This window comes from Mytilus edulis, chromosome 5 (genome assembly GCF_963676685.1).
Source record: "Mytilus edulis chromosome 5, xbMytEdul2.2, whole genome shotgun sequence".
In the NCBI taxonomy this organism is placed as follows: domain Eukaryota; kingdom Metazoa; phylum Mollusca; class Bivalvia; order Mytilida; family Mytilidae; genus Mytilus; species Mytilus edulis.
In genome coordinates this window covers 21,759,739-21,829,459 of record NC_092348.1, presented here as the reverse complement: position 1 = coordinate 21,829,459, position 69,721 = coordinate 21,759,739, and the positions used below count along the sequence as shown (strand labels likewise).

The 69,721-nt window shown below is 32.7% G+C and overlaps 1 protein-coding gene across 3 annotated transcripts; it reads left to right on the top strand.

Moving 5' to 3' along the window:
* Window positions 1–28,188: 28,188 nt before the first annotated feature.
* LOC139525425 (sodium- and chloride-dependent glycine transporter 2-like) lies at window positions 28,189–69,399 on the top strand. Of its 3 annotated transcripts, XM_071320750.1 has the most exons (15): window positions 28,189–28,271; window positions 38,664–38,718; window positions 45,339–45,489; window positions 46,165–46,296; window positions 48,708–49,041; window positions 52,009–52,141; window positions 53,125–53,259; window positions 53,751–53,854; window positions 62,097–62,221; window positions 63,841–63,953; window positions 65,028–65,159; window positions 66,232–66,331; window positions 66,767–66,867; window positions 67,675–67,842; window positions 69,145–69,399. In XM_071320750.1, exons 3-15 carry the CDS (start codon window positions 45,351–45,353, stop codon window positions 69,259–69,261), a joined length of 1,833 nt encoding a protein of 610 aa, XP_071176851.1. In that variant the 5' UTR covers window positions 28,189–28,271; window positions 38,664–38,718; window positions 45,339–45,350; the 3' UTR covers window positions 69,262–69,399. The 3 variants fall into 3 exon arrangements, with proteins under 3 accessions (XP_071176851.1, XP_071176852.1, XP_071176850.1); XM_071320751.1 differs by lacking the exons at window positions 28,189–28,271; window positions 38,664–38,718 and adding an exon at window positions 30,478–30,614; XM_071320749.1 differs by lacking the exon at window positions 28,189–28,271 and having other exon boundaries at window positions 38,603–38,718.
* The last annotated feature ends 322 nt before the right edge of the window (window positions 69,400–69,721 follow it).

Sequence of the window (69,721 nt, the reverse complement as noted above, 5' to 3'; positions counted from 1 at the left end):
TTTATCGAGAAGATAAAAATAAACAACTTGATGAGTCAAACGAGAAGAAGGACATTAAAATTGAACAACTGAGAAAGAAATTAGAAAAAATGCTTATATTGAAGGAAGAATTCTTGTGAAAAATTTCAGTTTTGGAAGAACAAAATAGTTCTTCATCAGAAACGAACGAAAAACAACAAAACGAAATAAAATATCTTGAAGGGGAGTTGGCGCGTCTCGAAAATGAACTACAAATTATAAAACACAAATATGAGTTGCAGAACAAGGCCATTGATGGTCTTACAACAGAAATAAAACAACAAAAAGTTGAGATGAATGCACACTTTAACAATTTAAACAAAAAATTGGAAATGCAATCCGAGGAGTCTGCAAAGGTGATTACCATGCTAGAGAATTTTTCAGGAGCAAAGGATGATGGAAGAAATGTTAATATTCAAACAGCGCAGCATGTCACTTTTTCACTCAATCAAAAAGGACGTCACACTGGGGTGTCTGCAGAGAGAAAAGTTGTTCCAGTGAGGATTTTTAATCCGCAAATACGAAGTAATGGGAAATTTTCTATTTCTCTGAGTAAAAGAACTGCTGTGAACAGAAAAGATCAACAAAAAGCTGAATGATTAAAGACGGATGTAGAATATTTAACATTTAAAAGAAGACTTAAGCAAGGCGTCTAATTGAAGATTTGTACCCGTTTTGCTTTCATACAATCATCTAAAAATTAAACAATAGGACAACGAACTTCTACGTGTCTTTGTTCATACATTGAACATTAAAGTAACATTCTAATATATATATATATATTGAATGAAAATGAATTTTGTCTTGTAAAAGGCTTTTTTTGATATGAAATTAGTTTTGGACGAAACATCATCTTTACAGCAATTAACTTATATACGTTGTCTCATTAAATAAGCTCCTACCAGTACTTATTTTCGCTACTGCATATGTAATCTAAAACACAGGTCACATACATGCTGTACGTCATGGCAGGTAAAGCTATTCATATTTTCCACTGTTGAAGTAACTTGTGATAGGTTACATTTATTCCATTTTAAGTCATTGATAATGCAATAGACAACGTGTCTGTCAAATATGTAGTTAAATTAAGTTGTTTTACAAGAAAAAAGTTAAAAACAGAGATACTTGCAGTTAAGTCCTTGTTGTTGTTTGCGACTGGTTAGATTTACCGTAAGTGTATATTATGTCTGCTGAACTAGATAGTAAACCCAAAGTTGAATGACCAAATTTTATCAGAGATATGGTATTATTCTCAAACAGAAATGCTTCATTTTTAGTAATATCATTAACGGTTCCAATTTTCCTGCACCAGATGCACATTGCGACAATACATTTCTCTTCAGTGTTGCTCGTGGCCAAAATATTTCAAATCCAAAGCTTACATAAAAAAAATGAAGAGCTATAGTAAGACAGCCGTTCATGGTCTACACATACCCTATGAAATCTTAAATGTGAGTATTCAAATGTAATTTCTTAGAACACTATATTTACCAAACTTTCTAGAAAACAAGTAAACACTGCTGCATTGGCGTGAGGTGAAGAATCAACCTTATATTAGAACAAAACACGTTATCTATTGTAAAGCTAATATGCAAAACATAAAATATTGCCATACACTATTGCAAACAGGTGATAATTTAAGATTTGTTTACCTGTCATTTCGATAAAAAAAAAGGAAGAAATGAAACATACATTGCATGTGTCGGATCCGTTCTACTGATTACATCTGCACTGTAATAAAGATAGCCGAATACAGGTGTGAGTTTGAAGTAAAAGTAATCTGAATACAGAAGTTGGATTTTTATCATTGCTGAACGTCATAAGATAAACTGTCATTATTCAGATGTTTGTTAATTTGTTCAAGACATTAGTTTAATTTTCAGTCTAACAACATCTTTCTATTTTGTTTTTAAATTTGAAATAATTGTCTGATTAGAAATAAACTTAAAGTGTCTTAGACTTACAGGTGAAATGTAATACCAAAATATTTGAACCATTAAGAATGAAAAATCGAAAAGCAGTTTATTTTTTATTGCAAACATACCATTTTGCAAATAAATCTGAATGATAACTATCTATTTTAGACAAGTCTATTTTGAGCATTATTTTTTTTCCAATTATTTTAGTAGACGTAAAGTAACTATAATAAAAGCCTAAAATATAGTGCATTGTAAATCATTAAATATAAACGTATTTCATTTTCGAGGGATACATTTTATTTAATAAACATGTCTTGTATTCGCACGTGTGGAAATTGGTCACTGACAATTGTATATTTGTTATTATGTGTGTATGTGTGTGTGTGGTAAAAACTATAGATATTTTGTTGAATAAATAATTTTACAAAGCTGCAATTCATTAATTTTTTGCGAGAGCATAATCATATTTGCTTCTACTAGAAATAAAAAAAAAAAATAAATAAAAACAACAACAAGCGGTATTTTAATTATTCAATTTTGGTATCTGGCGCATCTTGCAAACATAAATGTAGTTGCAATGTTAAATGACTTTTTAATTAACTTTTTTTGTGACTAACGGGAGATAATCAAATAAAACTATGTTCAACTACCAAATTAAAATTATTGTATGCAACTGATTCTTTTTGTAGGATTCACTATGCGTGATTTAAGCCGAAAGTGTGTTGTTCCCTCATAGTTTGACAGGACGCTACCATCCAGAGGTTGTCATTCTATTTGTGTATTTTTTAAAATTTAGTTTTTGCTTCTCTTGTACGATAAAGTGTTTAATATGGAAAGCCTCAGCTGTCATATATTAGAGATTTGCATAACGTTATGGTGAAACTTATATGAATGTACGTGTTGTTGAGCTAGGATTGCATAATGTTATATCATTATTATGTCATGATAAGCTTACCATACAATATGCTCACTAGAAATTACACGACGTACAGTTTAAAGAACTTGTTGTTGAGCTAGGATTGCACAATTTTATATCATTATTATGTCATGATAAGCTTATTATACAATATGCTCACTAGAAATTACACGACGTACAGTTGAAAGTACGTGTTGTTGAGCTAGGATTGCACAATGTTATATCATTATTATGTCACGATAAGCTTATTAAACATTATTTTGACACGAAACGACACGAAAGTGGTAGGAAGGACCACTGGTGTAGGACCTGAGGTATTTCGCAAATAGTGCCGCATTTGCGTAGTAGTTATATGATATACAGTATTCTACTTTCTATTTACACTGTTACAGCATGTACAGTACCGTCCGTACATCATTTTAAAATAGTGAAAAGTTTTCCAATTGTAGAATTTTGGAACTTAAAAAGTTTTGAATTTTTCAAGTTAAATTTTCAACAAATGATTGAAATTTTAAAATTATTAATATCGTTTTTAGATTTTATAGTTTAGATTTTTGATTAATCGTTAAAAAAGTGAAGTTTTTGATTATTTCGCCGTTTTGAAAATTTGATTTTTTTTTATGTTATCGATGAAGATATCAAAATTAAAAAGGGGCCGCAAAAGCGGAGCACCTGTTAGCTACGGAACAAAACGAAACAAAATAAAATGAACAGTTACTGTTACTTAGAAGTTTATGTATAGAATGAGACCAGAGGCAGGCAGTTGTAAACATATTAAATCTGCATCGAAAAAGTGAATTTGCGTTTTAAAAAATCTCTTTAGCTTAGGGTTTCAGATATATAACTCAGAACTATTCTCTCGTCATTTAGGGAAAAACAGTGAAAACCGGACAACTCTCAATAGGCCGAGTAGTATGGTAGGGTTGATCATGTATATACATTTTCAATTGAACTGTAACCAATAAAATTGCTCTATACTTGATTTCAATTTTTGGTTTTGCTTTATGACTTTTTACTATATATGCAATCATGTCGGCAAATGAAATTATCGAAATTCAAGTACATAATTTTGAACGATTACCTTTAATCAACTATTTTGGATCTTTCTAAACTGTTCGCTTTTAAATATTCGGCTTTGGACGTTCATGAAAGGGTAGATCAAGAAAAAGCGCTTCGGTCTCATGCAGTTTTCAACATTTTGTTTTCAATTTTTTATCGATTGCATATTGATAAAATATTGCCTTGTATCATTGATTTCAGTTCAAAGTATTGATACGGAAGAAATTTTTAAAAATTGTGTCGCTATGAACGTTGTGCAAGCCGCGAATGTTGGAGGTTGTTGATATCTGTTTTACACTGCTAGCCGCTTAGAGTAACTTAAAGATCAAATATTAGTAGCTTCGAGCTAGGAAACTGTTATAATATATGTAAATAAACTTATCATCGATAGCCGCCAGGTTGGAAATTTTGTATTTGCACTAGCCTCGCGTTTCGTCTACAGAAAACTAACCAGTCACGCTCGAAACGAACAATGTTAAAAAGACCAAAAAAAGCTCAATACATTCATATCATATAAACGTATACCATAAATATTTTTCAGCTTGCAAATCTATGTAATAGTTGCCGCTGTACATTAAGCTCCAATCTATTTATTTGTAATTTTAAAAAGTTTATATTTAATCCCTTTCCACTTTGCGGATGTGAGTACTGCCTTGTAGCGGCATTGTCATGCTCTTTTTCGAGATTTACAAGGGTGTCTTTTGCGTGCAAGAGATATGGCTCTCTCTTAACACGGGTCAGCCATTTATTGTCCCCTTCCGACGGACTGTCACTGATAAGCCAAGAAAGGAAACCAGATGTTTTTTGCATTAAGTGATAGTTCCGTGTTTGTAATTTGTGCATTTTTAAGTTATCGCACAACAATCAAATGTCAGGCCAAGTACACCTCACGTTAAGAACCCCTGCAGTGACTCGTTGCAAGGAAAGATGTCTGTCCCTATTCAATATATCCTCATTTTTCCAGTGGCATATACGACTCTTATCTAGTCTACCTGTTATATATCATGTTAATTTGTTATCATCTTGAACATACATGTAATATTGGCCACTGGCAACCAACAATCATAATTTAGAATAGGTCGTTTTACAAAAACAAAATGGGTTTCAAATCCCTTGGGCAAAATGGTCATATTCTGTCTGAAAAAAGACTCCGCGTTAACGTTGACGACAGTACTTTGACCTATAATGGTTTACATTTACAAATTGTGATTGTGGTGAAGAGTTTTTACATTGACACTCATACCACATCTTCCTATATCTACTTAGTTGGAATTTGATATTTCAACTTTCCATTTGGTCAAACACCTCTAAAATTGTTATGGTTCTTATATTTTCTTGGCTTTCAAATATTCGAATATTTTTAGCGTTCCGTAGGTAAATGCTTTAACTAAAATTCAGCGTTTTACATTGTCCTTGTTTTTCGAGGGCAGCATTGGTGTGTGGCCAAAATGGCAAAATTCATGAGTGTGCAGATATCGTGGCACTGACTCTCTTTACATGCCCCATTCTGACTGGACATCGATGCGTACTTTGCTTAAGGTTGATTGTGTTACAAAAAATAAATAAAATGCTTCGCTGCGCGCAGCCTGATTCGACCGCAGTGGTCGAACCCTAAACAGTAGGTGCAAGTTTCAACACATTATTGAAACTTGATACAGTCTTAAATTGGATTGTGATCAAACTTTTGATAAATATAGGTTTCTGACACTATAAATGTGGTGAAAGATCTTTTAAATTGAAATGTGTTGAAATATTTGTTTTCATTTCCAATCAAAAATTTTTTGCTATTGCGCAATAATGTGCAATCGAAGATTTCTCCCTGGTCCAATATTGAGCAGTTGCACAATAGTTTGAAAATGAAGATGTCTTGGCTGTGGCGGATCGTTTTTTTTTGGACGATCAATGCATTTAAATGGGGACATATAGTTAGCACCCCCCCCCCCCCCCCCCTTTTTGTCATGGGTTATGAACCGGCTGGATCCGCCCCTGTAAATGCTATTGCGCAATTCGGTGCAATTGAAGCTTTCTTGCCAATGCGCAATACTATGATGTAGCGCAATACTATGCTATAGCGCAATAGTATACTATAGCGAAATACTATGCAATTGAATATTTCCTGCCATTGCACAATACTTTATTTAATAATTTACACAATATCCGGTGTGTATCTCCTGATATATCAGTATTTTTTGCTTTAATATACAAATACGAAATATGAATCAATAGAAAAATAGAAAATTTTAAGAAAAAATAATATGAACAAAATTACACCCCCTCCCCATATTTACGTTAAACGGATGACAAAACGGATGATGAACGGATCTGAATCGGATAAATGCCATTGAATATTTCGCGTCAGAAATGGCAATTATTGTTGTGTCAGATTTCTCGTGTGTCATGCTTATTAATCATAAATGATATTAGAGTAAGAGCACGTCTTCACTATCAAGCATCTCTTATTCAGGCAAGGCAATACCCTTTGGCGGCATTTTGAAAAACAAACCAAGACCAGCTAAACGGAAACTTTTTGAATATTTATGCGATTTACAAGCATTATTATTGCCGCCTTTCATTTTTTTCGCATAGCGTGTTCTTCCGTTTTATACGATATGCTTCCGTTTGGTGTACGTTGTATGCGGTACTAGTCCGTTGGATGTATGTTTGACTTCCGTTCTATCCTGTACGTTTCCGTTTCTCGTACGTTGCATATTCTGTGTGTGTCCGTTGTGCCTTTGTTACGCGTCCGGTTTTTTTTGTCAGTACATGAACGGACTCCCAACAGATAACAGTTTTGGCAACGTAAAACTTTTTCCACCCGTTAGGCGTCTGTTCGTGATATCCGGAAAAGCGACCACAGTTGAAGAAGTCGTAGAGCAAAAAAAAAAGAAGATCAAAACAAATTTGAGGGAATTTTATTTAAATGTCTTAAGTTCAAGTAACAGTAAATGAACACCGACTAGCGGATTCCGCGAAATATTGCGACGTTTTGTACGAATTACGTCCCTTTGACCAGATTTTGCAATGTTAAAATTTCAACCGGCGACTTTTCAATGGGACAACGATAAATCTGACGGAAAGTATGTATCTTCTAGGAGAATGAACTTGTTTGCTAAAATTGAAGAAATGCTACAGGATTTTGAAAATGAATATGAAAACAGTCATGAAGACGACCTTCAAAACGAAAATCAGGTGTTTGAGTTTGGATATCTGCCGACCAGTTAAAACAAGAGTGAAAACTGTTGATTACTGTTGCTCACCACTATTTCTACATAATTGTGATGAGGAAAAACAGTGTGGTCTTGACAGTATATTGAACTCTGACACAAAATAGTACTTTTGATGTCATTGTTTACTTAAACTAACCAACAAATATGCAGAAATGAAACTTCTGGTGAAAGGGAAATATATTTAGACCATTTTGAGTCAAAATTCACTTGTCTATGAGTTTGCGTTAAAAATTCCGGATTAATGCGCTACATAGTACACTAATTTAAGATGTCCAGAAAACAGGGATTTATTTTAATAGTACCTGTGTTTTCAAGATCAGAAATTTCATATAAGACTTTAAACATTGGTTGAAAATTGTCATGTAGAAAGGTGATACATGTACAATTCAGGATATACCTGGTTTCCTTGAAGTTAAACTTAAGGTAAAATATTTAGAAAGCTGTGAAAATTGCAAGATTCGGTTTAACAGATAGGGATTTTTAATTGGTGGTCTGACACCTTTATTTTCGTTTTCTTCCCAAAATAACACAAACTAGATAATCATAAGAAAAGATGACAAATGCGACTATACCTATATAGAACACAGAGGCATGATGATTAATTCATTGTAGAAGGAAGAGAAGCGACACACAAAATGAGGTCTTCTCGTTTATTAGTATAGATACTCTAACTTTTCTTTTACAGTACCTTGTATATCCCCATCCCTGTTTCACTTGAATTATTGTCAGCTTATTCGAATATGAGCATGTTTTCTGGAACGTTTGAAATAAATGCAATTCATCTAATGTTTGAATGTAAATTTACACAATCATGTAATTATAAACATTTAGCATGTTTTAAAAACAGGAAGAAATGTTTATAAGTAAAACACACGGTATTTTTGGACAAGAAATCAATTGTTCTTACACTTTTAAAATTCAAATGAAGTAAAACAAGAAATCAATCTGGTTGACGCAACAATGACAATCTGTTACACAGAATAATAGTGGTGCATTTCTTTCCAGTGGGTCTCAATCAACACTGATTTACAGAAATCTTGGTAAGAATTTAGTCTTAGATGCTTGATTTTTTTATTAGTTGTTATTGGCTTTGAACAAGCTGTCAGTAACTGCGTGTAGTGGCGGATACAGAGGGGGTATGAGGGCGTACGCCCCCCTTTTTGCTTGGACTTAGACTAGACTTCGTAAACTTTGCCATTTCCCGTGTATTTAATTTTTATGAGACAATTCTTTTCATATATAGATTTTTTTTCGCCATTATTTACTGATTATTTCAAAAGTAAAACAGTTACTACAAAATACTGAACTCCGAGGACAGTTCAAAACGGAAAGTCCCTAATCAAATGGAAAATTCAAATGATAAAACACATCAAACGAATGGACAACAACTGTCATATTCCTGACTTGGTACAGGTTTTATAGCGCTAAACCTCTCACTTATATGGCAGTCGCATCACAGTAGAGTGATTCGGTATGGTTGAGTTGACCAGTTCGTCGAAAAAACGTCACTCAGTCATTTTGAAATTCAAATTACAGGAACACATTTGCAATTCTGAGCATGAAAAATCATGACACCTTCAAAGCGACAAAGGAGTGAGCAAGAACGTATTGACTTCTATTTCACTATTCAACCAAAAAAAGTTATACTCTATTATAATCTCATGAAAAATGTTCCACATTAATATTATTTACCTACGAAATTATGTTTAACCCCAAACGCCCGCGCCTATCTTAAAATAACATAGCTGAATAATTATAGATTTAAAGTGCAAGGTTCGAGCCATTGTTTGAGGAGGCAGTCTGAGATCTGAGAGTCTGGCCGTATTTAGATTGAAAACAATAATTTTGTCCACTTTTTGGCTAATAGAAACGAAAATTTCCAACAGAATAATATAGCATTAAATGAACATAATGAATAAAAAACGGGCGTATTTTATTCGAGACGGGGGTTTGCATGAACTGATATATTGAATACTTTTATCAAGATCAGACTGCAACCTGCCTGCTGGTGAGGCCTTTATGTCTCCATTTGTCGACCGTCATTCATAAATTCGTTGTCATTTCAGACTCATTCGTAGCCTTTGGTTAATTTTCAATTGTGTTGGGTAAAACATATCAACCAAACATTTGACAGTGTGTAAAAATTGCTTGTTTGTATTTTTTAACTCGTGTAGCTCGTATTGTAAAATTCATCGAATAGCGCGGCGTGTATCTTGTTTACAACAAGAAATCTGCGAGTTTATGCTAACTTAACATACAACAAGCGAGAATTTTCCATGTCTATTTTTTACTGACAAGTCCCACATCAAATATATCAGTTCATAGCTTTTGACCCATACTATAATTTTATGATAGACAATTTATGGGGAAAATACAACATCAAAAATGTCTAACTCTTACACTTAACAGCAACTATTAAATATACATGCCCCACGTCAAGAACCATTTAAAAAGTGCATTTTACACTTATTTTATGTTTTTCAGCCAAAAAAAGGTCCCAAAATTTGTTCGCCTCGCTCCGCTCGGCAAATTTAAAAAAAACTTCGCCCCACTTTGCGAAATCCTGGATCCGCCCCTGTAGTCTATATGTAGTATGTCAAAACTGTTCATACAAAAACCCTATATTCACTGGGAAAAGACATCGTGTAGCAGGAAATAAGCAGAATGGGGTACAAGTTTGGGACATTAATACTAAACTTAGTCTTGTACGGTAAGACTAGATATCCCCTATTTTAAAAATTATCACACCATTCTGAACAATTAAAAATATTTTCAAAGTAGCGAAAAGGAAATGAATCACATAAATAAATACTGGTCATAATTCTCCGCTGCTGTCAGTCAGTCATATAGAAGAGGGACGAAAGATACCAAAGGGACAGTCAAACTCATAAATCTAAAACAAACTGACAACGCCATGGCTAAAAATGAAAAAGACAAACAGAAAAACAATAGCACACACGACACAACATAGAAAACTAAAGAATAAACAACACGAACCCCGCCAAAAACTAGGGGTGATCTCAGGTGCTCCGGAAGGGTAAGCAGATCCTGCTCCACATGTGGCACCCGTCGTGTCGCTTATGTGATTATAATGATGGAAAATTGTATGTTGGAAAAGGAAAATAAAATAAAGTAAATTTTCATAAATAAACTAATAAATAAAATAAAATGGAATTATATTGCATTGCTTAAGCTCTAAGACAAAGTAGGTGATGTAAGATTAAGTTATAAATAGTTTCGTCTTTTTTATAAATAATATAGTTAATCTCATTTTTAGAGTTCTTTTGATCATGGGTATTAATCTGACTTTGAGAAATAAATTAAATAAACTGTCATCTTTTAAAAGAATAAAATTGTTTGTAATTTGCCGTAGGAAAATAACCCTAAAAGTATTTCTATTGTCTACTTAATAATTCTGTAAAGTAAGTAAAGATTTTGATAATCCTTTAATTGCTTTTACGTAACTAAATAAAATATATGTCAATCATAAATCTATAACATAAAAAGAGAATAGTTAACCAATAAAAAGTAACTTTAGAAAATTCAAAATTGACGCTTAAATTTCATAGGTGAATAAAATAATTCCAATCAGCACGTGATGTTGGGGTTAAAAAGGGAAGACCGCAACCTTCCAACATCACATATCACACTTAAATGTAGATAGCTGTTTGGAATAAATAATTGAAACATCATTGTATTTTATTCACCAGGTATGTAAACTGTTAAAGTATAAACTATTTTCAATTGAATTTTAAAAGCAAGAATTTATCTTCTGATTTAATAACTTAGTTTCGTATTTAAAACTTAACTTAAATTTATAAAAGATTTTCATAAACAGAAATAGAAAAACTGTGTAAAATAGTGTATATAGAACGATTAGATTCAAATCAGAGAATTTATTCAAGACGGAGCAGACAGCCAGGGAATCAAGATGACAGACAACCAAGAACCATTGAACTATTATTGCAATTAATTATTATCTCATATAAAAATACATCTTGTTCTACTAAGTAATCATAACTAATTTTTGTCCCTAAAAATTAGTTATGATTACTTAGTAGAACAAGATGTATTTTTATATGAGATAATAATTAATTGCAATAATAGTTCAATGGTTCTTGGTTGTCTGTCATCTTGATTCCCTGGCTGTCTGCTCCGTCTTGAATAAATTCTCTGATTTGAAACTAATCGTTCTATATACACTATTTTACACAGTTTTTCTATTTCTGTTTATGAAAATCTTTTATAAATTTAAGTTAAGTTTTAAATACGAAACTAAGTTATTAAATCAGAAGATAAATTCTTGCTTTTAAAATTCAATTGAAAATAGTTTATACTTTAACAGTTTACATACCTGGTGAATAAAATACAATGATGTTTCAATTATTTATTCCAAACAGCTATCTACATTTAAGTGTGATATGTGATGTTGGAAGGTTGCGGTCTTCCCTTTTTAACCCCAACATCACGTGCTGATTGGAATTATTTTATTCACCTATGAAATTTAAGCGTCAATTTTGAATTTTCTAAAGTTACTTTTTATTGGTTAACTATTCTCTTTTTATGTTATAGATTTATGATTGACATATATTTTATTTAGTTACGTAAAAGCAATTAAAGGATTATCAAAATCTTTACTTACTTTACAGAATTATTAAGTAGACAATAGAAATACTTTTAGGGTTATTTTCCTACGGCAAATTACAAACAATTTTATTCTTTTAAAAGATGACAGTTTATTTAATTTATTTCTCAAAGTCAGATTAATACCCATGATCAAAAGAACTCTAAAAATGAGATTAACTATATTATTTATAAAAAAGACGAAACTATTTATAACTTAATCTTACATCACCTACTTTGTCTTAGAGCTTAAGCAATGCAATATAATTCCATTTTATTTTATTTATTAGTTTATTTATGAAAATTTACTTTATTTTATTTTCCTTTTCCAACATACAATTTTCCATCATTATATATCCCTGTTGTTCGAAAAAAAATTGCTCCTGCAATTTTATTTATCAGTTTATTTAGCATTATCAATTTTTCATACATTTTATTGTTTAAAGCTTTTAAGTAAATCACGATCTAACTAATTATATTTTAAAACATTGTTCAAAGGACAAGATTTTTCAAAGCTTTATATTTTGAAGATATATTCAATTTTTTTTTTTTTTTCAACGGTGTTGATCTATTTAACAGGCATAATGGCGTTCTTTGTTCAATTTGTTTTTCTCATATTTAAGCAGTTTTTATCCTCTATGTATTTAATCAGATTACTAGGTGATAAGCCCACATTCCTGATAGTTTGCTCGAACTCCAAATCTACCTCGGTGTCATACCCATTTTTCGGCGTATGCCCGTTTTCTTTGGTAGTTTGCTCCGACTCCAAATTCTATCGTGAGTCATACCCTCAAAGTACATGACTTAAATACTTTTTCTCAACTACTACTATACTGCTTTAGTTCTTATTTAGACAAGTTTTAACAGAGTGTATAATTACTCTACAACATTTTGATTACCTATCAAGTTTTTCAATTTATATCAAAATTAATCTTTAACAGACTATTTATGTTAGCTTAAGTCACGTTTTATATGGATGGCGAATCCATACATAGCACTAATTTTAAGGGTGTCATGAATACCCAAAAATTCTTACGACTCAAACAACCTTTATTTCTCTTAAAGGGAAATTTACATATCAATTTCAACTTAAAATTAAAATAATCGCTGCAAAACACAATGCCAAACTTTCATATTTATTCAAATTTTCTATCAGATGTTTAATTTATGTACTTTTATCTTTTGTAAGTTAAAATTTGAGGCATTATTTTATGGTTCTCATCTAAACAGAGGCATTTCTTTTAATCCTTCACAGTTTAATGAATATTAACCGCCTGAACTTTAACTTCCAAATAATATTACATTTTAAATTCTTCAATGTTCTATTTCATATTTTCATGTACGAATCTTTGTACTTTCATTATTTATCAACGACCATTACACTATTTGCCTTCCTTGTTTTCTTTCAAATTGATTGGTTTTCTCAACATATTTATTCATTTTATTAGTAATTATGCCTTTAACCGACAAAATCCATTGTTTATTAAAAGAGATCAGAGAAAGCTATTGTAATGAGTAACAACATATTACGTGTCAAATTAAGTCCAGTCTGCTATATAAAGTCGTGCAAAACTATTTGGTTCACTAGACTGTGAACCAGAATAAAATGTAGTTAGCAGACTGGATTGTCTTTTAAAGGTTAGTAAAAATGTTAAATTTGTTTAATAGTTTATCTTATAAATTTTAGCAGAAACGAGTTTAAAGAATTAAAAGATGTTTTCCAGTAAAGTAATTTTAATCACATTCACAAGTAAAATCGTGGTACAGTTTAAATAAATAAGAGGCAAAGTTTGAAATTAAATTTAGGTAAATGATTTGTATAAAATATTCTTAACATATAAAAAAGAAATTAACTTATTCGTATAGATAACTTTTGAAAATACATTTCTTAATTTGATATTTGATTGAATATTAAAAGTAAACGAAGTAAGGGGAGATAACAGATTACACGACTGTTCATTTATGGCGCGTATACTATTGTCGGGTTTTGTATTATTGTTCGATTGATATCGCGAAATATTTGATGTATAACTATGATGGAAAAGTTATGTAATCTTTATTGTAACTATTGTAAATATATGACTAGACTGTGAACCAGAATAAAATGTAGTTAGCAGACTGGATTGTCTTTTAAAGGTCCCGTTGTCATGCCGAGTCCAAGCTAGTTCCCAAACAATGTAACATCTATGTGAGCAGTTCCCCGTAAAAAGAATCGATAAAACCATGGCAGAAAGACTACAACAAGAATCACAAAGACGGGACCAAGTTCCCGCATAATATGATTACAAATCCGGTAAATAGTCTAACGGTTATTCCATAACGGTCAACCAACTCGTGATGGCGTCCGTAAAATTTACGAAGGGATGATTTCAACTTCACCATTTGGAACTCTTGGTTTAATAGCTTCCTTGTGAGCAGTAACCCTCTATCAAGAAAATCATGATAGGAAATGCAAGCACGGGAATATCGTATCAATTGGGAGATATATACCCCGTATGCAGGTGCTGCTGGAATGTTGCTACTTAGAAATGGAAAGTTCACAATTGGAAAGCTGAAATATAGATGACACTAAAATATAATACATTTAAATTTTTAACCTTCTTTACTGTCGGAACAATAATTTAATATTCATATATTTATTCATACAACATTTTTTAGACTATAACAAATGAAAAATAAACAAAAATGATGTTTCACGATCATTAATCCATCGCTACATTTTGTATTCTGACGTGTTTGTTTTTTTCTAATGGTGTTTTCTTTCACGTCCGCAATTTTGTTGAAAGTTTCGATGTTAAAAATAGAACACAAATCTTTTACATAGATACATGTATAAATAGTTTATGGTTTAAAGAGTTATACATGGAATATTATACTAATAAAAGAACATTCAGTGGATCCTTAAAAGAATTTTCTTACTAGTATTGATTCGTATGGTTGTCTCCTCAAAGGAAATTGTTCCATATATATATATATATATATGTGTGTAAAAATTAATCGAATAAAAAATTTAAATGTACCCTGAAAGAAGCATCTCAATTATAGAATAGAACTGTTCTCAATTCTATTTCACCCATAAAACTTGAAGGTCATACTACTACTATATACCTACTAAAAAATAGGAGGGGTCCTGATTCCGAAATCCCGGACTTTAAAAAATGAAATCCAGAGGTCCCGAATTTAAAGTAATTTAAAATAAATCCCGCCATCCCGAAATTCGAAAAAAGAATTCCCGGATCCCGAAAAGATTAATTCCGAAATCCCGTATTTAAAAATACCCGATCCCGGAGTTCCGATCCCGGTCCTCCCCCGTCCATCATTTGTGTGGATGAACTAAAGAACAAAACAAACATTTACGAGTCATGTCTCAGCCTGTGTGCGATTGTATTTTTTTTTTTTTTTTTTTTTTTATTTTTTTTTTTTTTTTGTTGTGTTTTTTTTTTGGGGGGGGGGGGGGGATTTATTTGGTAGGCATATTAAACATTAATTTGTACATCTGTTTTTAAGTTATTATATCTCAATCTCCGTATGTTTGGTTTTCTTGTAAATGTTTTACACGATGTATCTTCTGGAAAATACACCGTGCTTCAAAGACCGTGCAATGTCTTGAGAGAAAGCGAAAATCGGAGAGAGAAGGACATTAATTTATTGTCACATATAATAAGATCTCAAAGGGAGTTGCAGAATAACGGATACTGGCGAATGTAAAAATTGAACAAAAAAGTTTGCAAAATTATAACGAATAACAACATAATTTAATACAACAGTGTAGACACAGACAAGAACCATGTACAGAATTAAGAAATCATTTAATGATAGAAGAATTTTACAAAATTGTTAATTGAGGATTTTACAGAATAAGCGTTATATTTAAAGATAAAGAATATTTAGGTCCACACTTCATATGAACCCTTAAAAACTCGTTGGATTATCTCGTTGTGGCTGGTCAGTAATAAATAAAAAAAAAGTCACTGGTCAATTCAAAGGTTGTCTCGTAAGTGATGCAATATATTCTTATTTTCCTGTTCCCCTTGTGTAACTTTTATTGAAGTTTACATCGATCAAAGCCTTAGTTTAATTTAGTTACCTGTTATTACTACCCCCCTTTTTTGTCGCATGTTGTGTATCATGTACTGATTCTATATATACTTCGAGCATACACATGTACACTAAGTCTTATGGAAAAATAACTATTTACTAAAATTTTTAAGACGTTTTTAAAGACTTGTATACAATAAATTTTATGCAGATCAAAATAAAATATTTACAAAGATGTCAGTTTGTCTGCGTGTTTTAATTGTTAACTTGCAGATGTATAAATAACCGTACGACACTCTCAATAATTTGTAGAATCGTTGATATAATGTTTGTTTATATATGCGATGTTAACCAGTAGTATATGGACAGAGCTCGATCTGTCGTGATATAGTACCAAAAAACGAGCTATTACATGTTCCGCTGCTAAAGTAACCGTTGTTTTCAAAAATTTGCCAAATCATATATCGGAACGGAGAAAAAATGCAAACAGATGATCTACACGATAGTCTAAGAGATTTACGAATTGGTTACCCAAAAAAGTGACAAAATTCAACAATCTCCCATTAGAGCAAATATTAATAAAGATCACAACCCTGACCACATGCACACCTTCAATATATGTACAAACAGACAACAAAGTGAAAACGTGATTAACTATAATAGTGGAAGGACGGCGGACAGAAGGACAGGGGTATCCCCCCCCCCCCCAACTGTCAGTTGCGGGGGCATAACAAATTATAGTTTTATAGTTTCAATTACATCTTTTATTGCGTCAACTTGTAGATTGTAGATGTTCCAGACCATATGAGTATTTGGACCGTACGCGTACGGTCCGGACCGTATACGTATACTCGTACGGTCCGACCATACGCGTACGGTCGGACCGTATAGTTTAGTTTAGTATCATACCATCATAACATATATGAGAAGAACATAACCCGTGTCATGCCAACAACTGTTTTTAGAATAAATGTGTTTAGTTCCGATGCAAAGACCTTATCAGTGACTCAATATTAACGCCAAAATATGCAATCTTTAATGACTTGACAACAGTATCGTAATTATATCCCCTTCTTAATAAGTCTATTCAAAGGTTTTGTAAGTTTCTGAAGTGAATACTGACACCTTTGTGCTTTATAAAGAATATTTCCATAAAAAATTGGATGTAAAATTCCTGAACGTATTAGAAGTCTGCATGTTGAGCTATATTTACGAATGATGTCTTTATACCGATGATAAAATTTAGTAAATGTTTTGACTAGTTTGTGATATCGAAAACCCTGGTGTAATAATTTTTCAGTAATACATAAATTTCTCTCGTTAAAATCTAAAACATTGTTACATACACGAGCGAATCGTACAAGTTGAGATATATAAACACCGTAAGACGGTGACAAGGGAACGTCACCATCTAAAAACGGATAATTAACGATAGGAAATGAAAAATCATCCCTTTTATCATAAATTTTAGTATTCAGCTTTCCATTAGTGATATAGATATCAAGATCGAGAATAGGGCAGTGGTCATTGTTAGTATTAGCTTTATTTAAAGTAAGTTCAACAGGATAAATTTCATTAATATACATACTGAAGTCGTCATTATTGAGAGCCAAAATATCATCCAAATATCTGAAAGTATTATTAAATTTGTACCATTGTGCAATCCTAGCTCAACAAAACGTACTTTCAACCTTACGTCGTTTAATTTCTAGTGAGCATATTGTGTGGTAAGCCTATCGTGACATTATAGTGATATAACATTGTGCAATCCTAGCTCAACAACACGTACTTTCAACTGTACGTCGTATAATTTCTGGTGAGCATATTGTGTGGTAAGTTTATCGTGACATTATAGTGATATAACATTGTGCAATCGTAGCTCAACACCAAGTTCTTTCAACTTTACGTCGTGTTGTTTCTAGTGAACATATTGTATAATAAGCTTATCATGACATAATAATGATATAACATTGTGCAATCCTAGCTCAACAACAAGTTCTTTCAACTGTACGTCTTGTAATTTCTAGTGAGCATTTTGTATGGTAAGCCTATCGTGACATTATAGTGATATAACATTGTGCACTCCTAGCTCCACAACAAGTTCTTTCAACTTTACGTCGTGTACTTTCTAGTGAGCATATTGTATGGTTAGCTTATCGTGACATTATACGAATAATACATTGTGCAATCCTAGCTCAACAACACGTACTTTCAACTTTACGTCGTGTTGTTTCTAGTGAACATATTGTATGGTTAGCTTATCGTGACATTATACTAATAATACATTGAGCAATCCTAGCTCAACAACACGTACTTTCAACTTTACGTCGTGTTGTTTCTAGTGAACATATTGTATGGTTAGCTTGTCGTGACATTATTATAGTATTAATGTATGGACTTTTTCCTATTGGCCCTGTAACATGCCCGAGGTGTTAATAATGGCCAAGGATGGTTGTAATGGCCCTGAGGCAACTGTCCGAGGCCATTATTAATATCAAGGGCATGTTACAGGGCCAATATGAAAAAGTCCATATATTGATACTTTTATTAACCAACTATAAAGGCATCTTCATTCAAGAACAGTCTTCGAGTCTCGGATCCAAAATATTATACAGCTATCCACAAACTACAACAGGACCAATACAGAAAAGCCCGTTTCATAACATTTTTATTAAATTGTTTTAATTCTTCGATTAAACAAAGAGTAGGAAACTTACCGTGAAGAAGATACAGGAAATTGTTTTCATAGCTGAACTTCTACTTGTCTTTTCGCATTCAATTTCGCATGGAATTTTGGTCAACATTGTGACTGTCAGATGTAATTTCTGATTTCTCATCCAAGTACTTAATTTTATGCTATTAAAATTCATTTCATCTAGCAAATAAAAAGTAGCTGGGAAGAATAAATCAGACAGTTTAACTATTCTATAGTCTGCAATCTGAGGATTGAACAACGGAAATGAAACAGTGATAATAATCGAAAGTCGTACTCGAAAAAGGCTGTGAAATATTTCCGTTTCAAGTCGTTACAAAACAATGTGAATGAACATCATTTAAACTTGTTTTTATGATATTAAGTTTTTAAAAAAATAAAAAAAATGTCACACTTATTTAAAGAAATAAACGACATTTTGATTTAATCGATGTCCCGTTTCATCTGTTCATAATGCATGACTGTGATTTCGTAATGCACGGGTGTGATTTCGTAATGCATGACTGATATTTCGTAATGCATGACTGAGATTTCGTAATGACTGGCTGTAGCAATTTTTCCGTTCATAATGACCAGATGTTGAAATTTTCCCTTTATAAAGCATGGGCATTTCTATACATATTGTAGTAAGTTGGTTAATAAAGTATTATAACATTATGCTAGTTTAGCTTTACATCGTGTAGTTTAAAGTCTTTAACAAATATGTTAAACCTATCGTGACATTATAATGATATATCGTCGTGATATTTAAGCTTTACATTCATCAATAATAATAAGTCAACATCATGAAGTTCAACTTTTCGTTTTATTTGTTATCCTGGCAATCAAAGAGTACGTCTAAGCATTATCCAGTATCAAGTTAACATCGTGCAACGTCAACTTAAAAATAGGTAGTTTCAACTCACCGTTACGTGTTATAAGCATATCATCATAATGCCGTGGCTTACCACGATGCTTTCCCAACATCAACACTTGAAGTTGCAAGTCAACACCACGCAGATTCAACTAAGCATTTTATTATTTAAAGTTTTTAATTTGATGATTTAATTCATCATCACGCTGTAATTACTTTACAATGGAATCTTCAGCATAACGTTATGTAAATCTCTAATATATGACAGCTGAGGCTTTCCATAGTTTAATACGAATTTGAAGGTGTAGTTGGGCTCTTTGATTTCAGTTGCTGTTGGTTTTTGTTTATTTAAGGGAAGTAATTTCATCTTTAGAAATAACGCTTATTCTGTAGAATCATAAAACTTATTTTACTAATAAACTTGTCCGTGATTAGATTATTTCTTTATTCTGTACACCATTTTAATCTATAATCAGTATCGTAGTGTCTAATTCTCTTATTTGCCATTATAGGTTAAAACATGTTATTTAGCAGTATAAGAATGAGTTTTTTTGGTTGATCAAATCAGCCAATCAATGATTTACCTTTGTTCACTTTCAATGCTGACATTCTTTTCCTTTTAACAACTGAACACGCATAACTCTTGCGTAAACCCTTTTCAGTTGATGGGTTTAATTGAAGGTCATATGAAAACGGATTCGATAAGGTGCAAGTGAGTAATTCATCATAAATGTTTCTGAGCATATATTGACAAAATTGAACCATATATGCTGCTAAATCGATTTATTATTTCACCATTTCCCTTGCATTTTTTGATTGAACAAAACTAAACACATTTCAATTTTCTTATATATCTTGTAGCTAGTGCCCTTTTTAGCATGACATGCTTTCGACTTCAAAGACTCATTTGTGACGCTCAAATCAAAATTGTTGAAATCTCAAATAAAGAGAAAAGTTGCTGAGCATTGACTACCATTTATTCTGAAAGATTTTGACTGCTAATGGAAAATATTTTGGGATAGACAATCCTTGGAATTTGGAAAAAGGCAAAGTTCTGGTATTTTCTCCTCGAAGTGAAATAACTATTTAGATTTATCACCAGGTTTGATCTTATATGAGCAACACGACTGAATATGCTTAACCCACCGGGGCACTTGAGTCACCGCAGTTTTTAGGGGATCGAATCTTGCGTGAGTGATAAGTGTTTTTCCGCATTTTCATTTTCGTGTTAATATGGGCACAGTTTCGTCTATCCTTTGTCATGAGAAATATATTTCAATTTTAAAATTTCATACTCGGTAAGTTTAAGGAATATTAAACTTACACGACCAATGCTATACTAATTTGGTGATGTCATAGGCTAAGATAAGTGTCTAATTACTAATCCACTACTGCGTGATATCTATCCGCTTGATATAACCAAACAACGTGTTTTATAGGAGTAACACAACGGCTGCTACATGTGGAACAGGCTCTGCTAACCATTACGGAGCACCTGATATCACCCCGATATTTGTTGGGGTTAGTGTTGTTCAGTCTTTTGTTTTATGTATTGTTCTTTGTATACCGATGTATGCATTTCGGTCTTTTTTCTTTGTCAGAATATTTACACAACTTTAAAAGTCCCTTTGGTATCTTTGGTATCTTTTTTAATTTATAATTATGACTATACCAATGATTATTCATGTTAACATAGAAGTTCATATTACTGTGTTTATGATACCATCAGAGAGGAAATCCTCCACCACCAGGGACACAGACCCAGTGGTTGTTAAGCAAAACAAACAGGTTTAAATTGTGTACGCCAGACGCCGTTTGATCAACAAAAGATATATCGGTTTTGTGTCCACTCTGCATAATTCAATGATGAAATATCTATTTTTTTTCCGCTCTAACATGTAAACTATTTGGATCAGCTCTTAAAAAGGTCTTCTCAGGTTTACACGTGTGTAGGGCCTCTACAAGGGATATATTATGAATGTTTTACACAATGTATATCACTCGTCTGGTCATAGATAAACATAATTAATTTGAATACATGCAAATCCCTAGTCACATTCAAAATTTGTTGTTATATGAAATGAAGTGTGCTAGAATAACTATGTTAAGAGCATAATTACTATTAAGTTTAATGAAGCGGCCTGCTAAAGAAAATCCTACTACAGACTTTTAACAGTAATGTTGTGAATAGATTTTAGATTGAAAGAAAACTAATATCAGACCTTTTATTTGTTTTAAATGATCGTTGTGTTTCTTTAGAATGAAGGTCACACACACGCTAGTAATTGAATTTAAGTCTTTATCAGTTATTTCGATTTTATCATTTATCAGAAAAGTTTGAACACTTAATCATTCAGTTATGATTAGTCTTTCGGTAAATTTGTAGACATACATATCATATATATAATTAGCTGTAGAAATTCAGCACTTTTCGGACAATTCGCTTTTGATTAATTAACCACTGTTCAGTATCGTTTAGAAGAATTCAGTATGATGTTGACATGTACAGCTAAATAGCAACTACCGTACAGTCTTAACGTAGGAACGTACCTTGAAAGTCTGAAAATTTACTGAAATATTGAAAATTAGGGAATAATAAAAGGCAGGACTTAAAACTTGTTTATTCATTCGTAGGAAACAGATATGAGTTTATGAAAACATCAGCAAGCCAATACAAAGTAAACATTATCCTTTAGCTTTATGTTGCAATCTCACTAAATAATTCAGGTTTGATTATAGATATCTATTTTATATCGCTTGAAATAAAGGATAAGACAGATACTGTTCAGTTTGTTTCGTATCTTCATTTTGGGCATTTCAAAATGGCAATGTGGGTCTTTTTAAAATGTTCTTAACATGCACTCAACTAGAACCTGTCGTTACTTGTTTACAAAGACTTTGAATGCACATAGCATATATTTTTATTATTATAGTATGGAAACGGTGCCGCCATTTGCATCAACAGTGACTTCGGGACCTGAGCGGCACGCGACATTGATTGGACAGTTGTATAGATAAAGGCAACAGTAGTGTGCCGCTGTTCATTAACTGATAGAGTGATAACAAATACTGCCAATAGACTAAAATCGAAACACACCAACCGTAATAGAAAATTAGAGGCTCTAAAGAGCCTGTGTCGCTCACCTTGGTCTATGTGAATATGAAACAAAGGACACAGATGGATTCATGACAAAATTGTGTTTTGGTGATGGTGATGTGTTTGTACATCTTACTTTACTGAACATTTTTGCTGCTTACAATTATTTCTATCTATAATGAACTTGGCCCAGTAGTTTCAGTGGAAAATGTTAGTAAAAATTAACAAATTTTATGAAAATTGTTAAAAATTGACCTGATGAACAATTTTACATCATGTCAGATTTGCTCTAAATGCTTTCGTTTTTGAGTTATAAGCCAAAAACTACATTTTACCCCTATGTTCTATTTTTAGCCATATCAGCCATCTTGGTTGAATGGCCGGTTCATGCATCAGACACATTTTTTAAACTAGATACCCCAAAGATGATTGTGGCCAAGTTTAGATTAATTTGGCCCAGTAGTTTCAGAGGAGAAGAGATCTTGACCTGAAAAACAATTTTACCCATGTCAGATTTGCTCTAAATGCTTTGGTTTTTGAATTTTAAGCCAAAAACTGCATTTTACCCGTATGTTATATTTTTAGCCATGGCGGCCATCTTTGTTGGTAAGCGGGGTCACCGGACACATTTTTTAAACTAGATACCCCAATGATGATTATGGCCAAATTTGGTTAAATTTAGCCAAGTAGTTTCAGAGGAGAAGATTTTTGTAAAAGTTAACGACGGACGACGACGACGGACGACGGACGCCAAGTGATGAGAAAAGCTCACTTGGCCCTTTGGGCCAGGTGAGATAAAAAGAAACGACAGTTTTACTGAAGTACAACAAAAACAAAAATACATAGAAACGGACATTTTGATTGCAACTGCCATATTCCTGACTTGGTACTGGTAATTTTAAGATGAAATGGTGGTTTGAATCTGGTTTGATGGCTAGTCACCACCAATTATATGGCAATGTTGAATAATATCGCTAAAATGACATAAATACGTGACAGGAATACAATACAAAAAATGCTAGAACACTCAGCACAGAGAAACGCAGAAATAAATAATATAATAGTAAATTTCAAATTGTAAACCACCGAATAACAACGGACACCTAAAAACGAGCTACCAGAATTGACATTCACACTTGATACAAAAGAAATGACCAAAGCAAAAACTACGACAATTTTTTTCGTCCCAGTCGACGAAACCCTTGAAATACATTTACTTTTGAAATTGTATGCATGACTATTAAAAATAGAACATCAAGAATGACCTTCAAATATTTAACAACGCTTACAATGTATTTGTATATACGATGTTTCGCTAAGATATTTCAATAGTATAAATGATGTGCTCTGCTAGATTTTATTGGATCTATACCTCGTAGAATATTAGATAGGTTTTATATTTATCGCTAGTTTACGAATTTTTCCTTTGATATTGCTGACTGATAATTTCTTTTCTCAGCGGAGTCGAGTGATTTGAAAATGGAGCCAAGTGATATGAAAGTTATTGCTAGAAACTAAGGGAACACCTGCCATTGTCAAGGAAATTAATAACGTCTTCTTAGGTAAAATAGCGATAAACAGATTGACCTTCTGCTATTGTCTGTTCTATGGTCGGGTTGTTGTCTCTTTGACACATTCCTCATTTCCATTCTCAATTTTATCATTGGTCATCTCCACACAAACCTTCTGATTTTTTTCATTCATGACATAGAAGTGGCCTAGACTTTTTCAGATCCATAAACTTTCATATGGCTTATAAGTTTACACTACAGTATATTACAGATTTAATTTTTGAACTAAAACTAAAAACACCAGTTTTTCAAATTATTTCAGTATTTTTTCTATCTTTGGAAATTCAAAATTAAAGCGCTGAAACAATTGTTTTTAATTTTGCATCTAAAAGTTTTTGTATTTTGTGAAAATTAGTATCTAGTTATAGATGAATACATATTGTGTATTTGCAAAGTCTGGACAGATCAATTATCACACAAAAAAATACCATAGTCAACCGAGGCGAATGGGAGGTTTAAAAATATCATAAATGTGACTTGCATTGATTTAGCGTTTAGTCGAATGGAAAACAATCAGTTTGGTGCATGAACATTGTCTTAGTGGGATTATCCTGGTAAAAAAGTGTAGACTCGTCAATTTCTTAGGGAAGTGATGGAAAATAATACAATGTAATTCCAATTTGCTAATGTTGTAATTTAAAATAAGGCATGACCCTTATATAACTTGTCTTTTAAAAGCGACATACAATAGTTCTAGTCTTCATTAAATAGGGATATGAATCAATCTCTTCGTCATCATATGCAGATTCAGTACGCGTATTAGCATTACAACACACCTCCCTTTTTTGACATGAACAAGTTTGGCGCAAAACAGAATGTTTTCAAAGCAAACACAGCTTGTAAGCACAAATATTTACCTTTGCAGGTACAAAGTATATCTTGTAAGTAATCTGATGACATTTGTTCCATGAAAAATGTTGGGGTTTATCCATTTTTGTCTTCCCGGTCGAATTCGGAACGCGAAAAGGACCTCTCTTACCTTCGGTATAATGAAACACCCGCCAACGATGATGCACTATCAGTCAATTGAAAAATGTTATCTTGGCCTCTCTCCACTTTTATTAGACGCATTCTGGAATCAATTGTGGATTGACAAACCTGATAGTCTGCTCGTGCCATTGAATGAAACGCTCCTTACTATCAGTTGTCTCCTTGTTGATAAATATATTGTCTGCACTTTTTTTTAATAACACATCCCCCTTGGTGTTTCGAGCAATGCCATCTTGGGCGTAAATACCGTCTTGAGTCGGTCAAATTTGTGCATGGCAATGTCTGTCAGGTATAGTCTTACCTCTGCATAGGAAACACAAAAGCCATGCGAGAACAACATTTCTATAATTGTTCGTGACCCATATTCATGATATAACTGCACGGCCAATACCAAATGTAATTGGGCGAATGTAGCTACAGAAACGATTGATTTTGTAAACGCCATACATTTATGATTTTTTGTTATCTTTAGGAACAATATACGGTTTAGAAGCGCCTTTATGTGATTTTTCATCAATTAACTAACAAATAAAGTTAAGAATCGATACGGGCATCTTTTCCATAAAAACACCCAACGAGGACATAGCTCATCAGAGCGCTGGCGGCAGAGTGAAGTAATTGTTATTCTTTTAATGTATCCTCGATATCTTCAGACACACCTTGGTGTAACTCTGAAAGTCTTAACATAGTCTTCAATTTTCCTGCAGCAGATATGGCATCCCCTATATTGAGTTCAGAGCTAAACTCTATATTTGATATCCCTGGGCCCCGCTGTGTCTGAATTGTAAGGTATTATAATATCTAGTTAGTTTGGTCTGGAGTTTGGCAGTTTGGTAAGCACCAGAAACAATCTTGGGTAAATGTGATCGGAATATATATATATGTCGAGAATGCGCTACATGAGAAAAGCCATTTTATGGAAGAACAGATCATCACTTGCAATCGGTATCAATGAATTGACAGCAAGTTCAAATTCTAATTTGTGTGCCCCATTTATGGACATTATGTTATCTGGTCCGTTCGTTCGTCGGTTCGTCCGTCTGTCCCGTTCCAGGTTAAAGTTTTTGGTCCAAGTAGTTTTTGATGAAGTTGAAGTCCAATCAATTTGAAACTTAGTACACATGTTTCCTATGATATGAACTGTATTATTTTAATGCTAAATTAGAGATTTTACCCCATTTTCACGGTCCACTGAACATAGAAAGTGGTATTGCGGATGGGGCATCCGCGTACTATATAGGGACACATTCTTGTTTAGTAACTGTTTTACCTGATTGCACAGGTGTTGACATCAATAAGTACTTGGAAATGCATGCTGAAAGGTAGAATGCATTTAAAAAAACTGTACCCACGATTATCTTTACCATGCCATAGATGGATAAATGATTACTCATATAAGCACACCTAAAAAGACAGTCAACACGTTCAGACGACTCATTTTTGTGAATTTTACTGTCCTTTTTAAAGGTTTCGCTTTTACAAAAAAAAAAATGTTTTCATATCAAACTACAAGGCGGAAACTGAGTGCGAGATCGTATAAAAGTGTCAGGATGTGAGAATACATGTGGATAAGTTTGATCACATATATATGGCTTTCTGTTGTTTCTAATTTAAAGACGCAACATTTTTGCCTTATGATGTAAGTCTTATAAAACACTGATGATTCACAACTCTTTCGCCCAAGGAAAGCAAAATATCAAGAGAAGTTGGTTGTGGCATCACCTTGTCGCACACCAAATCTCTGCGAAACTTCTATAGTACGTACTTTCCCCTGACCGCGTACATGCATTATACTTGTTCTGAGGTTGAACATTGACATAGATACAATGTATTTTTTCCACACAATATCAACTAGTCATTATCAGGAAAACATCTTATCCGGAGGATTGGTTAACTTTTATAAAAAGTCAAATTAACTTATCCTTGAAATTATAATAATCACATCGAAACTATCAAATTCATTGTGGAGGAAAAAGTAAATGGTGGACTGATTGACGGATTTGAAATTTCCGTAATTAAAAAGGGTACAAATGATATAATGTTTATATTTGTGAGTTTTTGACAAAAGTGTTTTAAATTTGCTCAACAAAATTTGCATGCAGTACTGCAATAATATATTTTGTCCTCTGAAATGTCAAATACTGTTTTTGAATCAGAATGTTTTCTCTTTTTCAAAGAAAAACGCGTTAAAAGCATCTCATTGAAAAAGCAGCCAACTTTAAGTTTGAAAGTTTTACTCGGGAATGGTATTATATGTATGTCTTCATCATTCCGATGATCCCTGATGATATGTGCATCGCAAATATTTACGAAAATAGCGGTAAATTTAACCAATAAAAATATTGTTTGATTTTAAGGTGACTACCCAAAACCGTAAATTGAGGGGTACCCCATTTAAGGGTTAAAATGCAAAAATATGACCATAGAATCTTATAACGACTATTAAAAAAATCGATAGTATTCTATCATTTAAAACAATTTATTCCGGAACATTAAACTCGTTTACTAAGCGTCTTTTTCGAGGTCAGTTACAGTACTATAGGTCACTGTCAGAAAATATAACCTTTTTGTATGAGGCTGAGAAACTTAGGAAGGGTGCGGTTTTATCGAGACCTTCCCTAGAGTTGTGCCTTATACAAAAAGTTTATATTTTCTGACATTAACCTCATATAATGCAACTTAAATCAATACATTTATAGCTATTTAAATTGTAAATTGAATTTCAAACTTGTTATCATCCTTAGGATGTACTTAGGTGAAATTAAATAAATCAAGAATTTAAAATAATGACTATAAGCTGGAGAAGCATTAATGATAAATGGGTGTTATGGGGCAAAACATTTTACCTTATATCGTAAGGAAAAACACCAAGGAGTCCGAATATCTGACACAAATTCCTAAACCTCAGCTAAGTACATCCTTAATGAACCTTGATTGTAGAAAAAGTTATCCATGGTGAAAATTGACATGTTTAAGTTCTATATTTAGGAAATAAAGGCAAGTTATTTTAATAACTTATTTTATGCAGATGACGGAAATCTTTAGTTTTATTCTAAGTTAATTTGCCTTTCCCTTTGGAGAGCCCCTGCCTAGATTATGTGTGTCAGTATTTACACTACACGTCACAGTTTACACATCCTTGATAAGCAACACGAAAACAAGATTTTATTTGGGATTTTATCAATTTTTATCAGTTATTTGGACATTTAGACAATTTATATAATTCTTATTATTGAAGAACTACCAGGTAATATTTGTAATTGCAGTCGTTTGCACTTATTATTGTTGTTCAGTTAAATGCAATATTAATCAAAGAAGCAGAGCGTCATCGCCATCTTGGAAATTTATTGTGTACGAACATTAATTTGCAATCGTATGCATATCAAACTCATTTGAAGATTTTGTTTCTTTCCGTTAATTGAATAAACAATATTTCTATTTATATGAACATTTTCTTATTCAACGTATATTGTTTACTTCCAATCTAATAATTTACGGCAATTATTAAGTCGTAACTTACAAACTTTGTTGGAATTTGTTTTGCGGTGCACCTTCTTTGGAGGAAGATACGTTAAGGAGTTACAGTTATTTTTTTGTCGTTCTAAATATTGACATTGTCAAAAGTGAAAATGGATATTCAGATTACGCCAGGTCCGAAAGTTTTAATATTAGGACACAGCTTTATTTCTCGTCTAACACAAGCATTAACATACGACCCGAAGTTATCACCGGACTTTAATTTAGCTCAATGCAGCGTGAGTTGTTATGGTATTAGTGGAGGTACATGTACAGTGGACAGACTAAAAAACAAAGCCCTCGGTAATTATTTTACAGATAGGAGGAAACGATTTATGTGATCCAAGTTTGAAAGCAGAGACATTAGCATGTAACATTGTGGATTTGATGTCTGATTTTCAACTACACTACAGCTTTGTAAATAAGATCGTTGTATGTGAACTTTTTACGAGGACTCAACCTTGGTACATAACAGCAGAACAGTATGAGAACAAAAGAAGGATAGTGAATCAGATGTTACCCATCCTGGTAGATGACAAGAAACATTTTTGGAAACATTTACGGCTGATGAATAGCCCATTGCAAATCTTTGCTTACGTATACTTACCTACACAGAACATCGCATATATTCATTCTGAACTTTGTCTAACGTAAATTGATTTTAAAAATGCGAAAAATATATGTCCCCAGGAATTATTTTAACCTTTTTTTAGAGCGTTTATGACAAACCAAAGAAACGAATTTTTTTTTGGCAAAATGTATTTCACCTTTTAACAAGAAGGCAACCTTTCATCTAAAATATTGCCTTGCAGTTCTTGTTATTACAACAATTTCAGGTCATTCGTCTACAATTTAAAACGTTATCAAGCCATTTTTTTTATGTATAAGTCTTTTTGTCATACTCAAATCAAAATTACTTGGTTATTTTCAGTCTTGAACTTCAATTATCAACATCTTTCCTGATACGAAACTATGAAACAACAAAAAACCCGGAATAAAAAGTGGTACTGATCGAATGTGCTCGCATGACTTACTTTTACAACCATTCAGTGTTAAATTATTCACCAATCTAACCATTTTACCGACACATTCTCAGCACATAAACTACACATGAGTGAATTATAAAACTTTATCGTGGTTTCTCTTTATATATCAGCATTTTATCTATAATACTAAAATTACGAGGTCCAATTTGTCAGCCGTCATCATGTAAAAACAACGAATCACAGAATTCAACTTTATATATAACTAATATAGTACAAAGGTGTAGATTAAAAATTACACCACTCCAGGCCCTTTTGTTTTCCACGTAATTAATATTGCCAATAATTAAAAAGTTCCGGGTTCGAGTCCGCTACCGATACCAATAGTACATTCACCTGTTACCTATTACCTTATCTGTACGTTCCGCATCTGACAGGCGCACCACCAAACGTTGTATTCAGGATTAATATGCTATATACACGGGTCATAACCACAGGGTTGACACTACTAAATTGTCAAATTGTTACCTATTGTAGTATTTTAATAAGTAAGACTTTCTAAGATAACAATACGAATACTAAAAATCTGAACGTATAGGTACAGTTTTCAATTTGTTAGTGGGCATGACGTAAAACAGCGAAGCAAAGAATTCAACTTTATTTATAACTAATATAGGACAATGCTGTTGATTAAAAATACTCCATTCCAGGACCTTTTGTTTTCCAAATAATTAATATTATTGTTTCAGTTCGACGGGTTCAAACAGAAAGACTTGAAAGCAGAGAAAAACTGTGTATCTTATAATCGGCATGACTTTATCAGATGACAATACTAATAATAAAATAAGGCTTGCGCATAGTTATATACTTTAATTCAGGCACGGACCCGTGATATCACGGGTGTGTTCTAGTATTTATAAATATAATGCTTTGTTCACACGTACCTTTAATTCGAATTTGAATAATAAATAAAGTTTTGTTCCGTGACATTATTTTTTGTACCATTTACAATTTATCTTAATGACTCCATCAGCTTTAGCTGCATGACTGCAAGTATTTGTGTTGGAATTCATCTATGATCATCTATCAAGGTAATTTTTTAACTTACCAAATGTTCTTACTATGATAATGTCATTATTCCATTGATGAATATATAACAACTAGAACACACCCGTGACTGAATTAAAGTATAGAACTATGCGTATTATCTGATAAAGTCATGCCGATTATAAGATGCACAGTTTTCTCTGCTTTCAACATCTTTCTGTTTGAACCCGTAGAACTAGAACTTATCAATTATTGGTAATATTAATTATTTGGAAGACAAAAGGGCCTGGAAAGGAGTATTTTTTAATCAACAGCATTGTCCTTTATGAGTTATAAATAAAGTTGAATTCTTTGATTCGCTGTTTTACGTCATTCCGGCTAACAAATTGAAAACTGTACATGCTGTACCTCAGTATACGCCTTATTTTAAGTCCAGATTTTTATTATTCGTATTGTCATCTTAGAAAGTCATACTGATTAAAATGCTACAATCGGGAACAATATGACAATGATTGAATTAAATATTGTCAACCCTGTAATTACGACCCGTGTATATAGCAAAATCCTAAATACAGCGTATGGTGGTGCGCCTGTTAGATGCGGAACGTACAGATAAGGTAATAGGTAACAGGTGAATATACTATTGGTATCGGTATCGGATTCGACCCGGAACTTGTTAATTATTGGCAATATTAATTATGTGGAAAACAAAAAGGGTCTGGAGTGGTGTAATTTTTAATCAACAGCATTGTACTATATTAGTTATATATTAAGTTGAATTCTTTGATTCGTCGTTTTTACGTGATGACGGCTGACAAATTGGACCTCGTTATTTTAGTATTATAGATTACATCCTCAAGCAGTGATATTGTTGGATTTTTTTTTCAAAACTACCTCTACCCTTTTTTATTGGGAAAATATGCGTCATTTTTATCAAATTGGGAAATTTATAATAAACCATGAATTTGACTGGAACTTTAATTTGCAGACCCCCTTTCAAGAGGTAAACCCTCATTTGAATTAAGACCCCTTATTGTCAGTGATGATACTTAAATAGGCCCCTCAAATCTGCACATATAGTCATTTTAGGCATGAAAAATGTTTAAATGAGTGTTTTTCGGTTTGTATACATACACAATTACCAGTGAGACTACACTGTTTGGGGAAAAAGTTGTCTTTTTGGGAATAATTTTAAGCCTTTTTTTTCAAATTGGGATTTTTCTCCAGGGGAAAAAGCCTTTATTCTCCGGAAATTTAAGGCAAACAATATCACTGTCTAGAAATAGATTAGTAAAACATCTGATGTTAATTTGTATTTTTTTCATTACCGTATATTGTAACATCTACTATACGATATGCGTTATTAAATGTTGATTTGACTTTGAAATTGAATATAAAAAAGAAGATGTGGTATAATTGCCAATGCGACAACTCTACACAAGAGCCCAAAATGGCATAGGTTTAACAACGATAGGTCACTGCACAGCCTTTAACAATGAACAAAGCCCATACAGCATGGTAAGCTATAAAAGGTCCCAAAATGACAATGTAATACAATTCAAACGAAAAAAAACAAACGGCCTAATTTATGTAAAAAAAAAATGAACGAAAACAAATATGTTACACATTTAAACAAACGACAACCACTGAATTACAGGCTCCTGACTTGGGACAGGCACATATATAGGGAGTATGGCGGGTTAATATAAAAAAGAAGATGTGGTATGATTGCCAATGAGACAACTATCCACAAAAGACCAAAATGACACAGACATTATAAACATGTTCCCAACCCTCCCCCTAACCTGGGACAGTGGCATAACAGTTCAACATAAGAACGAACTATAAAAATCAGTTGAAAAAAGCTGAAATCATTAGATAGATAAAAATACAAGTGAACGTGGATGGGTACTTGTAGTTTATTGTGAAACTTGTTTATTATACTTATGTTCTTAATATTTGTTACTTATATTCATAGTTAAGTTTATTCATGTTTTTTTTAAGTTACGGGGTAGATTCTGATAAGATGCCACGGTTATCGATTAAATCGTTAATATTTCTGTATAAAAATGTAACGGAAATTACCCGTGTTATAATCATACTTTTTGTCATTTTTATACGACCGCAAAAATTTTAATTTTTTGGTCGTATATTGCTATCACGTTGGCGTCGTCGTCGTCGTCGTCGTCGTCGTCCGAATACTTTTAGTTTTCGCACTCTAACTTTTGTAAAAGTGAATAGAAATCAATGAAATTTTAACGCAAGGTTTATGACCACAAAAGAAAGGTTGGGATTGATTTTGGGAATTTTGGTCCCAACATTTTAGGAATAAGGGGCCAAAAAGGGCTCAAATAAGCATTTTCTTGGTTTTCGCACTATAACTTTAGTTTAAGTGAATAGAAATCTATGAAATTTTGACACAAGGTTTATGACCACAAAAGAAAGGTTGGGATTGATTTTGAGAGTTTTGGTTCCAACAGTTTAGGAATTAAGGGCCAAAAAAGGGCCCAAATAAGCATTATTCTTGGTTTTTGCACCATAACTTAAGTATAAGTAAATAGAAATCTATGAAATTTAAACACAAGGTTTATGACCAAAAGAGGAAGGTTGGGTTTGATTTTGGGAGTTTTGGTCCCAACAGTTTAGGAATAAGGGGCCATAAGGGTCCAAAATTGAACTTTGTGTGATTTCATCAAAAATTGAATAATTGGGGTTCTTTGATATGCCGAATCTAACTATGTATGTAGATTCTTAATTTTTGGTCCCGTTTTCAAATTGGTCTACATTAAGGTCCAAAGGGTCCAAAATTAAACTTAGTTTGATTTTAACAAAAATTGAGTCCTTGGGGTTCTTTGATATGCTGAATTTAAAAATGTACTTAGATTTTTAATTATTGGCCTAGTTTTCAAGTTGGTCCAAATGGGGGTCCAAAATTAAACTTTGTTTGATTTCATCAAAAATTGAATAAATGGGTTCTTTGATATGCCAAATCTAACTGTGTATGTAGATTCTTAATTTTTGGTCCAGTTTTCAAATTGGTCGATCTACATTAAGGTTCAAAGGGTCCAAAATTAAACTAAGTTTGATTTTAACAAAAATTAAATTCTTTGGCTTATTTGATATGCTTTATCTAAATATGTACTTTGATTTTTGATTATGGGCCCAGTTTTCAAGTTGGTCCAAATCAGGATTCCATATCAAGTATTGTGCAATAGCAAGAAATTTTCAATTGCACAGTATTGCACAATAGCAAGAAATATCTAATTGCACAATATTGTGCAATAGCAATTAATTTTCAATTGGAGTTATCTTTCTTTGTATAGAATAGTAGTTGATAATATATGTTGGAAATTTGCCAGACATGACTATGATGTCATTTTCTATTTTTATTTGCCAATAACTTTATGTAAATAACTTCATTGGAAATTTGCCAATATAAAATGTTGCTGATGAAGCTTTTTTTCCTTATCTTATCTAAAATGTTTTTAGATAATGTATGTTGGACATTTGCCAGACATGACTATGATGTCATTTTCTATTTTTATTTGCCAAAATTGATAACTTTATGTAAATAACTTCATTGGAAATTTGCCAATATAAAATGTTGCTGATGAAGTTTTTTTTTATTGTTTTATACAATAAACAATGTATATTCACTTTTACTACCAACCAATCTTTACCATTCAGTGATAACAAGCACTTTATTTTACATTTTAATATTTTATGATGTATTTAAAAGAGTAGTTATTGTTGCAAACTCCATTAGAAATTTGAATTGATATCAGTTTTGGAAAAGGGAAACGGGGATGTGAAAAAAAGGGGGGGGGGTTAAATTTTTCTCATTTCAGATTTCATAAATAAAAAGAAAATTTCTTCAAACATTTTTTTGAGAGGATTAATAGTGAATTGCTCAAAGGCAAAAAAAAAACTTTTAAGTTCATTAGACCACATTCATTCTGTGTCAGAAACCTATGCTGTGTCAACTATTTAATTTTAGATTTAAAAAGTTTGAAGAAGAAATTTTTAATTGATTTGTAAAATCTTGACATTTGTTTTGTGTAAAAAAAAACCATGTAATGTCAAAAATTTGATCACAATCCAAATTCAGAGCTGTATCACGCTTGAATGTTTTGTCCATACTTGCCCCAACTGTTCAGGGTTCGACCTCTGCGGTCGTATAAAGCTGCGCCCTGCGGAGCACCTGGTTTAAGGTCTTATCATCCCTTCGACGATTGAATTAAGTTTTAAACTTAGTATTAAGATATCGTTCATTAAGAAGTTAAGTTATAGATTTCTAATTCACAAAATCTTTAGCAGAAATTCATTTACTTGAAGTTCTTGATATCATATTTAAAAAAAAGAAAATGTAGTATGATTGCCTATGAGAAAACTCTTCATACCTGTATATGTATTCGAGTCTCAACATTTTCAGTAGAAAAGGAATATAGAAAATAACAGTGCAGGTCTCAACAATGATTATGCTGTGATTTAATAAATACACATTGCTACAGGGCTTCAGTGAGGACGGATATATTTTATTCTGAACGTTTCACGACTGATTCTTTCGGACGGCAACCCATTTATATATAAATATTAAATGTAATTTGATACACAAATATCACACGTTTGATAGGAACCCGGTAATCTGGTTGATAACATACATTTTACAATTAGAACAGTGTTCGTTAGTACCTTATACCAAGCGAAAAGTTGCCTCGAGTGTAGACAAATCCTGATATCAATATAAAACAAGAGGCTGTCACAACGACAGCAAACCGGATTTATTAACATTTATTTGTGTCCTGGCAATATCACAAGAACCATTACTGATGAATGGTGAAAGTGAAAATCCTCAATATCAAATTTGACCTCCATTTTGTCATCAGTATCAACATATTAAAATTTGAAAAGCTTAGATTGAATGGTTCATGAGCAAATGCAACAACGTGAATGGAAACGCCATTTTACGATCTTTCAAGAACCATAACTCCTGAACGGTAAAAGTCAAAATCGTCATTATTGAACTTGACCTCTATTTTGTCATCAGTAACAACATATTAAAATTTCAAAAGCTTTGGTTGAATGGTTCATGAGAAAATGCACGGACACGACGGGAAACACCATTTTTCAATCTTTCAAGAACCATAACTCCTGAACGGTAAAAGTCAAAATCGTCATTATTGAACTTGACTTCCATTTTGTCATTTATTTAGTAACAGCATATTAAAATTTCGGAAGCTTTGGTAGAACAGTTCATGCATATATGCACGGACACGACTGGAAACTCATTTTTTATACGACCGCAAAATTTGAAAAAAATTTCGTCGTATATTGCTATCACGTTGGCGTCGTCGTCGTCGTCGTCGTCGTCGTCGTCGTCCGAATACTTTTAGTTTTCGCACTCTAACTTTAGTAAAAGTGAATAGAAATCAATGAAATTTTAACACAAGGTTTATGACTATAAAAGGAAGGTTGGGATTGATTTTGGGAGTTTTGGTCCCAACATTTTAGGAATTAGGGGCCAAAAAGGGCCCAAATATGCATTTTCTTGGTTTTCGCACTATAACTTTAGTTTAAGTGAATAGAAATCTATGAAATTTTGACACAAGGTTTATGACCACAAAAGGAAGGTTGGGATTGATTTTTGGAGTTGAGGTCACAACAGTTTATGAATTAGGGGCCAAAAAGGGGCCCAAATAAGCATTATTTTTGGTTTTTGCACCATAACTTTAGTATAAGTAAATAGAAATCTATGAAATTTAAATACAAGGTTTATGACCATAAAAGGAAGGTTGGGTTTGATTTTGGGAGTTTTGGTCCTAACAGTTTAGGAATAAGGGGCCCAAAGGGTCCAAAATTGAACTTTGTGTGATTTCATCAAAAATTGAATAATTGGGGTTCTTTGATATGCCGAATCTAACTATGTATGTAGATTCTTAATTTTTGGTCCCGTTTTCAAATTGGTCTACATTAAGGTCTAAAGGGTCCAACATTAAACTTAGTTTGATTTTAACAAAAATTGAATCCTTGGGGTTCTTTGATATGCTGAATTTAAAAATGTACTTAGATTTTTAATTATTGGCCTAGTTTTCAAGTTGGTCCAAATGGGGGTCCAAAATTAAACTTTGTTTGATTTCATCAAAAATTGAATGAATGGGTTCTTTGATATGCCAAATCTAACTGTGTATGTAGAATCTTAATTTTTGGTCCAGTTTTCAAATTGGTCTACATTAAGGTCCAAAGGGTCCAAAATTAAACTAAGTTTGATTTTAACAAAAATTAAATTCTTGGGCTTATTTGATATGCTTTATCTAAATATGTACTTTGATTTTTGATTATGGGCCCAGTTTTCAAGTTGGTCCAAATCAGGATTCCATATCAAGTATTGTGCAATAGCAAGAAATTTTCAATTGCACAGTATTGCACAATAGCAAGAAATATCTAATTGCACAATATTGTGCAATAGCAATTAATTTTCAATTGGAGTTATCTTTCTTTGTATAGAATAGTAGTTGATAATATATGTTGGAAATTTGCCAGACATGACTATGATGTCATTTTCTATTTTTATTTGCCAATAACTTTATGTAAATAACTTCATTGGAAATTTGCCAATATAAAATGTTGCTGATCAATGAAGCTTTTTTTCCTTATCTTATCTAAAATGTTTTTAGATAATGTATGTTGGACATTTGCCAGACATGACTATGATGTCATTTTCTATTTTTATTTGCCAATAACTTTATGTAAATAACTTCATTGGAAATTTGCCAATATAAAATGTTGCTGATGAAGTTTTTTTTATTGTTTTATACAATAAACAATGTATATTCACTTTTACTACCAACCAATCTTTACCATTCAGTGATAACAAGCACTTTATTTTACATTTTAATATTTTATGATGTATTTAAAAGAGTAGTTATTGTTGCAAACTCCATTAGAAATTTGAATTGAAATCAGTTTTGGAGAAAGGGAAACGGGGATGTGAAAAAAAAAGGGGGGGTTTAAATTTTTCTCATTTCAGATTTCATAAATAAAAAGAAAATTTCTTCAAACATTTTTTTGAGAGGATTAATATTCAACAGCATAGTGAATTGCTCAAAGGCAAAAAAACACTTTTAAGTTCATTAGACCACATTCATTCTGTGTCAGAAACCTATGCTGTGTCAACTATTTAATTTTAGATTTAAAAAGTTTGAAGAAGAAATCTTTAATTGATTTGTAAAATCTTGACATTTGTTTTGTGTAAAAATAACCCATGTAATGTCAAAAATTTGATCACAATCCAAATTCAGAGCTGTATCACGCTTGAATGTTTTGTCCATACTTGCCCCAACTGTTCAGGGTTCGACCTCTGCGGTCGTATAAAGCTGCGCCCTGCGGAGCACCTGGTTTCAACCAAAATAGAATTTTTAGCTAAATGATAGCATCAAAGGCATAAACCTTGCTACTTACAGTAAAAGAAGCAAAAAGTTCATTTTTTTCAATTTTAATAATTAAAAGATATTACACATGTGTTTAAAATTTTGAAAAAACTACAAAATCCTAATTTGTGACAAAACTTCGAATTTGCTACTCAAATAAGTGATTTAAAAATCACTTATTTCAGTAAGTCCCCTGACTGATTATAGCATGTCACTGTGGACATGTTAGCATTGAACATTATACATTTTGTTATATTTTGTTTAATTTAAGGGTCAGTCCCCACTATCCTTATATATATCAAGGAGGAACTTTTAAAGTTGATTTGAAAAATCAAAGAGACATGTACATGATGTATTTAGAAATCTATAAATTTATATGTACAATAGTCACTCAATGATTGTCAATTTAATAGGAGCATGAAGAGGAAATACATGGATATAGTAATCTATAAATATACATGTACAAATGTACAAAAATGTGCTTGTAAATTGACTTCAAAGTATGCATAGCATGTTGAATTAAAACTTTTACATAATTGTCAAAACATAGCTATAGATAGTAACATTTTTTACAAACTTTAAATTCTGTGTCAGTGATGCAAGACATTTTGTTGATGATTAAATTTTAATATAATTTGTAGCTAACCAGAGCATATGTCATTGTAGGTGTAGAGACAGATAAGATTATGATATATTAGGTTAAGGATAGTGGCTGTTTGTCGTAAGTAATTTATAATTTATTATAATTTTACATCCTGGGCTGTAATTGAGGTAGAATGACTTCCTGAAAATAGTACCTATTTACCTTAAGTACCAATACCACTCATATGAGCTCAGCATTGTTTCTTCTATAAAATGCTTTCTCACTCAACCAAAGTATTTTGAACAAGATTGATGCATATAGAGAACCCCAATATATATGTTCAGACGTACTTATAAATACGTCTGAACCAGTGACAACTCTACAACAGATTTATCCATCGGAACACCAGCAGTGATGGTGATACATGGCTGTGTACATTATATACATGTATACACAACTCGTCTAAACATCAACCCAACAATGTTAGATCTGTAAATTTGCTTTCGCAAATTTTTGGTTCATCCCTCGCCGGGATTCGAACCCATGCTACTGAGATATCGTGACACCAAATCGCCTGCACTGTAAACAGCATGCTAGACCACACGACCACCTGGGCTTCATAAAAATGAAGCTTTCGGTGAAAGGGTGTTACCTTTACTTTCCACATCAGTTTTAATCTAGCGTCGTACTACAGTACATGATATAATACGAGGCATAAAGATGTTACTTTTATGCCCCACCTACGATAGTAGAGGGGCATTATGTTTTCTGGTCTGTGGCTCCGTTCGTTTGTTCGTCCGTCCGTTCGTTCATTCGTCCCGCTTCAGGTTAAAGTTTTTGGTCAAGGTAGTTTTTGATGAAATTGAAGTCCAATCAACTTGAAACTTAGTACACATGTTCCCTATAGTATAATCTTTCTAATTTTAATGCCAAATTAGATATTTACCCAATTTCAAAGTCCATAAAACAACTCGTCTAAACATCAACATGATCAACCCAACAATGTTAGATCTGTAAATTTGCTTTCGCAAACTTTTGGTTCATCCCTCGCCGGGATTCGAACCCATGCTACTGAGATATCGTGACACCAAATCGCCTGCACTGTAAACAGCATGCTAGACCACACGACCACCTGGGCTTCATAAAAATGAAGCTTTCGGTGAAAGGGTGTTACCTTTACTTTCAACATCAGTTTTAATCTAGCGTCGTACTACAGTACATGATATAATACAAGGCATAAAGATGTTATTTTCATGCCCCACCTACGATAGTAGAGGGGCATTATGTTTTCTGGTCTGTGGCTCCGTTCGTTCGTTCGTCCGTCCGTCTGTTTGTTTGTTCGTCCCGCTTCAGGTTAAAGTTTTTGGTCAAGGTAGTTTTTGATGAAATTGAAGTCCAATCAACTTGAAACTTAGTACACATGTTCCCTATAGTATAATCTTTTTAATTTTAATGCCAAATTAGATATTTACCCAATTTCAAAGTCCATAAAACATGGAAAATGATAGTGCGAATGGGGCATCCGTGTACTTTGGACACATTCTTGTTTACAGATCAGCTAATTTATCTATAGTAAAGGATCCTACAAATTAATGTAAGATACAGTCACAGAAATAATTATATTTATAAGAACGTCTGAACCAGTGACAACTCTACAACAGATTTATCCATCGGATCACCAGCAGTGATGGTGATACATGGCTTTGTACATTATCATGTATATACAACTCGTCTAAACATCAACCCAACAATGTTAGATCTGTAAATTTGCTTTTGCAAATATTTTGTTCTTCCCTCGACAGGATATATATATATATATATATAAATAAATATAAAAATCAGGTAAAACCCAATCCTTTTGCTGTAATGACATGGGTAGTTAAAACAATGATGTGCCGTTGCAGATAGGAACATAACTTTTTGGAAGCATCATTTAAAGATTTTCCATTTATATCTTCTTTTCTGCTGTGCACAGTGGCTAAAGATTAATTAGATAACAACCTTGTTGGTAAGAGCAGTATCTAACAACTAATATAGATCTGCATAAAAATAAGAATAAGAATAAAACTTTTTTAAGAAGACAGTATTTATTTTGATAATGATTTTTAAAATGCATATGGCTTTCACAATCAAATGAGATAAAAGTACTTGATCAACCACTTGAACTGTGCCAGAACATTGGCATTGGCACAGTCACTCAATGTTTACATAATTTTGGGAATAAATGAATAGTTCTAAAACAAGTACATATACATGTATGTACCAAAATTAAAGTTTATAATTAAAATTTTCTATTTGGTAGAAATTTGTCAAACATAGATTTCTCTGACTTATTTCTGATTTTTTTTCATAAATTTTCACCATTGAAAGCAAAATCATTTTATACATCTATTACTCTTCTTAATTATGTTAATAAATTAAAGTTACTTTGAAAAGTTTACATGAAGATATTAATGATATTATTGTCAATGCTAGCAGAATGATAGGGCTATAAAAAAAATGTTTGCTTGTCCTAACCCTACCTACACAATTGGCCAGCATTTAGCTGCCTACTGAAAATCTTTTATTGTCCTGATGAGAAAAAGTTTTTTTTAATCAGATAGGCACAAAGACCATGAAGACTAAAAAACATTTGACACTTTAATTTCTCTTTGCTGAAAAAAAAGAAAATGCCTGCCCAAAATGTAACTTCCCAAGTACCCTTTTGGTAGGGTTCTAGGAAACCAAAATATTTGTATGCCCCATTTATGGGCATTATGCTTTCTGGTCTGTGCGTCTGTTCGTTCGTTCGTCCGTCTGTTCGTTCGTCTGTCCTTCTTCAGGTTAAAGTTTTTGGTTGAGGTAGTTTTGATGAAGTTGAAGTCCATTAAACTTGAAACTTGGTACACATGTTCCCTATGATATTATCCTTCTAATTTTAATGCCAAATTCGAGATTTTTACCCCATTTGCACAGTCCACTGAACATAGAAAATTATAGTGCGGATGGGGCATCCATGTCCTATGGACACATTCTTGTTGTATATTTAAGTGTGGACTTAAGTTCCAGTGATTAAAGAAGGGGGTCTGTCACCAAAATGGCCATATGTTATTTGAAAATTAAAGCATGACAAATGTTGGGTATCTATTTCCATTTAAGACTTAAAATTACTTCATATTTGGTTTGCAGCTTTAAAGAGATGTCTTGCAATGTGGTTGGGTTTTTTAAAATGAGCACCTCCTGGTTTGACAATATTTTGAATTAAAAAAAAATTATGCTCATTAATCTCAATTTTCAGGAAATCTTTCTGAGCTGGAATTTTTTTTTTCATGACACACACTTTCAATTTCCCAGAAGTCTTATTTATTTAACACATTTTAGCCATTTAATATTACAGCACAATGGAAAGATTGACCTAAATTCTAGTATAATATCTTACATTCTAAAATGTTGTTTGCTGTACATGTTAATTAATACCTGTAGTTTTTTGTGAATTTATACACACGCATCTTATTTTCTTTCACCTGCAACTTCTATCTACAAGAAATCTTATTTATCAAACCAGCTTATGTCAAAATTTATGATGATGCTAGCAGTCTGGAAAACCCCTGTTCTATAAATATACTGAGTCAGTATATAGGGAGTGACCTGATCATTTCCTTTAAATACGCATGAGGATTAAATACTAACCATTTTCACATTTGAAGTTATACATTGAGTTTGTAAATCATGTAAGTTAACAATATGTTTTTTTATTTGGTGCAGTATTTTGTTATTCTGTCAGCTTTGATTTCAAGTTTCTATGGAACTTTTAAAACAAATTATTATATGTTTAAGTTAACTGTTCCTTTTGATATCGTACTACATTTTATATAGATTTTTTTTTTAAGTTTTTTGTTTTATATGTCAACTTGACTGCAACCAATATGCAATATTTATACACAGCACATGTACACATTTTTATTCTATTTAATTGTCTGTAGATATTTCTGTGTAGAGAGATTGTGAAAAAGAAGAGAATCAGAGAGACAGAAAGAGATTTCTAATTAATTCATAATTTAGTTTTTTATACGACCGCAAAATTTGAAAAATTTTTCGTCGTATATTGCTATCACGTTGGCGTCTGCGTCGTCGTCGTCCGAATACTTTTAGTTTTCGCACTCTAACTTTAGTAAAAGTGAATGGAAATCTATGAAATTTTAACACAAGGTTTATGACCACAAAAGGAAGGTTGGTATTGATTTTGGGAGTTTTGGTCCCAACATTTTAGGAATTAGGGGCCAAAAAGGGCCCAAATAAGCATTTTCTTGGTTTTCGCACTATAACTTTAGTTTAAGTTAATAGAAATCAATGAAATTTTGACACAAGGTTTATGACCACAAAAGAACGGTTGGGATTGATTTTGGGAGTTTTGGTTTCAACAGTTTAGGAATTAGGGGCCAAAAAAGGGCCCAAATAAGCATTATTCTTGGTTTTCACACAATAACTTTAGTTTAAGTAAATAGAAATCAATGAAATTTAAACACAATGTTAATGACTACAAAAGGAAGGTTGGTATTGATTTTGGGAGTTTAGGTCCCAACAGTTTAGGAATTAGGGGCCAAAAAGGGACCCAAATAAGCATTTTTCTTGGTTTTCGCACCATAACGTTAGTATAAGTAAATAGAAATCTATGAAATTTAAACACAAGGTTTATGACCATAAAAGGAAGGTTGGTATTGATTTTGGGAGTTTTGGTCCCAACAGAATAAGGGGCCCAAAGGGTCCAAAATTAAACTTTGTTTGATTTCATCAAAATTGAATAATTGGGGTTCTTTGATATGCCGAATCTATTGTCATGACTGTGTATGTAGATTCTTAACTTTTGGTCCCGTTTTCAAATTGGTCTACATTAAGGTCCAAAGGGTCCAAAATTAAACTTAGTTTGATTTTCTCAAAAAATGAATCAGTTAGGTTCTTTGATATGCTGAATCTAAAAATGTACTTAGATTCTTGATTATTGGCCCAGTTTTCAAGTTGGTCCAAATCGGGGTCCAAAATTAAACTTTGTTTGATTTCATCAGAAATTGAGTAAATGGGGTTCTTTGATATACCAAATCTAACTGTGTATGTAGATTCTTCATTTTTGGTCCTGTTTTCAAATTGGTCTACACTAAAGTCCAAAGGGTCCAAAATTAAACTTAGTCTGATTTTAACAAAAATTGAAATCTTGGGGTTCTTTGATATGCTGAATCCAAAAATGTACTTAGATTTTTTATTATGGGCCCAGTTTTCAAGTTGGTCCAAATCAGGATCTAAAATTATTATATTAAGTATTGTGCAATAGCAAGTCTTTTCAATTGCACAGTATTGCGCAATGGCAAGAAATATCTAATTGCACAATATTGTGAAATAGCAAATTTTTTTTTAATTGGAGTTATCTTTCTTTGTCCAGAATCAACTTAAATCTTTGTTATATACAATATACAATGTATATTCACTTTTTACTACCAACTGATAAATTAAAATAATCTTTACCATTCAGTGATAACAAGCAGTTTTTTTACATCTTAATATTTTATGATGTATTTAAATGAGTAGTTATTGTTGCAAACTCCATTAGAAATTTTAATTGAGATTAGTTTTGGAATAAGGGAAAGGGGGATGTGATTAAAAAAATTGTGTTCAATTTTTCTCATTTGAAATTTCATAAATAAAAAAGTAAATTTCTTCAAACATTTTTTTGAGAGGATTAATATTCAACAGCATAGTGAATTGCTCTAAGAGAAAACAAAAAATTTAAGTTCATTAGAACACATTCATTCTGTGTCAGAAACCTATGCTGTGTCAACTATTTAATCACAATCCAAATTTAGAGCTGAATCCAGCTTGAATGTTGTGTCCATACTTGCCCCAACCGTTCAGGGTTCAACCTCTGCGGTCGTATAAAGCTACGCCATGCGGAGCATCTGGTTCAATCTTTCAAGAACCATAACTCCTGAACGGTAAAAGTCAAATTCGTCATTATTGAACTTGACCTCCATTCTGTCATTAGTAACAACATATTAAAATTTGGGAAGCTTTGGTAGAACAGTTCATGCGTAAATGCACGGACACGACTGGAAACTCCATTTTTCAATCATTGAACTTGACCTTCGTATAGTTGTCAGTAATAACATATTAAAATTTTAAAAGCTTTGGTTGAACGGTTCATGAGTTAATGCACGGACAACATTTGATTGCCGCCCGCCCACCCGGCCGCCCGCCCGCCCGACTGCCGTACATCCCCAAATCAATAACCGACATTTTTGTCACAAAAATCCGGTTAAATATAAAAAAAATATTGTTAGATGGTCTTTCATATCATTTTATGTGATTTTTTTGTATAAAATTAAGAAGATATGGGATGAGACAACTCTCCACAAGAGACCAAATGACATAGAAATCAACATGTTTTGTCGTCCAATAAAGTTTTTTTACAATAACAAAAATACATTAATTGTACATAAAACTAAACATTGGTTTATTTAAAATTACTCTCCCCCCCCCCAAAAAAAAATAAACAGTAGTTCGTTGTATCTAAAGTTTCGTAAGAATATTTTGCAAACGACAAATTTAAACATCTATCAAGTGAATATATACCTTTAAATAAATGTATTAAATGTTTATTTGATTTATGTTAACTTATTAGGTTTCCGAAACGTTGACCTTCTCTCTCTTTTATGAAGAAGGAAAAAAAAACATCTGTGAAATATTTTCAAGGTAACACTATTAGTTTAAATTTTTTTTTCTAATCGAAGTTCTCTCGCAAAATGGAAAAATCTAAAGAACAAACAGAAACTAGGGAAACTTGGTCTGGGCGCTTAGAATTCCTGTTATCCTGTGCTGGGTACTGTATTGGTCCTGGAAATATTTGGAGGTTCCCATACCTTTGTTACAAAAATGGAGGAGGTAAGTACAGCTTATTTGTGAAAACAGACTAATTATATCAATTCTGTCTTTTAAATCATGTGTTATTTACTTAACCATATTTTTAAAAGTACGTATATTGAATATTAATAACTTCATAAAGAAATATAAAAATGCTGATTTAGATTATGATCAATTAAAAAAATCTTCACATATACCGACCGTGCTTTTAATTTTGTAAGCTAGACGCACGTTTCGTCTAATTAAAACTCATCAGTGGCACTCAACTCAAGAAATTTAGAAGGCAAAATCTAATACAAATCGAAGAGCAAAAAACAATCCAAAAGGTTGTGCCAAATACGACTAACTGCCTGGGTGTAGAAAAGCTTCAGTATTTAAGACAATTTAAAGATTTTATAAACAGAGAATTTACTTTATGGAACTTTTACAGTATGTATACCAATAATATTGTATTTCATCACAAAACTACGTTCATCTGCACTGTTTTCCACAACTTGTTAGTAAAACTTTATTTAAGATTCCAGGTACGCCAGACGCGCGTATCGTTTACATACGACTCATCAGGACCAATCGAGTATAAACAGTTGAAAGGCCAAACCAAATGCGAATTTGAAGAGCATTAAAAACTGAAAATTCAGGAAAGCTGGACAAATATGGCAGTTTAACTTACATTTTCTATTTTTTTTTATAATCTAGGGACGTTCCTCATACCATATTTTATATTCATGATAATTGGAGCTTTGCCAATGTACTTTATTGAGTTTTCAGTGGCACAATATTCCGGTCGAAGCGCAATTTCATTATGGGAAATCAGTCCCTTATTCAAAGGTGAGAAGATATTTTTCTTTGTTAGAATATATATTACAAGGCCATGGATTATTTACAATCATGCATGCATAGATAAATTGATAGAAGAGACTCATATAATAAACGGAAACAACATACTGTAAACCAACTTATTTTCGCAGATACTTTATTTCGCGTTTAGCCAATTCGCGGCAATTCAATTTCGCGAATATAAAATTACTGAATATATATTATCCGTGAAAATCTTGAAAATAAATCGCTCGTGTAAATAAGTTGTTTACAGTATTCCGAAAAGAAAACAGCAGGAAGTGATGTTACTAGTTGACATTTGAAGAAACAAGTTCTATGCCGAAGATTACACTTAATATACTTACGATTACCGTTGACGAAGAACAAGAGTTCTCTTACAAAATAAAACAAAAATAGCTCTAATTGAAATGAAATGATGTTTCGTTAATCTTGTAAATATTTTTTTAATCGAGGAAACACACATGCAGAAATGTTTGTGGTTTTTTTTCTTCAATATCCGATTGCGTGTTCAACCTCTACACAACAGTGTGTAATATCTCTATTTGATTTTCAACACCTCCTCTGTATATTTTGGTGGTTTTCTTATGAAGTAGTCAATACTGGATATTTGTTCGGATATATTTTGTAGCCTAACAAAAAAAGCTCAGTCGGGAAAGTAAATAATTGTTCTATATTATTCATCAACATATATTGCTGATGATAAAGAAACCAGCACTCAACATTACATATCCGGTGTTAGTTCAATATTAAAACTTGAGTGTGAATGCAGTAGCAATGTCTGTGTCCTGCGAAATAGTGACCCAGTGTTCCGCTATCGACCAGAAACTATCCGGATAGCTGTACTGCAAACGGAAAGTTTGGTCGCCCACCTTGTAATTTCTGTCAATTAATTAGACGGTTATATCTTTCTAAAAACAGATTACATATTTGTTTTTCTTCTTTGGTAGTAAAATTTATGAGCATTCAAATATCTATACAAGCAAAGCGTATTTCAGTCTAAAATGATGTGATTTTAAAAGTGTTATTTGATAACATATAACAACTTTATTTCTAAAGAAAAATAATTTTAAAAAAAATTGTTTAACAAAGTTGTTTGACTTGCATTAAATCTAAAATTGGGATTACAATTTACAGACATCCGTGTACCTAAAACAAAGACAACCTGAATTCTTTAAAATTATTTAAATGCTTCACTTAAATCAAAATGTAACACATATATATGTTGAATGCAACTTAAGTTACTTTTATTAACTTTAAACGAGTAAGACAATAATCCTCATCGAAAAAATTAAAATTAGAAATATAATCCATGAACAGTCGAACTGTTCCTAGTTGTATTTCAAACTGATCGGAACTGTATATCAAATAAGTGCGTGTTGTCTTTTGTCTAAGTCCGATTTGCTTTTGGTCCGAGTTGTCCTGATTCTAGCTCAAGCTGTCAATATGCATCTATCTCTAATCCCGTTGTTAAACAATAGAAAAACATCAGTGGAGTTTAGTCTTTGTTTTGAACCGACGGTTTATATTCACACATAGAAACGACTTAAGATTAATATGCTACCTGTATTAAAGTGTAATTTTATTACAAAAATGTACTAACCGTAGGTGTATGACAGTTTCCGTATACTACACCATATACACATACCATATTTGCTTACCCTTCTGAAGCACATAATATCACCCACGGTTTTTGGTGGAGTTCGCGTCTTTGGTTGTTGTGCTTTGTGCACTGTTGTTTGTCTGTTTCTCTTTTGTTTTTTTTCTAAGGCATGGCGTTTCAATAAATTTTTCGACTTTTGCGTTTGAATGTCCCTTTGGTATCCTCTGTATTTCTTTTTATAAACATATCGCATGTTGAATCATGGTTTGCTTGTTTGATATATCTACAAATAGACACATATTTTTGGACTTAATATATAATCAAATCCATTGATTCGTTTCATCATGTTTGTTGTGTATTCTAAAGTTATTGGTATTGGTTCGTCACTGTAAAATTTATGTAAATTATAAATGAATATTTATAAGAACGTGTATAAAAAAAAGTATTTAAGAGAAGACGTTACATGTAGTCATGCGCCGTAAACATGAACATTAGTTTCTGTTTGCCATTCCAAAGCACATGAGCTAACTCTCGGTTTCGTACGTGTTATTTTTTGTGGTTTTTATTTTGTTGTAGTCTCCAATTTCTCGTATAGTCTTTAGTAAGTTGTCTCTTGTCTTTTTTTTTGTCTGTAGTTCCTGTTTTTTTTACTTGCATGATTTTGTATTGTCCCTTTCGTATCGTTTGGGCTACTATTAATTATTTTAGGTGCAAAATTAAATTTCTAACTTCTACTTAATATGTTCGTATACCAGCTTACGAAATGGGTCATATAATACTATTTTTTATTAAATACTTTCAGGTACCGGCTACGGAATGGTTATCCTTACTGTTATCATATCGGTCTACTTCAATGTGACGATGGCATGGATATTGTATTATCTTTATAATTCATTTACATCTGTTCTTCCGTGGAGTACATGTAACAACCATTGGAATACTAAGCAATGTTATGCTTTAGGTGGATCTAATTTATCGTTAGGAAATGAGACCGCAAACAACTTCAGTAATCTATATGGGTTATTCAATATAACGATGTCCAATTCAAACCTGAATGACAACATAACTGGTACGCATTTGATATCAAATAAAACAATTTTAGAGGAAAAACTTACAGCTAGCGAAGAATTTTGGAGGTATTTATATGTATTTTAGTAAAATACATCTTATCAAAAGAAATAAGCACATATAGCTTGAAAGAGATATTTCCCATATTTAATCAAAAAACTATCTCTTGATTTCGAATAAAAATGACAGTACCGTAGGATCAAATATGCGGTTCTCTTCAAACAACAACGATAAATGTATGGTATAATGAAAACGAACAAAGATCGAACGTTTGATACTCTAAATATAGATTGTCAGTATGTAATACGCTCGATACTCTTGTCAAGGAATGTCACACGTTCAGTACGAAAAAAGTCTATTTTTATGTACAAAATAAGAATTTAACGTTCACAGACAACAATCAATCTACAAATGTGTATATAAACTTCGAAATTGTATTTAATCTACAGAGCAAATTATCCATAACACATATAATCTAAATACATTAGTACATTCATTATTGTGCAAATAGAAATATCAAATTACAAATTAAAAGCACTTGATTGAAAAATTATACTTTACCTCCTAAGAAAAGGGGACACCACTTGATGATTTTCGTGAGTCCGAAGTGTTTTTCTGAATTTGCCATCAAGAGGAACACTCAAAGCCGAATATTTGAAACTTTGCAACATATATACGGTATTGAATCGTAGTTATGAGAAAGAATAAAATTGAGAAAGGAAATGGTGAATATGTCAAAGCGACAACCACCCGACCATAGAGCAAACAACAGACGAAGGCAACCAATGGGTCTTCAATGTAGCGAGAATTCCCGCACCCGTAGGTGTCCTTCAGCTGGCCCCTAAAATATGCATAATAGTACAGTGATAATGGACGTCATACTAAACTCCGAATTATACACAAGAAACTAAAATTTAAAATCATACAAGACTAACAAAGGCCAGAGGCTCCTGACTTGGGACAGGCGCAAAATTGCGGCGGGGTTAAACATGTTTATGAGATCTCAACCCTCCCCCTATACCTCTAGCCAATGTAGAAAAGTAAAAGAATAACAATACGCACATTAAAATTCAGTTCAAGAGAAGTCCGAGTCTGATGTCAAAAGATGTAACAAAAGAAAATAAATAAAATGACAATAATACATAAATAACAACAGACTACTAGCAGTTAACTGACATGCCAGCTCCAGACCTCAATTAAACTGATTGAAAGATTATGTCTTCATCATATGAATATCAGGTACAATCCCTCCCGTTAGGGGTTTAGTATCATACTATCATAAAATATATGAGAAGAACATAACCCGTGTCATGCCAACAACTGTTTTTTTAGAAATAAATGTGTTTAGTTCCGATGCAAAGACACTATCAGTGAATCAATGTTAAAGCCAAAATATGCAATCTTTAATGACCTGACAACAGTATCGTAACTATATCCCCTTTTAATAAGTCTATTTAAAGGTTTTGTTAGTTTCTGAGGAGAATACTGACATTTTTGTGCTTTATAAAGAATATTTCCATAAAATTTTGGATGTGAAATACCTGAACGTATAAGATGTCTGCATGTTGAGTTATATTTACGAATTATTTCCTTATACCGGTGATAAAATTTAGTAAATGTTTTGACTAGTTTGTGATATCGAAAACCCTGGTGTAATAATTTTTCAGTAATACATAAATTTCTCTCGCTAAAATCTAATACATTGTTACATACACGAGCGAATCGTACAAGTTGAGATATATAAACACCATAAGATGGTGACAAGGGAACGTCACCATCTAAAAATGGATAATTAACAATAGGAAATGAAAAATCATCTCTTTTATCATAAATTTTTGTATTAAGCTTCCCGTTTATGATATAGATATCAAGATCGAGGAAAGGGCAGTGGTCATTGTTATCATTAGCTTTATTTAAAGTAAGTTCTACAGGATAAATTTCTTTAGTATACATACTGAAGTCGTCATTATTTAGAGCCAATATATCATCCTAATATCTAAAAGTATTGTTAAATTTTTGTATCAAATGTTGTTTTGATGGGTCTTTGCTAATTTTAGTCATAAATTGTAACTCATAACAATACAAAAACAGGTCCGCAATAAGTGGTGCACAGTTAGTCCCCATTGGAATTCCAATAACTTGACGATATACAGAATCTCCAAAGCGAACAAAAATGTTATCAAGTAAAAATTCAAGTGCATAAATAGTATCAAAGCATGTCCAATTGACATAGTTCTTTTGTTTATTGCTACTAAAAAATGATCTAAAAGAGTTTGAACATATGTACTCGCATTCCGACTTTTTAAATGCCCAGTTAATTAGGGATGTGAATTTTTTCTTAATAAGAATATGAGGCAAAGTGGTATATAGGGTAGAAAAATCAAAACTTTGAACAGATTCAAAATCACCAATATATGCATGCAATTTATCAAGTACTTCCAACGAGTTTTTGACACTCCAAAAGTAATTAATTCCACTATTTTCAAAGGCCTTATTTGAACAATTTATTATCAGGTTTTTTATTGTACCAAGTGTACTAGTAAGTAAAACAGACAATTTAGTAGTTGAACAATGGCTGGAAGATGAAATAAAACCTACCAAGTTAGTACTTTTTTAAGATTATTAATATATTTTCGTTAAAGTAACATAAAACTCACCTTCCTTGTAACTGATTTTGGAAATAAAGCTAAAATTACAATAGGCATAAAGTCTTATTAAGCAATCGTCATTTGGAATAATCGGCAACAGTAGTATACCGCTGTTCGAAACTCATAAATAGATAGAAAAAAATCCGGGTTACAAACTTAAAATGAGAGAAACGCATTAAATATAAAAAGAGAACAACGACACAACATTAAAATGTAACACACACGGAACAACACTGAAATGCGCCTGTGCGCCTGTTTACCAACGAATTTCAGTTAGTATACTAGAAGATATTTTTCATATTGTCTAACTTTCATTTTCTCTACGGTATCAAGTCAGTAGAAAAGATCTATGAACATATCTAATTTGATGTTTCATTTTTAATCCAGATACAACGTACTCCAAATATCGTCCGGTATAGACAACATGGGACATATTCACCTCGGCTTATTGATATGCTTAGCTATTGCCTGGTTATTTACTTTTATCTGCGTTTGTAATGGCATAAAAGTTTCTGGGAAGGTATGCAGACTGATTATTCAAAGTACATCTTATTTCCTTTGATGTCACAATTCAAAGCAACGTTAATTGCACATGAATTTCCACATAGTTTGGTTCATATAACTTATTTTAATATCTCAATTTAAAACTAAAGCTTAGACTAGCAAAAACAAAAATACTAAAAATGTCATGCCCATTATATCGAATTATCTTAACATGTTGAAGATTTGAAGGACTAACAAAAGAACAAACGAGTACTTTCTGCAGTTATAACAGATTCAAAAATACAATCAATAAGACTGTATTCATTAGAAGATTGCGGTTTTGCAAACTGCGTTTTTTTCTAAATTATTTTTACTGTAAATATTCGGAAGACTCTGAGCCTTCACAATACCAGTTTTGTAGTATTGTTTTATTAACAGTAAACACGTGTTAGTATAATAATTACAAAAGAATAGAAAACGTTCTCACCATCTAATTCAGTATGTTAAGACATGAAAAATAAAAATTACCAATTGACCGAAATCAATGCGATCTGTATAACTGTAAACACATATAAACTAAAGATGAAGAATAATGTTTAATCGCAGTTTGAGTATTCAGTACTGTGGTAAGAGTAGGATAATTGTTCACAACTATGTGTGCATATACGTGTCTCTTGAAACCAATTAAAATCCAAAAATGCTTTGCTCACTTTAACTAGTGCAGATGAAAAACTATAGTTTTTCGATTAATTTTAAAGTTCTATGAAAAGACTAGTTACAGACATGACCGTACCAATTCTATATCATCTAAAATGCTACTCTACAGTTGATATACTTTGGTAGGATACGTCCAACAGATCATGTACAGACCTAGTGATTGCATATATTCACGAAAACACCGTGGTTGTAACTTTGACCCAACACGTCAGTAGTATAAAACAATTTAAATTTTATTCTTTAAACATATTTCTGTTAATACTTCAGCTGTTGTTTTCAATAATATCCACATCTTTCTTTCAGGTTGTGTATGTGACGGTTACATTTCCATATATAATTCTGTTGGTTCTGCTAATAAGGGCAGTAATGCTACCTGGAGCATCAGAGGGACTGAAATTTTATTTGATTCCAAAATGGGACAAATTACTTTCAACACAAGTGAGTAACGTATTATTTTATATCAGCATTATGTAAAGTAATATTTTTCTACAAACTAGTTTATTAGGTTTGTAATACTAATGTGGTTACAATGAAGCGCAGGTTTTTCTGACTTTTTTTGTTGTTAATGAAGAATGTGAAAAAAGAGCCGAAAAGACATTTAGTCCATCATTCAATAATACGACAAAATAACATAATGAGCAACCAACACACATTAGGGTAAAATAAAGGTAAGCAGATGTTGCAATCGTGATACATCTTCATTCAAAATTCATACTGCATGATTGATCTGAACCAGCTTACATGGAAATGCTCATTGAGTGTGATTCTTAGCAATACACATTTTAAATGAATGACCATGAACTTACTTGAATTGTCATCCCAGAGTATCAGAGTATGTTTGAAAGTGGGTTATTCTTTTGGCAAAATACCTCTGTTGTGGAAATATTGTGGTTTCAACATACGAATAAACGGACGCTCTTATTTTACAGCTTTGGGGCGAAGCAGCACTACAGATATTTTTTACATCAGGAGTTGGTTGGGGAACAATGATAACCTATGCCAGCTTTAATAAGTTTCATCATAACATATACCGGTAAACAAATTCCTATTAGAAAATTACAAAATCCCGACTGAATATACTTTCATTTAAAAGTACACAAAAAGCCTATTTAAATTTTTTGGTTTATTTAAAAAAGACGTATTTTTACTTATTTGTTATGTCTAATATAAGACTTCTATTACCAGATATACATAATCATTAACTTGTGTCATAATCAAGTTAAAAAATCATTATACCCGGAACTTACGGACAAGTGCTTAACAGCTGGTAATCCATGTAAAAGAAAAGCAACTTTTAATTAAACGATAAAAGACAATGCTAGGTTTACATACTAGTATTCTTTTAAACGATATCAATTTTGCTGAAATAACATTAACGATACAAGTTTTACTAGTGTCACTTCAGAAATTTTCGAGGCGAATACCTTTGATAATCAAAACCTAATACTAATAGTGCGGTGACTGAAGGAAGATTTTTTTTACTTTAATCTCCCCACCGAACACACACCTATATAATATATCATTCGAAAGAGGAAACCTTGTGCTATAACATTATGCCTGTCGTCAATACTTCATATGGTCAAATTTTTTTTTAATTGAGGTCAAAGGTCATATGTACCAATCTGTGAAAATTTTGAAGGGTTTCATTTTTGACATTTATTTCTATTTCTAATCTCTACCTCAATACAAACGATACTGTTTTAGCTTTAGAAATGTTTGTTATTATACACAAACATTAATCATAACAATTTTTTTTATAAAAAATGTCCGTAAACGACGTTTTATAAACAAAACTGCAAAAATCCAGTTTTCAACCCATAAAATGTTTAGAGCACCGTAGCTTTATAAATATTCTCAATTTCAGATTAAGATCAAGAGTCATGAAGGACAGTACTTCCAAATTATTTTTAAAACTATCGTATTGGGTGTGGTATCAAAACGAAGCAATAATACACTACAGTCAAATACGACCTCAAATTGATTTTTGCGGATGGTTCTGTTTTTTCAAAAGAATACTTGTAATGTTGCTTCTGTTCTTCCACAATTATTGCGGCTTTCATAGTATTATCTGCTGTTGTGTATTATTCTCTTGTTCTTGTCTATTACATGATCGTTCTGGTATCTGTAACTCCCCTTTTTTCCTTGGCAACGTACAACAATCTTCAAAGGTATTCTATATAAAAAATAAGATTTGGTATGATTGTTAACGAGACTTTTCTCCAAAAATTACCATCTGACACATTAGTAAATACTTATGTGTCACCGTACTGCCTTCAACAATGATTAAAACCTATACTGCTTCAATTCCCAAAATAACAAATGTATACGAATGATGTAACATCCTTATAAATGAACAAAATAGATTAAGAAAACACACACAAATATAGCATATAGAAAGAAACAACAACCACTGCATAACAAGCTCAGGACTTGAGTCAGACACATACAGAATGTGGCGGGGATTAATTATTTTGGAGGCACGCAAACCCTCCCAGAACTTGAAACATTGTGTACCAGCTAGTGCAACAAGCAACACATTTACGCGTTATCTCCGTCATCTTCATTTTCAGCAAGAATCACAAGACGTGTATTAATATTTTTACACATTTCACTTGCCTGGCAATGACACAAGTCTGTACATGAAAGGTTCTGCTCAAAGCAAACACATTCTTTTGAGCATACAGATTTTCCTTTACAAGTACAAACAAGGTCTTGTAGGAAGTCCGAGGACATTTGTCTCTCGAAAAACACAGGTTTCAAACCATCCTTGTCAATCTATCCAAAATTTAACGGAGATCTAAAAGGTGGTTTTGGGAGGTGCGATGACATCCATATACTTGTCTGCAAGGATGCTCGAAGCAAATATTGTGTCAATGTTGATTCACAGGGGGGAAGTTTGGCCAGAGACGCATCTTTAGTTGTCGCTAGTTTTACACGCATTTTATTGAGGTCACTGTGAAGTTTTTTGAATTTACCCTTTTGATCATACAGCATAGCAACAAACTTTCTTGCAACTGAAACAGATTCCTCAACATTACAGTTTGTCAGGTTTACTAAATCGGACACATCACAACACACCTGATTCAAAACTTTGAAAACCGTTTTTTTACCTATACCAAACATTGCCGATGTGGTGTCACATCCTGTACTGCAGGTAAGCATTGACTTACGATGGAATTCAAAGAATTGCATAGTTCATGTATAGGTATAAAACGTCTTGCATCTTTGGTGCTCGTTACAGTTCCTGTTTCAAACCATAGTTCTGTTGTGTTTTTCATAGAAAAAAAGTAGTGGACACAAAGAACTATAACATCCGTGTCAGGGGATTTCACTATGATCCTGCCTTTCAAGTTACCAATCCAAACTGCTTATCAGCATAGATTGCGTGCAAAATCATACGAGTATCGGCTTCTTCGTGCGAACTGTAAAAATCAACGCAGTCTTTGACAGTTTTATCACAAATGCGTTTTACGATTTGAGGATCGGAAAATGTTCCAGCTAACGTAAGTTCATTATTATTTACTAGTGCATTAGGATTCTTTGTGTGGTAACCAACTATAAAACTACCAAGAAACTTGAGCAATGCTTGCTTATTTTCGTTAGAAGATAAAAACTTTTTCCAGTCTGGAAGGGATCGACCTTCGATTATTTGGAAAACCTTTGCTGTAAAGTGTGATCTACGATCACGTTCCGCGGCTTTGATAGAAAGTTTGACGTCATATCTGTCAAAGACATCAACAACGGGAGATGCTTTTGAAAAGCCGCGGAGCTGAGATTGAACGATCTCTGTCCCAGTGTCACCAAAAGTTTTCAAATTTTTAGCATTGATACACTAGATGAGAGCCATACCATCCCTTATCAAAACTGTAAGCGATTTATCGAAGTCAGGGAGAGAGTGACAATATGATGTCTCGTTTTCGAGTTGATGACTAAGATCGGCTTTACATGATTTTCTCATGGTTCCATCATCATGAAAAAGGGCTGTAGGGATTGGTCCAATTGGAAATGACAACACCTTTTCAACAGTGATGTCATCTCGACTATTTGCTAACACCAAAGCTCGACGGAACACGAGTTTAGGATTGATATGAAGATTAAAAATTTCACCTGTTCTACATTTCAATTTTGTTTTTTTTCGTTAGGTCCTCAAATGATTTTAACTTTGACCGGGGGATAGAACCAAAGAAACTACGAACCTTGCCTTCACAAAAAGCCCCGTCAATAAATGATTTTGCCATTGTGTTACCATCATCAACAGCTGACGTCAAAGAGGCCTGTATGTCTTTTGAAGCGTGCATTCCAGTAGAAATGTTTATTAGTGATGGTGGATGGAGTTCTGTGGCAAACGGGTCAGTCATTTTTTCTAGAACATGGTCTAAATTTTTCTGAACTTGTTCTTCATCTCGAATCAAAGCTGTTCGCTTAACCTCATCATGCTCAACGCTTTTGTCATTGATGCAACCAGACCGAGTTTTCATTTCTGACGTAAAGTCTGCAAGCACATGTCGAGTCAATGACCATCTCATCAGGGCTGGTTTTTGTCGTGTTATGCCGCTGATGCCACCACAACCTTTAGAATCTTTTATGACAGACTTTTCAGTTGCCATGTCACTCCGTACTCCGTTGAACTTTCCAGGCTTCTGGCGTATCGAAAACTCACCTCGTTGAAATGCTAATTCTACATCTAGTGGTAATGATAGCATATCAAGCAGGTAGACAGGTAGCCATCTTGAGTAGTTGATCCTATTTGTAACATATATATAGGGCAACATTGCAGCAGTAGAGCTTAAGTGAAGGGACCAATTTCCCTCTCTTTCTGATCTTACATTCTGTAGAAGTATTTCAATGGCTTCCAAAAACCTGTTCCAGAACATAAATGTGGGGGAATTTTCACAACCCCAAATCCAGAACTCTTCAGTCAAAGGCAAAATGTTTGTTTCAAAAAAAACTTTCACCTCAGCAAAGTGTTTGGCTTCTACAGTTTTCCCTGCCTGAAACATTGACATAAACGTGGAAAAAAGGGTCAATGTATTTTCTGGAAATTTTTCAATCTTATCATTAAGCCAACGAAAGAATGCACCAAACCACAAAGAGCAAAGTGCCTCGTAAACTAATGTAAGGCCTCTTATTGCACGGTTAAACTGTTTCCCGCATAACATCTGATCCACAGTTGCAGCAGCATACACAGATGAATCAACTAACAAATCACGAAGACCACCATCGCCCCATAATTTACCAATTGCAGCAAAAAAACACGATAATGTGTGAAATCCACCCATTCGTAAGACATGGCAGTCAAATGTTGTTGGCAAAGCCCACTTTATTTGCTGAGCAATTGCATACAGTTCTTGGTCAAATGTCTGGATAGCATGATCTTGTCCTATAGACTTGATCATGTCCAAGCATTTTTTCATGGTAGTAAATACTGTAGACATATCACCTGGCTTTGGGTCAATTATGGGTGGGTATGAAACAACTGAATATTCTGTCCTAACTTCTGAAAGAGTGCTATTGTACCCACTCCAGAAAGGAAGCTAGGGAGTGTCAGAAGGCAATGCAAAAGGTAATTGAAGTACACCTCTAGACAAAGATCTCAATAGCACCCATAACATATCATGTGAATTTGTTCTATCTGTGGCGCAAAGTGAAATTTTTCCATATGCATTAGGAACTCGGGGTAGTTCTGTTCTATTTTTTGGTTTATGGAAAATAGCACAATTCATCATGGACATGGCATCCTCGGTCAGTGTCAACGATCTCTCATTACCACGTTTTATCTTAACTGGTTCAATGGACGATTCTTTGGAATTACTGACTTGGAAAAATGCCCGTGCCATTGAATGAAGTGTGTTTTTTCCATCTATTGTTTCTGTATTTAAATCAATGTTATCGGCACCTTCTTGAACAAGACCCCCACCATTTGCAACATGGGAAACATTATAAGGAACGTACACACCATCTTGGATTCGCTCAATTTCATGATTGGCAACACTTGTTAGATACCGTCGAACTTCACTATACGAAGCACAAAATCCATTGGCGTTCAATGTTTCAACAAGGTGTTTCGAACCAAACTCATGATACACTTGTAAGGCCAATCCTAAATGAAAAGGAGTAAAACTGTTTTTGGCCACACAACAATTTCCAAGCATTTACGCAATTTATCGGGTGCCACTTCTTGTGAATATGCTTGGTTGTATGCAGTATCATCAAGTAACCATGAAATGAATTTCAATAAAGACGAAGGCATTGACTGGATTGAAGAAGGAAGAGACCATTCATCCGAAGTTGGGTACTCGTCTGTGGAAATCTGTAGAGTTTCAATGTCTTTCCTTAATATACTTGCGGCGGAATGCAATATCTGTTCGTTATTTGTGTCTATTGAAGATGACATTGATGCCTGCATTTCTGAGATTTTGAGGTCAGTTTTTAATTGATTAGCAGCTGATATGGCATCTCCAATAGTTATGTTGCTACTGAATATGATGTTAGACTTACCCTGACCCTGTTGTGTTTGTATGACAACTGAGTGCCTATAAAAATCAATGAGTTTAGACTGCAACTTCCAAGTAGAATATTTTAGATTAGAATCAGGAGGAAGGAAAGATCTGTATTTATCAAGTAACGTTGTCATGAGGAATGCTTTTTCTCCACCATTAAATCATTGTCAATAGCCAATATAAAATTAGTAAAAGCAGTATCGTGATGTGAGATTTCTGCTTCGACAAGTTCAGATTTCTGTATGTTCGTGTTTAGCAAATATTTTGTAATGCAACCAGAATGATAAAGTGCTTGAAGTTTAAAAGATAGATGGGAAATAATTTCAACTTTTAAATCATCGTCATTGCTTTGCGCCACGGATAAAACATTCTTTATACGCTCATCTGATTGAAACTTGCGTAGTTTTCGATCTTTCTTAAATGTTTTCTTGCAACAAAAAATACAAGAGTTCCAGTCGAACGATTGCATTCTCGAACGCGTACAAACCCCGGAAACTGAGGGCAACAGTCCGATAATTGTCTGTCGTCATTATATGTCAGACAAGTAGCTTCATCACTCTTAAAGGGGGAACAATTATGTTTACTTGTGTAACTTTTGTAGCAGGACCGATGGTAAACTGCCTGCATTTCTTCAAATGCACAAGTATCAAATGAACCAAATTCATCTAGAACCCTGCTGTACACCTCATTCAATCTTTTATTCATCGCAGAAACAAAAGTCGACTTACCTATACTTGTGAATTGACTCAAACGTTCAGTCGATGTTTTTTGGCATATTAAGCAATGCATAAAATTTGACGACTTTCGTCTTTTCTTAGGACTAGAAGGGGCAAGTTTCAACGGACTCGACGAATCGTACATGTCGCGGAATTTTAATTGAAACTATCCGTCAATTATTTAGTTTTTTACAATTTTCTAACAAAATATATTTTTGATGTTTTACAACAAAGAAATAGAATATAAACATATATAAACATATACAAACAAACTATGTACTATATACTAGTGCACTTAATTGAAAATATTTGTATATAATAGCGAAAAATGTAGCAATTTCATATATCAGTTGAGAGTAATTATTGGTGGCACGGTAGTATTTGCATTCCAAAATTTAGGTTGCTCTTTTGTGTACCCTACTTAGGTTAATGTATCTAAACAGTGTGATTGGACAAAAAATACAGTATCAACTGAACATACTTTCCCAAACTGAGGGATGAATCAGGTGTAGAAAAATATGAAATAATTTTACATACAGATGAAAATGAATTTTTGAGAATTTAAAAAAAAAAAATTTATTCACTGCACCATAAAAGACCTAAAAGTACTAGTGGCCTCAGGTTTTTAAAAATAGCAAAAAAAGTAAACGGTCATGATACATATTCAAATTCATTTCTGAATAGTAAAATGAAAGTACTTCAGTTAACTGTGAATGTAGAATTTTTTGCAGTGTTAGAAAGTGGTGAAAATTCTAAAAAGGCTATCATTATCCCTTATGGGCCAGGAAATACTACCGTGCCACCTTAAGACCATAAGGTTTAATAATACAAAACACGTGATGAAAGAGATTTGATCAAGTTCCGTGTTGAAATTTCAGTTTTTTAGTCTATTCTTTTTCCTTTGGTATCTAAAGGCCTTTTCATATTTAGGCTTCGAAATTTTTATCGGTAAATTGTTTTATAAAGTACTTTATGGTTAAAACATTATTGGATAGTTTTCAATACGACTATAAAGAAGAAACTAAAGTTTGTGTCTGAATTTGCAAATAAAATTACCTTAATTTTCAACAGTCAAAATTAAGTAAAATTATTAAATTAAAAGAAAATAAAATACTGAACATAATAGTTCGACATATGATAATAACTTAAGAAAAAAATATATCAATTAAATGTAAACAAATATGTTCAAATTTTCATTTTGAAAAAGGGGGGTTGAAACATTTCAATATACTACTAGTCATTAAAACGACTTTTTAGAAAAATGTGACCATACGAACTTCTGACGACAGGGCAAAAAATAAAGAAGATACATTTGTCTTCAAGTTAAGACCATTTTTAGCCGTGTGTTATTCGGGGAGATTAAACTCGCTATCTAGACGACTTTTTACACTTCTGTCATCGCACTATAATAATATTTAAGCAAAAAGACCCATACACAAATCGCAGATCAACTATACTTAAATTCAGAGGTGTCGAACCCTCCTTAAAGGTTGTTTACAAAGATGGTAATTAATTTAATATAATTTTCTTATGCACAACATGTTTTCATCTAAGAGTCTTTATCAGGCAAAAAAAAAACATATACAGTTAGCTTTACTTGAGGGAGTTGCTATTTAATTATAAGCATAAATACAGGACTTAAAGATTAAAAATGAGAAATCAAATAAGGATTGATTAATTTTTTAAGTTTTCTACTTTTCAGGATTGTTAGTCCTAAGATATAAAAAAATGTATCGGCCACTATTTTTTTTCTCAACTGAGTTTTGGCATTAATATTTTCAAATAGTTTAAAAATACTAATTTATTCCACTTACATGAATATTAAACCGATTCTATCAATAGGAACTGTTATATTTGAAATAGTTCACGTCAAGTCCTTCGAACGCACTCATATTGCTTTATCCATCACCTTAAAGTCCGTATGACTTAGGTTAGTTTTCGTCATGTCTAATACAGTAGATTATCTCAACGGTAAGTTTATATCAGGCAGTTAGATTATATGCAATTAATTGGTCATTTATTATTCATAACCATTATCAATGAATCTGTTTACTTACAGAGATTCCCTTATTGTGCCCTTGATGAATTCAGGCACAAGTTTATTTGCTGGTTTTGTTACTTTTTCTGTCTTGGGATTCATGGCACACGAAAAAGGAGTCTCAGTGGAAAAAGTTGTGACACAAGGTATCTATTTGTTATGCAATAAGTTATAGAATTAAAGTTTTGAAAAAAAATAATGTACACATTTACACACGTTGTAAGTAGCGACAAAACAGTGTGTGGTTTATCAGGCGTCAAAACTTTTCAAGACAATATGGGGTTATATCCATTGAAATTTATATATTAGGATATGCCATTTTTATTTTCAATTCAATTCTTTAATCAAGTATTTGCAGTCCATTAACAGTCATATGATTCAAAATGTTGGTATTGTAAACTCATCAACGTTTGTTTAGGTTTTGTACTTTCAAATATTTTAGTCGCTAGCATAACCGAAGAGACATTAAAAGAGGGACGAAAGATACAAGAAGGACAGTCAAACTCATAAATCTAAAACAAACTGACAACGCCATGGCTAAAAATGAAAAAGACAAACAAACAACAGCACACATGACACCATAAAGAAAACTAAGGAATAAATAACACAAAACCCACCAAAAAACCAGTGTTTCAAGTTTCAAGTGCTTCGGAAGGGTAAGCAGATCCTGCTCCACATGTGGCACCCGTCGTGTTGCTTATGTGATAACAAATCCGGTAAATAGTTTTATTCGGTAGGTCACATTCATGAAAGGGAAGGGGATTGTAGTTGCGACGTAAGGAAGATAACGGTCAACCAACTCATGATGGCGTCCGTAAAATTTATGAAGGGATGATTTCAACTTCACCATTTGGAACTCATGGTTTAATAGATTCCTTGTGAGCAGCAATTCTCTTTTAAGAAAATCATGATAGGAAAGCAAGCACGGGAATATCGTATCAATTTGGAGATATATACCCCGTATGCAGGTGCTGCTGGAATGTTGCTACCTAGAAATGGAAAGTTCACAATTGGAAAGCTGAAATCATCTCTTTTGTCGTAAAGTTTTGTTTTCAACCGACCCTCATTGTCAATTTCTAGATGTTAGTCAAGATATAAGGCCGCCTTAACTGTATCTGTAGTATCCTTTATCTCTAGCTCGATGGGATAGATGCGTTCCACATAGTCACCAAATTTTGAATTATTTAGTGAAAGAACATCATCTGTATAGCGGAAAGTAGAGTTAAAGGATATTGATAACTTCTTATCTTTCTTCCTAAGAAGTTCCTGCATGAAGTCAGCTTCATAATAATAAAGATACAAGTCGGCAAGTAGAGAGGCACAGTTTGTTCCCATTGGAATGCTGACAGTCTGTTGAAAAACACATCCTGCGAACGTAACAAATATGTTGTCAATCAAGAAATCAAGCATCTCGATAACATCAGTTTCAGAGAAATTTGTGTTTGAATCAGAGTGATCCTTTACAAAGTAGTATTTATCCCTCCCTAAGACAAAATACTGGTATCTACCTTGGCCATTCTTTTTTATGAAGCAAAGCAATACCAACTCTTTTAATTTGTCTTTTAGTTTGGAATGTGGAATACTTGTGTAAAGAGTAGAAAAGTCAAATGTTTTAATACTGTTACAAGATGAAAGAGGGTTAGATTGTATGTACTCTAAAAGATCAATGTACAAATACGCTTCCACTGATGCAGTAAACTATTTATGTTATTTTCATCTGTCATATGTTAATAATGATACATGAGTATTATGATTTTATTTATAGGACCGGGATTAACATTTGTAACGTATCCAGAAGCTATTTCAAGACTACCTCTGTCTCCATTATGGGCTGTTTTGTTCTATCTAATGTTGCTTACAGTGGCTATAGATTCACAGGTAATGAACTACAATGACAGTATAACGTGAAACTGTATCGGATGCCTTTAATTATAAAGTGATTTGCCCCTTTCTCCCGTCCGTCACATGAACTTCCAGTCGCATATTGTTTTAGGAACTACATTTAGAGCTTCATCAAATTTAGTATCACACTTCTACTGTGCATGCTAACCCGTTTTACACGTATTCAACTCCTGTTTACCGAAAACGTTTAACTTTTGTCACTTTTATGGACTTCTCTTATTTTAATTTGAATTAGAGTTCGGTATTCTTGTCATTTCTTAACATCTTTCTAGGGAATTTCAAATTAGAACATCCAGATATGTGCCGTCTTGCCTCATGTGAACACGATATAACAGGTGATGCCTTTTCTTATCCCAGACATATGAACTGTATGTTCGCCAAGTACTAGCATATTCTTACTCACAATGACCTTTTATAGGAATTTTTATCACAATGTTCACTGGAAACGTTATAAACAGTACATAATGTTTTTCTTCCGCAGCGCTTTTCTGAATTTGCTTCATCAGGTACGCTAAAACAAAAGCTAGACACGTTGAACAGATATAAGTGATTCAACAACAGAAATGTCAATTTTATTAAAGGAAAAATGTAGAACCGGAACACCCTCAGTTCGTGACATTCACACGAAGATTTATCCACCAAAAACTTATACCGAGGGTACCCATGAGTAATCAGTAGCCTCACAGATTTTGTTTTGCAAAGCAAAATGCTGATACTATTGTTGATTTTGGGCATGATCAGCATTCTAAAGATTACACACAAGAAAATAAAACTCATATTATGAACAACACCAAAAATGTCAATTGAAATATTCTTAATAAAACAAAATAAACGTAACAAAGGCGTTCATTATAATAACAGGAGATGATTTGCATACATAATATTATAGCAACTCTACTACACATATAACTAAACGATATATCGAAGGATACAAACAGTTTTTAACAACTAACACGCGTATCTACAACATTTCAATCTTGTTCGTTTGTTATAAAAGAAATAACATAGCGTTTGTTTCTTAATCTCAAACAGTTTGTACGATCCTTTCAGTTTGGTTTTGTTGAAACAATAAATGCTTCCCTGATTGACGAGTTCCCGAAAGTCCTTAGACATCGGAAGAAAACACTATCTGCGGTGCTGTGCTTATTGGAATTTATTCTTGGTATTCCACTTGTTATGCAGGTATGTTGAATCAGATATAAGAAGACAAGAAGCAATTCGTATATTCAGTATATAAAGTAGCCACAAATGGTCACGTTACTCGCCATAGACGTCAATGCCAAGCTTGATGATGGAGCTTAAGGGATTGAAATAGATATAAATGGCGGATAACAACATATAGCTGTTTTATGAACGAATTATATATAAACTTCAACATTTACTTCAAAAATGATTTATTCCTTACGAATTTACTTTTCTGACCGACATTTCTAGCTCGACAGTTCTTCAATTTAGGAATCATTTGCAAGATTGTTTGTAATGTAATTAAGTGGAAGTGGCATCGTTTTACGTAGGATCATATCTTCCTTGAAGCCACTCGTAAGTTTTGTGCCTTATATAATATTGTATAGCTTGGTGTTTTGTTGAAAGAAAACATAGTTAAATCTTTGTTCACGCACATGGATTATAGAGGTTCATGTCACTCAGATAATATTGAAACATAAGTTCCACTATTTTTGCGTCTGACCACAGCATCAAATCCACATTTTCTACATAGAGTTTTTTTAACGCCGCTTGACATCTGCATACTACCTTATGTCTGACACTTCCTCTAAAACACTGTTGTGATTGATTGATTGTTGTTTGCTTTATGATTAGTGACAAATATTCAATGCATGTTCAGGAGTAGAAAAAATTAACAATAAAGACAATAGGAAATGATATAGTATAGGGGTCGTTTAGGATGAAGCACGGGTAAAATTTAACTGCAACTGAAAAATGCGGGTGTATTTGATAGGAAGAGAAATTTTGCCTAGCAAAAAACACCTACGGACCCTCGTAGAGTATATTGAGTTCTAAAAAGGAGACAATGTGGCACTCTCTATACAGGGAATTGGATTTAATGTCTCCATTCTTACTGTGTGGTTACATATTTGATTATTTATACGTCCCGTTAAGCCAAACGTATGCCCCACTTTAGCCAGGGTTTTACTGTCCCCAGTGTCCACTTCTAGCTCGTGTTTGAATCCATTCAATGATTTAGTAAAATAATATCAAGACGTTTCTTTATTTCTTGAATTCTTTTTTTTTTCAGGGAGGTATATATGTTTTCCAAATAATGGACTGGTACTGTGCATTGCTTTCACTAATGATTTTTTCCTTGATAGAATGTATGGTCATTGGGTGGATTTATGGTATGTAACATTCCTTTATCTCATAGCAATGTTGTTTTTGGTATGTTATATCTAACATTAGAAACGATATGTAAACAGAAACCAATTTTACAGCTATTTAAGTTCCAGTGTTTAAAAATCCCCTCCTTGAAATATATGCAATGTGTAGTTTTTGTTGTTCACAAAACAGCTTTCCTCTCCTGGCCTTACAACAATGTTTGGATACTTTCTTGGAAATGTTCATGTTATATGTAATATCTGCACGTAACATGTGCAAAGTGCACGAACAACAACTTAAAAATATCATTGGGCAACGCCTTGAGCAGAAGTAAAACTTTTAACTACTACACAATTTCTTCCCATATAAACTTTTTGGATCAGTGCATGTCTATCAAAACAAATTTGGTAAATGAATAATGCTGTATGAAAAAGTCTAAACCAAACTTACCTTGACAGGTGTTGATCGTTTTTACACTGACATTGAGATGATGATAGGGTACAAACCCGGTATGATGTGGAGTATATGTTGGAAATATATTACGCCTTGTTTACTTGTGGTAAGTGCTATTTTTACTTTTGAACATCATTGCATTTGGGAACGTAATCAATTTATCATTTTTAAAGCATGACTTGGGAAAAGCTATAATGAAAAAATGTAATTTATTTTAAAAATGCGTTTATTGTGGAATACATAAATACAAAGAGCAAGCACTATATATATTTGCTTGTTTGCAACAACCTGATTTTGGATATTTTCACATTTAATCGACCAAAAAGATTCATGCGGCTTGGTTGTACATTATCCTTAATAATAAGATAGATAGCTTGCATATTTGTTCTTACGATATATTATATTTAATACATGATACTAAAACATATATTACATACATGTAGTTGTATACTAATTTAGATACGAGTTTTATTTAACAACTTTAACACAGTATTTCTTTTCATCTTTTGTGAAATTATACTCCCAGTCGGTATCAGCATCATTCCTGATTCGCAAAAAAGATGAAAAAAGATTTAAAAAAAAAAAAAGATTTTTCTAGCACTGAATTTCTTTAATTGTCGCAATAGAACGACAACATTGCGAACACAATATATACTTGAAATAGTTCATTATCCTTCAACAGCGAGAGCTATAGGCCTAATATACTATTAATTTCCTTTATTCCGATGGTCTGAAGACCTCTTATACCTACTGACTTTTAATCAATATTGCAGAATCACAATTAAATTCTTCTTTTGACTTCATGAAACCTTTATGCATTTATTTGTGGTTTTTTTTCCAGCGTCAGTCTTAGATTAACTGATGTGTCTATATTAGGTAAAGATATATAATTGCATACTTTGATTTCTTTCAGCTGATGTTAGCATTTAATATACTTACTGTTACTCCTGTATCATATAAGGCATACAAATATCCAGCATGGGCTGTTGGTACTGGCTGGATAATAGGACTGACATCCTTGATACCTATACCAGTCTGTTTTTCGATTTCATTATGGCGTTCAGAGGGGACACTAAAACAGGTAACACGTTAAGCTTTGTTGTTGTTTGAAGATAGACTAAATGTTGATAATTATACAAAATATGTTAATCCAATACTAGGTGTTAAAGTGAAGGATAGCTAGGTAGAAACAGAAAAATGACTTTGCAACGTAATAATTCATTAAAACACAGATTCAACTATTCATCAGAATCAAAATTAATCCTTGTTACATTATTTTCAAAATTATGTCTGATACACTAAATCCTATCTAAAACATGTAACCAAGCTTAAATACAGAATCTCGTAAATCGATATAGAATTGAGATTAAACAGAAAAAATCTTGGACATTGCATGAACTCCAGAAGGAGCAATACCGTGTCCGTTGACAGGATAAACGTCTCCTTCTATAAATGCACAACCCGATATGCGATACATGCTTAAGCAAAACTTTGTAATCTGGAATAAAACATAGTCGGTTATATTAGTGATCTGACGATCGGATATCTACAGATATAATAACACGCAAATGACGTATACGTATCCCAAATGCTCTTCAACTTCAAACTGTATACTAGTAACATTTTTATCTTTTTTTTTTATTCGAGCTTTACTGACTTATGAGTTTGAATTTCCCTTTTATATCTTTTGCCTCTGTATCACTGATAAACAATCTTTTAAGATTAACAGCAGTTAAATATATAAAAAAAAGAAGATGTTGTATGGTTGCCAATGAGACAACTCTCCACAAGAGACCAAATGAGACAGAAATTAACAACTATAGGTCACCGTATGGCCGTACAATAGATGAACAAAAAACATGTTCTCCAGGATTGTGTAAAATTTTGGGAAGAGAGAATGTTACTGTTGAGACAACGGAATTTTACAATTGGAGTGTCGAAATAATTGTTTCAAACACTGGTATGTATCAGATGTAAGAACTCTTTGAAATTTGTATGATCAAGTGACATAACATCATCAGTATATTTGAAGTGAAAATAAAGAACTATTTGAAATGATTTTGTGTGTTTCCTTAAGAACGTTTTGAATGAATGTTGCTTCATGAAGTACACAACAAAATGGTAGGAAAGGGGGGCTTGTGTTGAATACAGAATGTCTGTTGAAATATCGATATTATTCTGCCAAACTCAACAAGCATGCTGTCAATCAAAAAGACCAGCGTTTTTGTAATATTATATTTAATGTCCATGTATTTGTTATGAAACCATGACGTCTATCTTTTATTGAGTTAATTAATTATGGTGATTTATTATCAACTTTTGTTAAAATGAAAAGAATTATGTTATATTTTTTTTATCACCATATACATTTGACATATTCCAGAGATTAAAAGAAAAGATGAGGGCAAGCCCTGATTGGCGACCACAGTTAGATTCGTTCAAAAGCACATTGGACTCAGTTACACTTCTTCAGACAAAAGAACGTGAAGATACGATTTAAAGATATCAAACAATTATTTGTCTAAAAGCTTACACTTATGTTAAATGATTATGAAGAACAAACACAAATAATATGAAAGCCGTCACCGTATGTTTCTATTTAGTTAATAAATGCCAAGTTTATAATCGATTTACCAACAACTGTATTGCTTATACTTTAAAAAAATATCCTACAGTATTGCTGATTTTCTAAAATCTTTATTATAGTTTGTCAAAGGTTATATTAAGAACAATATTTTAAAACGTAACTTGTTTTGTCACTTATACATGTGCACTCAAATTTGTATCGCACGTCATATACTTAAGCTTAAAGTTACATTGTACAGATAATGTTAGTCTTGATTTCATTTTGAAACATATCTACAATATGAACATAAAAAGAAGATTAGATTACTGAACATAATTTCAAAATATATATTTAAAAGTGTAAAGGGATCTGGAATTTATATATAGAATATTTA

Bases quoted from the DNA above. Each gene is read 5' to 3' on its own strand.
- LOC139525425 (XM_071320750.1), top strand. From the start codon at position 45,351: ATGGAAAAATCTAAAGAACAAACAGAAACTAGGGAAACTTGGTCTGGG. The intron at 66,332-66,766 runs GTATGTAACATT...TTACCTTGACAG, and splicing joins GGTCATTGGGTGGATTTATG to GTGTTGATCGTTTTTACACT. The intron at 67,843-69,144 runs GTAACACGTTAA...GACATATTCCAG, and splicing joins CAGAGGGGACACTAAAACAG to AGATTAAAAGAAAAGATGAG.